At 40.4% G+C, this 72,089-nt stretch overlaps 1 protein-coding gene and 1 gene segment (V, D, J or C); both read right to left on the bottom strand.

Annotated features, from left to right (window-relative positions):
- The window catches only part of LSM8 (LSM8 homolog, U6 small nuclear RNA associated), an 8,185-nt gene extending 6,186 nt beyond the window's left edge, over positions 1-1,999 (bottom strand). The window contains exons 1-2 of the mRNA XM_019959458.2: positions 1,848-1,999; positions 626-666 (exon numbers count right to left, since the gene is read on the bottom strand). Of these exons, the coding sequence (XP_019815017.2) occupies positions 626-666; positions 1,848-1,878 (72 nt within the window). The 5' untranslated portion in view covers positions 1,879-1,999. The remainder of the gene's footprint in view (positions 1-625; positions 667-1,847) is intronic.
- Positions 2,000-40,467: 38,468 nt separating this feature from the next.
- On the bottom strand, positions 40,468-58,732 carry LOC109557569 (T cell receptor gamma constant 2-like). The segment is given in 6 exon segments: positions 40,468-42,515; positions 44,848-44,898; positions 45,185-45,232; positions 45,545-45,604; positions 50,169-50,498; positions 58,584-58,732. Coding segments are annotated over 5 exon segments (447 nt in total).
- Between the last annotated feature and the right edge of the window lie 13,357 nt (positions 58,733-72,089).

Below are 72,089 nucleotides of genomic sequence, written 5' to 3'. Positions count from 1 at the left end.
AAACAAAAACGGATTGGCAGCTATTTATCAAAGAGATAAAGAGTTGAATCATAAGAAAACTGCAATGCAGGTGTACTCTGATGCCTAGGCACTGAAGATCAGATTTTATTTTTATTTTTATTTATTTTTTTTTTATTTTATTTAATTTTTTTTATTTTTTTATTTTTTTATTTTATTTATTTTATTTTATTTTATTTATTTTATTTTATTTATTTTTATTTTATTTATTTTTTTATTTATTTTTATTTATTTTTTATTTTTATTTTATTTTTATTTTATTTTTATTTATGTACAAATTTTATTGTACATAAAAATTTACAACCAATAAGCCTAAAAGAGTGGGCTTCCCAGTTGGCACCACAGTCAAGAATCCACCTGCCAATGCAAGAGACGCAGGAGATCCGGGTTTGATCTCTGAGTTGGGACAATCCTCTGGAGTAGGATTGTCAACCTACTGTTGCCACTGGAGTGGCAACCCACTCCAGTATTCTTGCCTGGAAAAGTTCATGGACAGAGGAGCCTGGCGGGCTACACTTCATGAGGTCACAAAAAAGTCTGGGACAACTGAGCATTGCAGGCATTAAAGCCTAAAAGAAAGCAGAGAATGAATACGCCAAATACTTACCACAATCATTCTCCCATCAGAAGTAATGACAGCAACAGTTCCTGACAACTGAATCAAGGAAAGCATTTCTGAGGGAATGCAAACTGAAAACTTAAAATCTGGTAAGGAAATGGTTTAAATTACTAGGAAAAAAGGTGACAGAATTAAAATACAACTATTTAACACAGCCACATTTACAACATAAAACTGTATGTTCTTAATTCTCTGTGACAACTACACAATCTAAAAAAAGGAAAAATAGAAAAAGAACATCCTTTTTATGAGATCAGTGTATTCTATCTTAAAACAGCTGGGATGTTTGGTACTCATTTTTAATGGGGGAATATTGCAAATATGAAAACTGCGCAAGATATTTTTCCTTTTCTTAATCCTGTTTCTTCATCTCTGAAACGAAAATTGGATCAGTGCTAAACTATTCCATGTCAAATGATTTAATGTACGTTAAGACACTGTCTTCCAGGACCTGCCTTCTGGAATTCAAAAGAAACTATAATCAATGTCAGAAGTACCAATAATGCTTGCATCATTTAAAAAGAAAAAGCTTTAGCATTCCACTTTTGTCCCAAATTTGTACATGAGAGCACAACGTAATGTTTCTGTCCCGAGACTTTAAAATGGTGCATACAGTACTATTACAGGGGCTTTTTAAAGTTATTTGCCCCATAAGGCGAACTATTACAACAGCAAGCATTAGTTTAATTCCATCAACAATAAAGTTGAGATTTCAACTGGTAAAGGGGCAGATATTCAATTTTTGCATTATCTGTAAAGTTTTTGCTATCCTCGAAGACTGAGCAAAGCCTATGAATAAAACAAACACATAGATTTACGAGTCCACCGCCGCAGCTGGTAAAACTGTTTATCTTATTCCCAAACGTGAACGTATAGGCCCGAGGGAAATGGAAAGGGTGAATCAATAATTGATTTCTAGAGACACGGAAAAGTTCGGAATAATCATGTCGGTTTTGCTCGGTTTTTCTCTCAAGTTAAAAGACGCCTTGGGCCCGCAGGAGCTGCGAGTTCCAGTCCCGGGGGTGAGCCTGATGGGTCTCAGATCCTTAATCTCTGTATCCCCACCCCGGGCCCCAAGCCCGTCAGTGGCCCGGTGCCCCAACCTTCCGCCGATCCCGAACGCTGGCTTTTCCAGCACTGGTCCACTCCGGGCAGACGTGGGCCTCACCAAGGCCTTTGCTAATGCCCGCGGCAGCCGGCTGAAGGATACGGTTGATGTAGTTCTCCAAGGCGGACGTCATGATACGCGACCTGGCAACTGGAAACACAACAGCCGCGGCGACCAGATGAGCTAGAAAGGACCGCCAGGAAACAGCAACCTCTCCAGCAGACTGGCGGCAGCAAATACCGCGAGAACTACCGCAGGGCGGCTCCACGAATCAGAGACTGATAGAAACCGGCCAAGCATTCCCGAGATGCAAAGCGACGACGACCTTAATGCGCGTGTGCAGTATGTTTCTGCAGTGTTTCTTGCGGGTGGTATTGGAAGCCGGAGAGAACTAAAGAGAGTGGGCAGTGGAAGAAAGAAAGAAGCTCCCTGAAGATGGGGAGAAGGTGGGCGAGCGCGTTTCATAGCTGAATGGAAGGCTTTAATGGCAGAAGTTACTAGGGGGAAATGTTGAGAGAAGATGGGGACGGCAGGAGAAAACCGAATAAGGTGTTGTTGTCACAAGTGAAGTAGAGAGATGAGTGCTGTTCTGGTATGAAGTGTAGACGCTGGGATGTGGAATCCCTAATTTTGTGCTACAGAGGCCGAAAATTAACCTTTTAGAAGCTAAACGACCCCGGACAAAGTTCCACAAGTTGTAACTGTATGGTACATACATCTGGAGAGGTCAATAGTTAAAAGCATGTTCGCAGTTTGCATTTACTTCTAAAAGTGCTGCTTCGTGTTCACCTGCAACTGTCAAACATTGCTAATCATTGTTAATGGGCTATGCCCCAATACAAATGTTTTTGTTGTTAAAAAAAAAAAAAAATGCTGCATCGAGGCGGCGTTGTCACTCATTTATTTTGTCGCTCGTTCGTGTCCGAGTCTTTGCGACCCCCTGGACTGTAGCCTACCACGGTCCTCCGTCCATGGGATTTTCCAGGCAAGAGTTCTGGAATGGGTTGCCGTTTCCTTCTCCAGAGGATCTTCCGGACCCAGGGATGAAAACCAGGTTTCCCACATTGTAGGCAGACTCGACCGTCTGAGCTACCAGGGACTGAATCCAAATGGTAGAATGTGAGTCTCCCTTAGGAAACAGTCTTTTACCCCACCACAAAGTCTCCCTCCCCTCAGGTTATAAAATCAGTTACTTTTAAAAGGCTGGCAGGTCCGCTGCTTATTCCTGGAAAGGACTGATTCTGGAAGAGCTTGCTAAATAAGCAGCAGACTGGATTCTAGTCCTGCTGTGCTAATGAAATTGTGTATCCTTGCACAAGTGACATCAGCTCATCTGGGCCGCAGTTTCCTTAAATTCTACCCCATTTATCATTTTGGATATTTATGTGTGTTACTACAAAACATATTTATTTTACTGTGGTATTTAGATTCAAAGGACTTGAAGTTAGAAAAAAAAAAATCCATGTACAAAATACCAGAGTTATTTTTCCTTTGTACAAAATTGCCTTATGATGTCAGTTAGGGGTGCTGTTTCTTTTTTTTCCTCCCGCCCATCTCCCTCACCATCCCACCCCTCTAGGTTGATACAGAGCACATATTTGAGTTTCCTGAGACATAAAGCAAATTCCCTGTTGGCTGTCTATTTTACATATGGTAATGTAAGTTTACATGTTACTCTCTTCATACATCTCACCCTCTCCTCCCCTCTCCCCATGTCCATAAGTCTATTCTCTATGTCTGTTTTTCCATTGCTGCCCTGCAAATAAATTCTTCAGTACCTTGTTTCTAGATTCTGTATATGTGCATTAGTATATGATATGTATCTTTTTCTGACTTACTTCCCTCTGTGTAATAGGGTCTAGGTTCATCCACCTCATTAGCACTGACTCAAATGTGTTCCTTTTATGGCTGAATAATATTCCATAGTGTATATGTACCACAATTTTATCCATTCATCTGTCAATGGACATCTAGGTTGCTTCCATGTTCTAGCTATAGTAAATAGTGCTGCAATGAACAATGGTATATATGTGTCTTTTTCAATTTTGGTTTCCTCAGGGTATATGCCTGGGAGTGGGATTGCTGGGTCATATGGTGGTTTTATTCCTAGTTTTTTAAGGCCACTATCTTCCATAGTGGCTATATCAATTTACATTCCCACTAACAAACAGTGCAAGAGCGTTCCCTTTTCTCCACACCCTCTCCAACACTTATTGTTTGTAGACTTTTTGATGATGGCCATTCTGACCAGTGTGAAGTGATAGCTCATTGTAGTTTTGATTTGTATTTCTATAATAATGAGTGGTGTTGGGCATCTTTTCATGTGTTTGTTAGCCATCTGTATGTTTTCTTTGGAGAAATGTCTGTTTAGGTCTTTTTCCCACTTTCTGATTAGATTGATTGTTTTTCTGGCAATGAGTTGTATGAGCTGCTTGTATATTTTGGAAATTAATCCTTTGTCATTTGTTTCGTTTGCTATTTTCTCCCATTCTGAGGGTTGTCTTTTCACCTTGCTTCTGTTTTCCTTTGCTGAGCAAAAGCTTTTAATTTTAATCAGGTCCCACTTGTTACTTTTGTTTTTATTTCCATTACTCTAGGAGGTTGGTCATAGAGGATCTTGCTTTGATCTATGTCATCTAGTGTTCTGCCATGTTTTCCTCTAAGAGGTTTATAGTTTCTGGTCTTACATTTAGGTCTTTAATTCATTTTGAGTTTGTCTTTGTGTAGTGTTAGGAAGTGTAATTTCATTCTATTACATGTAGTTGTCCAATTTTCCCAGCACTATTTATTGAAGAGGCTGCTTTGCCCTATTGTATATTCTTGCCTCCTTTGTCAAAAATAAGGTACCCATAGGTGCAAGGGTTTATTTCTGGGGTTTCTGTCTTGTTCCACTGGTCTATATTTATGTTTTTGTGCTGGTACCATACTGTCTTGATGACTGTAGCTTTGTAGTATACTTTGAAGTCAGGATGGTTGATTCCTCCAGCTCCATTCTTTTTTCTCAAGACTATCTTTAGCTATTCAGGGTCTTTTGTGTTTCCATATGAATTGTGAAATTTTTTGTTCTAGTTCTGTGAAAAATGCCATTGGTAATTTGATAGGGATCATACTGAATTTGTAGATTGTGTTTGGTAGTATATAGTCATTTTCACAGGTGTGCTGTTTCTTAACTGAAGAAGGTTTAAAAACTCTTGCAATGTCAGCAGTTTTCTTCTGAAAAGCATCTGTTTTCATTACAGCGTACTTACAAAATTACCTACAGATCATTCCCAAATGTTTAGTATTTTATATACTGAAACTTACTTTGGCCTGTTTGAACCACATGTAGTCAGGAATTAGGTGGTGTATGTCCCAGTTTTTTGTTTGTTTGAGGGGATGGTGGTGGTGGTAGTGGTGGTAAATGCAAGTGCAATATCTTCCGTAAATTAAAAGAAAAATGAAGCTATCATGTGATGTGCAGGTGTTAGATACTGAACTAAAAGAAAACCAAAGTACTATCTAGTGATAAATGTAGTATCATTAGTAAGGAGTTTTTAAAAAGTATTGTGCTAAGTTTGAGCAAACTCCCGGAGATAGTGAAGGCCAGAGAAGCCTGGCATGCTGCAGTCCATGGGGTCCTACAGGACTGAGTGACTGAACGACAGCAGCAAATTTTACTAAGTATTTAAAATGGATAACCCATGTAGTGTTTCATCTCTTAGAGTGTATTTATATGTGACAATGTTTATTAACATTGTATAGTAACTTACAGAACTAATTTCGTCATAAACTACATACCTAAACTACAAGTTCAGTCTCCAAGTTGTATCCGACTCCCTGTCCATGGGATTCTCCAGGCAAGGATACTGGAGTGCGTTGCCATGCCCTTCTCCAGGGGATCTTCCTGACCCAGGGGTCAATCCCATGTCTTTTACATCTCCTGTTTTGGCAGGTGGTTTCTTTACCAAGGGGCACAATGAAATTTTGAACTTAAATAAAATATCTCAAAGTGCTACTCATTTGAATGGAACTCTGTCACTGTTAAAACATCAAAGTATGCTGGAATGCTTTTTATTTTACTAAAAGCACTCGTTTTAGTCCATTAGTTCTGAATTCAAACTTGGAGCAGAAAGCTTTTTCTTTTATATTTAGTTCAGTTAAGATTGGCTCAATATTTTATCTCAACCCATTCATGAATCTGTCTCTCACTAGTAATCCAACTACATGTATCTAGAACTGCAATGAAGATTTACCAAGAATAGGGCAGAAAAGAAATGGGAAAGGGTAGAAAGGAGTTTGCTAGATATCTGAATTTCCTGAACTTACTTTCCATTAGTAGAAATCAAAGTATATAAAATTAGTCTCTCTCTGGTTAATTCCCTTGAGAGGCAGGACATAACTCATTTCCCTTTGTATCCTGTTCTCTTTCATTAACCCAAAGAATCAGACTCGTGGTAGATTCTGAGGAAACTGAATTTGAATGGTTCATAGGAAAAAAATGACAATAATGGAAAATTAAAATATTACTTTTAATCTAATATTATGTAGCTTTTATTTATATCAATTTGTATTCCTACAAGTTCCGAAAGTGTCAACCAATTAGCAATGTATATTAAATAGATCTTTCTAGGATTTTCCAAGGCCGAAAAGGACATAAATAAACCCTGATTTCTCCTTACAAAGAAACTCCTGAATAGGTACAGAGCTTTAATTATAAGCATGAAATAATTAGTGTATGGAAAAATAATACATATCCCAAATTATAAAGAAAGATAATTGATGTGAAAACATTAGTTCATTTAATAGTGTAAATTACAAAGTGTTTTTCATATATTATGGGTTTTTTCCTTTTAAGTATTAGAGCAGGCATTTTTTATGCCATTTTTTAAGATTTGGCAAGAATTACATTGAACTAACTTGCTACTTGAGAAGGAGTATAGGGTTTTGATTAAGAACACTACCTCAGGAGCTAGCCTGTTTGGATTTGGATCCAGTGAGGCTCTGAGTGGATTACTTAACCTTCTTACCTCAGTTTTCTTATCTGTAAAATGGAGAAATGATGGTACTTACTTTATCAAATTGTTGGCGGATTAAAAGTAATTCTTGTAAAACCTGAGATGTAATAAGCACTCTATTAATGTCAGTTCTTATTGCTCATGGACATAGATTATGTCACAGGTAACCCTTTACTCAGTCCCAGGGCTTGTACTACTAAAGTATTTTGCTCACTGTCTCTTTTTTTCTGATTGGACAAATAGAGCAGTATGCATTTTAATTGATTCAGGAAGAAGAAGGTGGATATGTGTTAGAATCTTGGACTATTTTATGAAAAAGCCAAGAGTTAAGTTGTAGCTTGAGGAAAAGTACAGATGCACTTTAGGAAAATTAACCTGACTTTCATTATTTAGTGGAGGTAGAAAGTGAGGATTAGAAGACTAGCAAGACTCCAGATGTGAGTTTCTGATTTGTAGCAGCAGGAGTAGAAAGGCCGAAAACATGTGATTCAAAGATAATGGTTAAGACAGGCAGAGAGGCAGCCAGCAAATCAAGAGCAGCATAATGATAGTGTTGGTGAATTGGAAGAATGGCAAGAGTAGGGAGACCCAGGAAAAGACAGGGCTGCTTGTAAATAAAGTAGAGGGGGGGCCAAGTTGTAGACCTGTGTAGGTGTGACACACACTGCACCAGCCAGTGGTGAGGTCACCGAACATACTGGGTACACCAGCTGTGGCATGCACTTAATCCTAAAGATCTGGAGAGCCAGTCTATCTCAGGAGGCCCACTGTGTCATTTATAGATTATTGTGTGTTGTTGTTCAGTCGCTAAGTTGTGTCTGACTCTGCGACCCCATGGACTATAGACTCTCAGGCTCCTCTGTTCATGGGGTTTTCCAGGCAAGAATACTGGCGTCGGTTGTCATTTCCTTCTCCAAAGGATCTTCAATAATGCATATTAATAAATGCTTAAAGATACTTTTATGAATTATTTAAATTATTTATATTTTGGAAATTTGAAATGGTAAAATAAAACATTTTGGCTACAGTGTGGCATGTACATTCCTGAAAATCCTCACATTCAAAAAAAAAAAAAAGCTCACTTAAAATAACAGACCTTAAGAAAAAAATGGGTCTGGGAAAGACCACTCAAACTGAACAACTGAACTAGAGCAGTGGTTCTCAAATTTTGCTGCTCATTGAAAACACATGGGGAATATTTGAAAACTACTAATGCCCTGGCTTCCACCCCCAGACATTCTAATTAAATGATATGAGGGGAGAGCCTAGGCATCTGGATTCTTAAAGGTCCACAAGTGATGGTAACAGGAAGCGAAGTTTGAGAACCAGTGGACAGCATTAACAGAGACAATAACAGTCCAAACAAGAACACATTTAAAAGGACATGATATGTGAAATTCCTTACAAGTAAAGAAATGCTAGGGCTTCCCAAGTGGCGCTAGTGATAAAGAACCCTCCTGCCAATGCAGGAGATGCAAGAGACAGCAAGTTCATCCCTGGGTTGGGAAGATCCTGTGGAGGAGGGCATGGTAACCCACTCCAATGTTCTTGCCAGGAGAATCCCATGGACAGAGGAGCCTGAGAGTCTATAGTCCATGGGGTCGCAGAGTCAGACACAACTTAGCGACTGAACAACAGAGGACAGAGGCAGTCTATGGTCAGTTGGATTGCAAAGAGTTGAACATGACTGAAGCAACTGAGCATGCATGCAATGAGATGCTATAGTAACTTAGAGAGCTGTACCTTTAAAAAAAGTTGGAGGTGTCTTGACAAACGACAGTTTATGGAAGAGAGACACTGCTAAGTGATGAAGCAAGGGCAGAAGAGCATCGCCCTCAGAAGTTGCAGACTTTGCACAAAATTAGAGATGCCAGAGACAGATGGCTCTGACCTGTTGTCTGTTGTTGCTTTTGTGCAGATCTAGGAGAAATGCAAAATAAGCACTATCAAAATGGAGTACATGGCTGAGCTAAGCTGAGGGGACAGCGGGATGCCAGAGTGAAAAAGTGTTATTTGGGTACCATGTTCTTCCAGGCCAGGAGTAATCCATCAGTCAGCCATGTGACTTTTAGCTGTTGGTTCTTGGTAGCATGGGACATTAAAGTGCTAGGAAAAATTACCTGGATACCAACCTGCTTTCTGCACTATTCTAACATCACTCCCCTATTTAACAATCTCATGTGAGCTGATTTATACCACACAAAACAGTGTTCTAGGACAGCAGACTATTACTATTCCACTGCATATCTGGTCTTTGACTTTGGTTAACCTGCCCATATTTTACTAATCTCCTGTGGCTGGGGCTGTGTGCTCAGTCGCTTTACTCATGTCTGACTCTTTAGACCATAGCCTGCCACACTCCTCTGTTCATGGAATTTTCCAAGCAAAAATACTGGAATGGGCTGCCATTTCCTTCTCCAGGGGATCTTCCCAATGCAGGGATCAAACCCACATGTTCTGTATTGCAGGCAGATTCTTTACCACTGAGCCACCAGGCAGGTTGGTCTTATGCCTCCTCTGACCTTGGCCTGAGAGCGTGCTTGATTCATACAACTTGGGGTAACTTGATTTAAATAGCAAGTCAAGAGTGCCACTAATCTAAATGGAGCACCCAGACTTGCGCCTTTTCAATATCCTTTGTTTGTGTGTGTAAACAACTATTTTTGTGTAATCACTATTGCAAGGCGGATTAAGGAACATTCTTTTAAGCTGAGTGCTTACCTTTTTGTAATTTTTGCTTGTCTTTTAAATATAACTGTCTTTAGCAGCTTGGATTGCAGTACAGATAAAATTATCCTATCTTTTCACTGTGATTTTAGCATGATGGACTTGAAAAATGATGTTGATGGCAGAAACTACTTGACTTACATCTGCGATCTTCAACCTAAACTTGCTTCTGATGTTATAATCCACACTGAAAGCATAGATTGATTTAGATTTGTTGCAGACATAATGTTGTGAGAGAGATCAAAGCTAATTCATTGATATACTGAGGTTAGCCTATGAGGTATGAATAATGTGAGAAAGTATAGAAAGATAAATGGAGTGGTGAAAGGAAGAAAGTGTAGTTGCTGAGTCATGTCCAACTCTTTGGGACCCCATGGACTGTAGCCCACCAGGTTCTTAGCCTATGAGGTATGAATAATGTGAGAAAGTATAGAAAGATAAATGGAGTGGTGAAAGGAAGAAAGTGTAGTTGCTGAGTCATGTCCAACTCTTTGGGACCCCATGGACTGTAGCCCACCAGGTTCATCTGTCCTTGGAATTCTCTAGGCAAAAACACTGGAGTGGATTACCATTCCCTTCTCCAGGGGATCTTCCCAATCCAATGATTGAACCTGGGTCTCCCACATTGTAGGCAGATTCTTTACCCTCTGAGCCACAAGGGAGAGCTCTTAAAAATGGAGTGGTAGCATGAAGCATATAAGAACTGTCTTGACAAAACCAAGTTACCTTGAGTCACTAATGGAAAGCAAATGCCTAAAATTACATTAAAATATGTATGGAGTTAAAAGAAAAAGTCAAAGCTTTACCTTACTATTGGATTGGTCAAAAAGTTAATTTGGGTTTTTCTGCAAGATGCTTTTCTGGAAAATTTTTCATTTTATAAGTTTTGCTGGAGTTTGATTTTTTACCTATAATTGCTCTCCAACCTCTGCTGCCTTTTTTTCCCCAAAACCATGCATTTAGACTTTAAGAGCTAGAAGGAAATCTAGGAATTTCCAAGTTCACTTCTGTCTCTTGGTGGATAGGAAACTGAGTCCCAGAGAGGCTGAGAGTCTCTGAGGGTCACATAGCAGAGCCAACAGTGAACGCCTTCTTGATTCTAGTTCAGTACTCTTTACAGTAATTAGAAATAAAGTAATTTTTACTCACAAGACAAAATTTGAGTCTGTACCTACAGATGATCAGCAGCACGTCCATGGATATATCACTGTGTGCCCTTGTAAGGTAGACTTTTTCAAAGATCAGAAGGAATTGATATCCAAGAATAAACAAAGGCAGCTCAACATTTTTCAGATGTCAATCCCACTGGGAAGAGTAGAAGAAGCAGATATGCAGAGTACATCATGAAAAACGCTGGACTGGAAGAAGCACAAGCTGGAATCAAGATTGCCAGGAGAAATATCAATAACCTCAGATATGCAGATGACACCACCCTTATGGCAGAAAGTGAAGAGGAACTCAAAAGCCTTTTGATGAAAGTGAAAGTGGAGAGTGAAAAAGTTGGCTTAAAGCTCAACATTCAGAAAACGAAGATCATGGCATCCGGTCCCATCACTTCATGGGAAATAGATAGGGAAACAGTGGAAACAGTGTCAGACTTTATTTTTCTGGGCTCCAAAATCACTACAGATGGCGACTGCAGCCATGAAATTAAAAGACGCTTCCTCCTTGGAAGGAAAGTTATGACCAACATAGATAGCATGTTCAAAAGCACAGACGTTACTTTGCCAACAAAGGTTCATCTAGTCAAGGCTATGGTTTTTCCTGTGGTCATGTATGGATGTGAAAGTTGGACTGTGAAGAAGGCTGAGTGCCGAAGAATTGATGCTTTTGAACTGTGGTGTTGGAGAAGACTCTTGAGAGTCCCTTGGACTGCAAGGAGATCCAAGGAATCCATTCTGAAGGAGATCAGCCCTGGGATTTCTTTGGAAGGAATGATGCTAAAGCTGAAACTCCAGTACTTTGGCCACCTCATGCGAAGAGTTGACTCATTGGAAAAGATTCTGATTCTGGGAGGGGTTGGGGGCAGGAGGAGAAGGGGACGACAGAGGATGAGATGGCTGGATGGCATCACTGACTCGATGGACGTGAGTCTGGGTGAACTCCGGGAGTTGGTGATGGACAGGGAGGCCTGGCGTCCTGCGATTCATGGGGTCGCAAAGAGTCGGACATGACTGAGTGACTGATCTGGTCTGATTGTGGTAGGCAGAATAATGCATGCCCCCCTACCCACCCAGGGATGTCCTGGAACCTGTGACTACTACCTTATATGGCAAAAATGGGTTTTTCTAATGTAGTTATTATTAAGGATGTTTGGTGCAGAGAATATTCTGAATTATCTGAGTGGGCCTGACTCGAATCACTTGAATCCTTAAAATTGGAAGAGGGAGGCAAGAGAGTGGGTCTGAGAGTCCTACATGAGATCTGGTTCTGCTGCTGGTGGCTTTGAAGTTGGAGAAGAAGGAGGCAGCTGGGAGCCAAGGACTGTGCTGGTTTCTTGCTGAGAACAGCCCTTAGTGTTCAGCCAGAAAGAAAACAAGTATCTTGGTTCCAGGAAGAGAAGCATACCTGATTCTGCCCAAAAAACAAGTAAACAGGAAATGCATTCTCCTTTAGAGCCTCCAGAAAGGAAGACATTCTGCTAACACCTTGGATTTTAGTCCAGTCAGACCCATACCAGACTTCTGACCTTACAGTGTTTAAAGTGATAAAGTTTTTTTGTTGAAGCCATGAAATTTGAGGTAATTTGTTATGGCAGCAATAAAAAATTAATGGAGATGCACAACCACTTAATTTATTATCTTTGTGGATTTTGACTAAAGAAACTCATTGAGAAAAGTAACTGTACTATCAGATAGAAGGAGAATTGGAGCATATTTGACCCTTTATAAACAATGTAAGTACTATTGCTCATGACCATCTTTCTCTGAGGCACAGAGTCCTTCTAAATTCTAAGCCTCTCCCCAGAATTTTTAGGTGTAAGCATTGGTTTCTTCAACCTAGATTGCCATTTACTTCATGTATGTTTCTTACTCATTATACTGGTGTTATAAGGTTTAGGCTCTACTGCCAGGGCAAGGAGGAGTGGTATGTGTTCAACCTTCACTGAAATCTTAAATCTTGATGAATTACTCCATTGTATTCTTCTTAGCCTCCATCTCACTTACGAAGGTGTCTGTGGTTCTGCTGGTTTCTATTCTGGATTTTATCTTCTTCAAAGTCATTTTGTTAGTAAATGACAAAGCCAGTTTTTGAACCTAAGTGGTCAAGCACTGCACTGCAATCTTAACACTGTCGTCCCAGAGATATGCCCAATAGAATGACAAAATAAAGACCGTGATGTAAACAAGAGGTCATGTGAAGTTACTGGCCCAGATGTGGGCACTGTGAGTTTTCCTTCAGATTCTTGTTGAGGACTATTACAAAGAGGCAAATTCAACAATTTTAAATATTTTATTCAGTAATAAATGCCTCTGGTACATTTATTTTTCTTCAGTAGTAGGCATCTGCATTGTTAATGTTAAACATCTCTAACCAGCCCACAGACCAAATTTTTTTAGAAAGTTTTGTTGGAACACAGTCACACGTGTTAGTGTATGTGTTATGTATGCTGGCTGCTTTGGGATGACAATGGGTGGCTGTGACAGAAACCATATGGTCCACAAAATAATGAGTATCTGGCTCTTAACAGAAAATTTGCAGACCTCTGTTCTCTAATTTCAGCAAATGAGATTTCTAAATATCCATATTACCATTTATATCCATATTGCCAAATTGTCTCTACAAAGTTGGCACACTCATTCTCCCATCAGGGAAGTAAGCTAATTCATCATCCTGGTCAGCCTCAGATATGACCCTAATGCCCATTTTGACCAGCTTTGAGATATGATCCCTCCATTTTTCTGAATTTAACAATTCACATCATGAATAACAAACAAACCAAAACTCAGATATAAGACTTCAGAAGAATGTCTGTGGTGTCTCCTCCCTCTCTCCCTTTCTTCCTATTGTTAAATTGTCACTCTGGAATCAGAGAAATGTTTTCCAAGTCATTACCCCATGTGATAACTCCTGTAATGGGATTTTTTCATGCCTAAGAATAATGATAGAAAATAATGATCTGCTTTTTAACATATGCATCAGAAATTCAATTAAAAACCACAGACATGTCATAGCACAGTGGATTAAAAGAAATTCTAAGCATACAGTTGTTTTGGAAAGCAGAAGGTAGTAATTCAAATGAAAAACAACCATTTTTAAGGGGTATTTATCTTTGTTTTCCAGCTGTTCAACAGCAGAGCTCTCATTTCTTGAGAATTTCCTACTTTGTGAGTTTGAGTGGGACATATAACTCATTATATCAGTGCCTTTTTTTTTTTTTTGGCTGTTTCTTATAACAAGAGAGACCTAGACTCAGGTTTATGACTACCTGACCTAAGGAGAACACCCTCTTGTGGTCATACACCTTCAGCAAGAGCAAATTCATAAAGGAGCCATGCGTTGATGTTCCTGGTGGCATCCAGAGCATGTGGTCACACCAGCAGTATTTTGATGTGCAAGCCCGAGTCTGTATTGTTTTGCAGTGCTGTCCACAGGGTACTAACCCAGCTTTGCTATGTGTTTGGGACATGCTACATGGTTATGTAACTTCTGGATCTTGTCCTCCAGCCTGTCCCACAGTTATGTGAGTTCCTGCATATCCATCAGTTACTTCCCTTCCTACTTGAATCAGCTCAAGTTGGTTTCTGGTGTCAAGTTGGCAACTAGGAATTCTGAATCCAGAAACTTCTGGAAGTGTTGTGTTAGAAGTGGTCTACAATGATCTTCAAACACTTTAAAAAAAAGTTTAAACCAAAACCTCATTATACAACGGAGAAGGCAATGGCACCCCACTCCAGTACTCTTGCTTGGAAAATCCCATGGATGGAGGAGCCTGGTAGGCTGCAGTCCATGGGGTCGCTAAGAGTCGGACATGACTGAGTGACTTCACTTTCACTTTTCACTTTCATGCATTGGAGAAGGAAGTAGCAACCCACTCCAGTGTTCTTGCCTGGAGAATCCCAGGGATGGGGGAGCCTGGTGGGCTGCCATCTATGGGGTCGCACAGAGTCAGACACGACTGAAGCGAGTTAGCAGCACCAGCAGCATTATACAAACTTACTTTAAAATCCTAAGTTTTTGCATTATAAATTTATTAATTATAAAGGATATAATTCCTGTCACATAGTATTTTGTTTGTGTTTTAAAAGATTTATTCTTTTAAACCTTGGAGTTGCAGATTTAAAGTTTTTACCAAAACCCACGCTTATAAAACGCATCAACTGATTTTATTTTCACTTAAAAAAAAAAATGTTACCATGCATTCCGTGAAAACTGTTGGAAAGTTAATCTATCATGAGCTCTGAAAATCCATGCACATCTTTTCTGGATGTGCTGTGAATGTGAGGTCTTGGTCACTTTTTTTTTTTAACCTGAGCTAATTGTACACCCTGTTCAGCTCAACTTCTAGGAAGGTAGTATATAATAACCATTTTTAATTCTTTCAAAACTGTTTCAGTGTGCACCGGTCACTTGGAGTTGTTGATATGTGCTTCTCTGAGGGCTTTTTTTTTTTTTTTTTTTTTTTAACGTATGTGTGGCAGGTTGGAAATGCTGGGGAATTAATACCCCCAGAAAGTAGTCTTCAGTCAGTGACTGTCAAGAAGGGTTTGTAGATACCAGTCATCAACCAGGTGGGATACTTCAGATGATTATCTCCAGTCACTCAATGTCTTAGCCAGCGTATACTGCACTTTTCACTGCCTGCCTTCCTTGTAATGCTTCTCACTCCAGTACTGGCTTCCCCCAATAAACTAACTGCACTGGAATTCTTGCCTCAGGGTCTACCTTTGGGGCAACACAGACTAAGCTAGATGTCATGAATACTTCCTTTCAACAAGACCTATATCTTATCTGAGTTTGAGGATCAGTTCAGTTCAGTTCAGTTTAGTCATTCAGTTGTCTCTCACTCTTTGAGACCCCATTTAAATAGCAAGCACCACTCCAGGCCTCCCTGTCCATCAACAACTCCCAGAGCTTGTGCCATCCAACCATCTCATCCTCTGTTGATCCCTTCTCCTCCTGCTTTCAATCTTTCCCAGCATCAGGGTATTTTCCAATGAGTCAGTTCTTCTCATCAGTTGGCCAAAGTATTGGAGCTTCAGTATCAGTCCTTCCAATGAATATTCAGGACTATTCCTTTAGAATTGACTGGTTGGATCTCCCTGCAGTCCAAGAGACTCTCAAGAGTCTTCTCCAAAACCACAGTTCAAGAGCATCAATTCTTTGGCACTCAGCTTTTTTATAGTCCAACTCTCATATCCATACATGACTACTGGAAAAACCATAGCTTTGACTAGATGGACCTTTGTTGACAAAGTAATGCCTCTGCTTTTTAAGATGCTGTCTAGGTTGGTCTTAGCTTTTTTCCCAAGGAGAGAGCATCTTTTAATTTCATGGCTGCAGTCACCATCTGCAGTGATTTTGGAGCCCAAGAAAATAAAGTCTGTCACTTTCCATTGTTTCCCCATCTATTTCCCATGAAGTAATGGGACCAGATGCCATGATCTTTGTTTTCTGAATGTTGAGTTTTAAGCCAACTTTTTCAGTCTTTCACTTTCATCAAGAGGCTCTTTAGTTCCTCTTTGCTTTCTGTCATAAGGGTGGTGTCACCTGCATATCTGATTGATTCCAGCTTGTGCTTCATCCAGCCTGGCATTTCGCATGATGTACTCTGCATATAAGTTAAATAAACAAGGTGACAATACACAGCCTTGACATACTCCTTTCCCAATTTGGAACCAGTCTGTTGTTCCATGTCTGTTTCTGTTGCTTCTTGACCTACAGACTGATTTCTCAGGAGGCAGGTAAGGTGGTCTGGCATTCCCATCTCTTTAAGAATTTCCCAGTTTGAGGATAGCCATACCCTAACTGCAGTCCTAGTCATCGTCTGATTTCACCTGACCATCTCTTTTTCACATGATGCAAAGGATAAGATGGGTCTTTTGCCCCACCCCACTGTCTATACTGCTATTGCTACTGCTAAGTCACTTCAGTCGTGACAGACTCTGTGCGACCCCATAGATGGCAGCCCACCAGGCTCCCCTGTCCCTGGGATTCTCCAGGCAAGAACACTGGAGTGGGTTGCCATTTCCTTCTCCAATGCATGAAAGTGAAAAGTGAAAGTGAAGCCTCTCAGTCGTGTCCGACCCTCAGCGACCCCATGGATTGCAGCCTACCAGGCTCCTCTGTCCATGGGATTTTCCAGGCAGAAGTACTGGAGTGGGGTGCCATTGCCTTGCCTTTTCAAATATCCCTGGGCAAGCAATCACTGCTGCTACCTAAGTTTGTTTAAAGTGGGTTGTTACTTAACAACCTGAACTGGTCTGAACACCTGAACAACTGAAACACCCATCTCTGGTCCCTTAATCAGGCTGCTGCCTGACACTTCAGTCAGAATCCATGATGTAGCAACAAATGAAGCACAAGGATGACCCCGTTATGACTGTGCCTCAGGAGCCCTCCTTTCCCTAACCCCATAGTGATCTAGTTGTGGCATCCAGAAGCCTGGGCTACACTCAACTTGGTGATTTTGGTCATGAAGAACAAGATTTGTGCTACCCATGCCTCTTTCCTGGGATAACGGTGTGGAATGGTACATTTGTAAGGCCCCAAAGTTTACAGAGAAGTCATTCATGTAAGCATTTCCAGTCCTAGTGGCAATCAAATCCTTAAACTAAAGCCTTCTTCAAATCATGTTGGGATGGTGACAGTTTACCCACCTTTTTGCGACATTGTTCCTATCATATTACCCCTCTGAGTCTGGCAATCTATAGATCTTTCTGTTTAGAAGAGTGTCTTAGGACAGAGTCCCCAGAAACACAGCTTGAAGCAAGTATTTATTTGTATGTCAGTGATGTACTAAGGCGGAGAAGGCAATGGCACCCCACTCCAGTACTTTTGCCTGGAGAATCCCATGAACAGAGGAGCCTGGTGGGCCGCAGTCCATGGGGTCGCTAGAGTCGGACACGACTGAGTGACTTCACTTTCACTTTTCACTTTCATGCATTGGAGAAGGAAATGGCAACCCATTCCAGTGTTCTTGCCTGGAGAATCCCAGAGACGGTCCATGGGGTCTGCAGAGTCGGATACGACTGAAGCGACTTAGAAGCAGCAGCAGCAGATGTACTAAGGAAGTGTTTCCAAGTGAAACCAGTAAGGAAGCGAAAGAAGTAAGAGGGGAAGGGAGGGAGAGCAAGCAGGGATGAGTTCCCAGGTAAGGTCTCACCGAGGGTAGTTTCAGTCTGACCCACAGGGAATGTTAGTGTGTGAGTTGACACCATGTATTTTTGTCCTCACCCTAGGACAGGGACTTGGGCTTCCATAACATTCACCCATCTCTCTTGGGAAGCCTGAGGGAGGCAGATTTCTAGCTCACTGTGAATGAAAGCAAAGAGCAACCAGCCTAAGCAAAGGTGTATATCAATTAATGTAACTGAATTGTCCACAGACTTCTAATTTTAGGCTTTGTGGGAATCTTGATTTATAGGTTCATGTTGCCAAAATGAACACCAGCTTCATTTTGATTCTTGGAGCTCTGTCCTCCTCTGGGTGCTGGACTCATTTATACCCTAGATCTCCTCATGGTAGCGTTATGGGGCCCGACAGTCTTCTCACATTGTCTATGAGTCCCTGAAGCTCCTACAGAAGAGCAAGGAAACTTTCTTGGGGGACTTAATAAGTCTCATATTTCATTGGTCAAAATGTGATACATGCCCTTCCCTGAACTAGCCACTGTGATCAGGTATAACATGCTTTGCTGGACTTAACACAGGGGTGGGATCCACCCTCTCAAACCACACAGCTGCTTTGTGCTGGGGATGGGGGTGTTCTGTTGAAAATGAGGTCCAAGGGGAAAAAAGGGGAAGTGGATGCTGTGGAAGAAGCCAACAAGTATCCACTCTTCTTTAGGATGCAACAAAGGTCCAATATTAAGATGCCCAAGTAGCTTATAAATTAATATTGAGCTGAATCATAGCCCCTGTATATAATAGCTATCATATCTAAAATATGATAACTGTCTTTTTCCTTTATGAGTTTGCTTGATGTTTTTAAAATATAACCATGAACCTCAATTTGGAAATAAAGGTTTAAAGATATCTGACACTTATCATTTCTATCCTTTCAGAGAGAAATCCTAAAATCTTATGGCTCAGAATCTAATAATTTTTTCCAGAGACCCATGCTTACAAAGTTTCTGGACAAAGAACATTGCCCAGGACCATTGCAAGTCAAAGCTACACGTTGAATAGAATGAGCTGTGCAAAATAAACATTTTGGTGTAGGTCCAAAAGAACTATACCTTTTTATATCTGAGAAAATGGTTTAAAACTCACCACATACACAGGAGTAAGTAGTTTAACGTTACTTCTTTAAGTTTGCCATCAGAACTTTTTTTTTTAAATAGAATTATATGAAAGACTCACTAGTTTATTTCCATGGAGAATTGGTTTCTTTTTAAAGATATTACACTAAGGAATATTCCATACAAACAACTCATATTTTCTATAGTCTATTTTTTTTTTAAGTTTCTTTTAAAGATTGAACTAGCATTCATATCAGGGTTTCCTGAATCAGACCAGGGTTGATGTTACAACAAGATAATACTTTTGCAATCTTCAGTAACAGGCCAAGATGGCATGGGCTGTTTTAGACCTTACTGAGATACATCATAATTTAGAAGCTGCGATAGTAAACGTTGGCATACATATAAATAAGTGGCTTAAACAGTAGTCTCTGATGAGCTTTTTTTTAAATTTTCAGATATTTTTATTACCCAAAAATGTAATAACATACACATTTGGACAGATAATCTAGAGTAGCACTGGTTAATTTAGCAGTATAGAGATCTTTCATTGTATTCTCTAACAATATTTTCTCTTTTAGAAAATTACCCGAAGGAAATCATTAGAGAAGGGGCACTTTTACAGTTAGGACAAGTTATAGGAATAGAATAATTTAATGCCATTTCTGATCTGTATAAGTACATTTCTGATGAAAATTTAAAGAAATTAAGTCTTTTTTTTTTTTTTCTCTCATCCCAAATCAACTTGATCTGATGAGCTTCTTTAGTGGAATCAGCTTCCTGAGACTGCTAATTATATTCACATTGATGAGGTTAAATTTCTAAGTTTGAAAGGCTGAAGGACAGATCCCAACTGGATAACAATATCAAGAAGCCCACTTTGTGGAGATCTATCTGTGTTAGCATCACACCCAGGAAATTCTAGATCTCACAGATCTTCTTGTCTCAATTTTTCCAACTCTGATATTCATTTTCTTTGTCAACTGAACCAAGCTCCTAGTGTTATGTTATGCTATATTAACAAATAAGATAGTTTTCAGATATTCCCTTAAGGAAAAAGATATTTATTTCTGTCCTTTATTTTTGATAATATAAAGACTTAATGTTTTGCAAAATGGTTGAGTTATTTGAGAACCCACCTGGCCCAAAACTGAAGCATCAGACAAAAATTTCTCATTCCAACTCCTGTATATCTTTCTCTACCCCTTTCTTCGTCATTGCCAACTTTCTTGAATGAGCAATTTGCTCTCACTGCCTCCACTTCTTTAGTGCCAAGTCTCTCCTCCACCTCCCACCATCTGGCTTGTACCCCCAGTATTCTGCTGAAACTTTCTTCAAAAATTATGACTGATAATAGGCAGAGCTTCTTAATTCTCATTCCACTTGTCTGTAAAAATTGGATGCTGTGTTTTATGTCCTTTGTTTGAAAATATACCTCCTTCCTTTCTTGATGTCTAGGACCTACTGTCTCTGTTTAATTTTCCTTTTTATAACATTCCCCACATTTTCAGTTTATACTCTCTTTTTTGGCATCTTTACTGGAAGCATTTTTTTAAAAGAAATATAACAGCAGATCAAGCTAATATACCACTCCTATTCTTTCCCTCTCATTTCTCCTATTCTGAAGTTGTTTTATCATTAATATACTTTTCTACATTTGTGTGTCTGCATACAGTGTATATTACTTTGTATTAAAACTCACATATAAAGAATCTCTGCAGCTTGCTTTTGCTGAAGTTTATGTATTTGAGATTTATCTGTTTTGATGTATCTAGATTTCATTCATTTTAATTTCTCTGTTTATGAATTAATGTAATCTTCTGTTTATGAATTAATGTCAGTTTCAACTACCCTTTAAATACAGACTCTTAAAATTAAGACTGTTTTCAGAGAAGTATTAGGTTCACAGCAAAATTGAAGGGAAAGAGATTTCCCATATACCGTCTACCACCAACACATGCCTGCTGCTACTGCTAAGTCACTTCAGTCGTGTCCGACTCTGTGCGACCCCATAGGCGTTAGCCCACCAGGCTCCCCCACCCCTGGGATTCTCCAGGCAAGAACACTGGAGTGGGTTGCCATTTCCTTCTCCAATGCATGAAAGTGAAAAGTAAAAGTGAAGTCGCTCAGTTGTGTCCGACTCTAGGCTACCTCATGGACCACAGCCTACCAGACTCCTCCATCCATGGGATTTTCCAGGCAAGCGTACTGGAGTGGGATGCCATTGCCTTCTCCAACACATGCCTAACATCCTCCATTATCCACATCTCCCAACAGAGTTACATTTGTTATAGTTGATGAACCTACATTGACACATCAGTTCAGTTCAGTTCAGTTCAGTCACTCAGTCGTGTCCGACTCTTTGCGACCCCATGAATCGCAGCACGCCAGGCCTCCCTGTCCATCACCAACTCCCGGAGTTCACCCAGACTCACGTCCATCGAGTCAGTGATGCCATCCAGCCATCTCATCCTCTGTCATCCCCTTCTCCTCCTGCCTCCAATCCCTCCCAGCATCAGAGTCTTTTCCAAAGAGTCAGCTCTTCGCATGAGGTGGCCAAAGTACTGGAGTTTCAGCTTTAGCATCATTCCTTCCAAAGAAATCCCAGGACTCATCTCCTTCAGAATGGACTGGTTGGACCTCCTTGCTGTCCAAGGGATTCTCAGTTTTGAACACCACAGTTCAAAAGCATCAATTCTTTGGCGCTCAGCCTTCTTCACAGTCCAACTTTCACATCCATACATGACCACAGGAAAAACCATAGCCTTGACTAGATGGACCTTTGTTGGCAAAGTACTGTCTCTGCTTTTGAATATGCTATCTAGGTTGGTCATAACTTTCCTTCCAAGGAGGAAGCATCTTTTAATTTCATGGCTGCAGTCACCACCTGCAGTGATTTTGGAGTCCAAAAAAATAAAGTCTGACACTGTTTCCACTGTTTTCCCATCTATTTCCTATGAAGTGGTGGGACCGGATGCCATGATCTTCGTTTTCTGAATGTTGAGCTTTAAGCCAACTTTTTCACTCTCCACTTTCACTTTCATCAAGAGGCTTTTGAGTTCCTCTTCACTTTCTGCCATAAGGGTGGTGTCATCTGCATATCTGAGGTTATTGATATTTCTCCCGGCAATCTTGATTCCAGCTTGTGTTTCTTCCAGTCCAGCATTTCTCATGATGTACTCTGCATAGAAGTTAAATAAGCAGGGTGACAATATTCAGCCTTGATGAACTCCTTTTCCTATTTGGAACCAGCCTGTTGTTCCATGTCCAGTTCTAACTGTTGCTTCCTGACCTGCATACAGGTTTCTCAAGAGGCAGGTCAGGTGGTCTGGTATTCCCATCTCTTTCAGAATTTTCCACAGTTTATTGTGATCCACCCAGTCAAAGGCTTTGTCATAGTCAATAAAGCAGAAATAGATGTTTTTCTGGAACTCTCTTGCTTTTTCCATGATCCAGCAGATGTTGGCAATTTGATCTCTGGTTCCTCTGCCTTTTCTAAAACCAGCTTGAACATCAGGAAGTTCATGGTTCATGTAGTGCTGAAGCCTGGCTTGGAGAATTTTGAGCATTACTTCACTAGCGTGTGAGATGAGTGCAATTGTGCAGTAGTTTGAGCATTCTTTGGCATTGCCTTTCTTTGGGATTGGAATAAAAAGTGACCTTTTGCAGTCCTGTGGCCACTGCTGAGTCTTCCAAATTTGCTGGCATATTGAGTGCAGCACTTTCATGGCATCATCTTTCAGGATTTGAAATAGCTCAACTAGAATTCCATCACCTCCACTAGCTTTGTTCATAGTGATGCTTTCTAAGGCCCACTTGACTTCACATTCCAGGATGTCTGGCTTTAGGTCAGTGATCACATCATCGTAATTATCTGGGCCATGAAGATCTCTTTTGTACAGTCTTCTGTGTATTCTTGCCACCTCTTCTTAATATCTTCTGCTTCTGTTAGGTCCATACAATTTCTGTCCTTTATCGAGCCCATCTTTGCATGAAATGTTCCCTTGGTATCTCTAATTTTCTTAGTCATACAAAGCCCATAGTTTATATCACCATGCACTTTGGGTGTTGTATGTTCTATGGACTTGGAAAATGTATAATGATGTGTATCCACCATTATGGTATGGAATAGTTTCACTGCCCTGAAAATCCTCTGTGTTCATCCTGCTCATCCCTTCCTCAAACCAAACCCCTGGAAACCACTGATCTTTTTACCGTTTCCATAGTTTTGTCTTTTGATTAGAAGATAATACAGTTTGATTAATATAGCCTGTAGCCTTTTCTGATTTGCATCTTTTTGCTCTGTTCCATCTTCTCAATAAAATATGAACAGGGACACCTGCTGGGAGAGAAAGGTGTAAAAGATCAGGTACAAGATTGAATAGAAAAGATCCATCATCACTACCATCATCCCAGGGAGCAGAAAAACTGACTTATTAGAGAAATGTAACAAGATTTCTGGGTCTTCTCAAGATTCAAACTGTGGCCTGAAATTATAGATTTAAAACAAAATGAGTCATCTGTGTGATTCCTATGACAACTAATTTTTTCCTGTTTGGGTGCAAAAAACCCTGAAGCAAGATGTATTCATACATGGAGTGGGGTTTTATAGGGTGAGCTCAATTGAGAGAAAGAAGGAACAGGGAGTAGAAAGTATTTGCAAAGGAGCAGTATGCCTATGATAATAGAATCTGTGCTGAAGAAGATAGAAAGAGATGAGAGGGGATTGACGGTTAACAAGAAAGTGGCAGGATAAAGGGATCAAATGCCTCAACATTACTGAAGAACCATGTGGTTGTATGGAAGTACTTGTATCAATAAACTGCACAGCTATGCAGGAGAAAGTTAGGTCTTTCTACTTGAAAAGGTTCATATTTTTTAAAAGATCCTGGGTGTGACCATAAAACAAGTGATTGAAGGGGCAAAAGGTAAATGAGAGTGGATTATGGAAATCAAGAAATTGAGAAGCTGGGGCTTTTTGATGGGTCATCCACTTATTGAAATCACCAACGATAAAGGTCAGAAACCAAAAGGAATAGAAGACTTTTCTGGGACCAGAAGACTAGTGAATGAGGAGGTGTGACTAGGAGATGAGCAGAAGAGTGGAAGAAGACATAGAAAGAATGCTATATATCCCAATGATGTTCGCATTAAAAGAACAGAGACTTGCAGGAGGGAAAGGGTGAGATAATTTGAAAGTAGCAAGGAACACATGTACCTCAACTCCTGGTTCTGATGTTTGCTCAGGACCCAGGTAGATTTTAAGTAAACCAAAGAGATGAAGGGAATATTTGAAGAAGGGAGAACAGCTGGTCACAGGTTGGGGTCACAGAAGACACTGGAAGGGTTTGTGTGAGAAGAGAGGTAAGTGGAGAAGACAAATAGAATTTGTGAGAAAAGGAACCAGTTAGAGAGGCTGGGCCTCCTGCAGATTGGTGAAGTATTGAACACCTGGGGAGGTGAAGATGATGGGATTAGTGGTGAGAAGCTCATTTCGTAATGGGGCTTCCCAGGTGGCGATAGTGGTAAAGAACTCAACAGTCAATGCAGGAGACTCAAGAGACAAGGGTTTGATCCCTGGGCCAGGAAGATCCCCTGAAGGAGGGCATGGCAACCCACTCCCATGTTCTTGCCTGTAGAATCCCATGGACAGAGGAGCCTGGCAGTCCATAGTGTCGCACAGAATCAGACACAACTAAAGTGATTTAGCATGCACACCCACATCTGGTAATACTCTCAGTGGTGTGTTAGCCCCAGGCATTAATTTGCAGTGTGGCCTCAGGACTACTAGTCTGTCAGGAGCTGAGAGCTCTAGAATCATCTGCCACAATTAGCTCCATTACTTTGGACAAGGCACCAAGCCTCTCAGAACCTCAGTCTTCCCACATGTGCAATGAGTAGTCAGTCTAAATAATATTTTTAATTTCTTCAGATATTTAAAATATCTGAGAATAAAGAAATGGGGTCATGCCACTGGTAAGTTTGTAGTACTAAAATTAAATATTCACAGCAATCAGAGCAGAAAAAGAAATAAAAGGAATCCAAATTGGAAAAGAAGAAGTAAAACTCTCACTATTTGCAGATGACATGATCCTCTACATAGAAAACCCTAAAGATTCCACCAGAAAATTACTAGAAATAATCAATGACTATAGTAAAGTTGCAGGATATAAAATCAACACACAGAAATCCCTTGCATTCCTATACACTAATAATGAGAAAACAGAAAGAGAAATTAAGGAAACAATTCCATTCACCATTGCAACGGAAAGAATAAAATACTTAGGAATATATCTACCTAAAGAAACTAAAGACCTATATATAGAAAACTATAAAACACTGGTGAAAGAAATCAAAGAGGACACTAATAGATGGAGAAATATACCATGTTCATGGATTGGAAGAATCAATATAGTGAAAATGAGTATACTACCCAAAGCAATTTATAGATTCAACGCAATCCCTATCAAGCTACCAACAGTATTCTTCACAGAGCTAGAACAAATAATTTCACAATTTGTATGGAAATACAAAAAACCTCGAATAGCCAAAGCGATCTTGAGAAAGAAGAATGGAACTGGAGGAATCAACCTACCTGACTTCAGGCTCTACTACAAAGCCACAGTTATCAAGACAGTATGGTACTGGCACAAAGACAGAAATATTGATCAATGGAATAAAATAGAAAGCCCAGAGATAAATCCACACACATATGGACACCTTATCTTTGACAAAGGAGGCAAGAATATACAATGGATTAAAGACAATCTCTTTAACAAGTGGTGATGGGAAATCTGGTCAACCACTTGTAAAAGAATGAAACTGGACCACTTTCTAACACCATACACAAAAATAAACTCAAAATGGATTAAAGATCTAAACATAAGACCAGAAACTATAAAACTCCTAGAGGAGAACATAGGCAAAACACTCTCCAACATACATCACAGCAGGATCCTCTATGACCCACCTCCCAGAATATTGGAAATAAAAGCAAAAATAAACAAATGGGACCTAATTAACCTTAAAAGCTTCTGCACATCAAAGGAAACTATTAGCAAGGTGAAAAGACAGCCTTCAGAATGGGAGAAAATAATAGCAAATGAAGCAACCGACAAACAACTAATCTCAAAAATATACAAGCAACTCCTACAGCTCAACTCCAGAAAAATAAATGACCCAATCAAAAAATGGGCCAAAGAACTAAATAGACATTTCTCCAAAGAAGACATACAGATGGCTAACAAACACATGAAAAGATGCTCAACATCACTCATTATCAGAGAAATGCAAATCAAAACCACTATGAGGTACCATTTCACACCAGTCAGAATGGCTGCGATCCAAAAGTCTACAAATAATAAATGCTGGAGAGGGTGTGGAGAAAAGGGAACCCTCTTACACTGTTGGTGGGAATGCAAACTAGTACAGCCACTATGGAGAACAGTGTGGAGATTCCTTAAAAAACTGGAAATAGAACTGCCTTATGATCCAGCAACCCCACTGCTGGGCATACACACTGAGGAAACCAGAAGGGAAAGAGACACGTGTACCCCAATGTTCATCGCAGCACTGTTTATAATAGCCAAGACATGGAAGCAACCTAGATGTCCATCAGCAGATGAATGGATAAGAAAGCTGTGGTACATATACACAATGGAGTATTACTCAGCCATTAAAAAGAATACATTTGAATCAGTTCTAATGAGGTGGATGAAACTGGAGCCTATTATACAGAGTGAAGTAAGCCAGAGGAAAAACATAAATACAGTATACTAACGCATATATATGGAATTTAGAAAGATGGTAACAATAACCCGGTGTACGAGACAGCAAAAGAGACACTGATGTATAGAACAGTGTTTTGGACTCTGTGGGAGAGGGAGAGGGTGGGAAGATTTGGGAGAATGGCAATGAAACATGTAAAATATCATGTAGGAAACGAGTTGCCAGTCCAGGCTCGATGCACGATGCTGGATGCTTGGGGCTGGTGCACTGGGACGACCCAGAGAGATGGTATGGGGAGGGAGGAGGGAGGAGGGTTCGGGATGGGGAACACATGTATACCTGTGGCGGATTCATTTTGATATTTGGCAAAACTAATACAATTATGTAAAGTTTAAAAATAAAATTAGAAAAAAAAATAAAAAATAAAAAAAATTAAATTAAATTAAATATTCATCTTGCAAATCAATGATGTATCGGGAGCTAATATTAGGAAGAATGAGAAATATCTGAGAATTTATACATCTGCTACATTTGGCTTCAAAACCAAATGATCTCAGCAGAACAGATAAGTGACAGAACAATTCAGCATATTTTAGGGACATTTAGTTATGTCTCCCTGCTAAGGCAGATACACTTCATAACTCATAAATATGAGTTGGTAATATATTTATGATCTCTCAAATGCTAAATCATAAAGTTGAAACTGAATTGCCAACCCTTATCTCTCATCCTTTTTCCATTCTCTTGTCCCCCCATCCAATCTCTTTATTAGTTAACAGTATTATTCTAATTATAACAGGAGAATAATGTATGAATGAGACATTTGAAAACATATAATGGGTGAAGACAATGAGTTAGTGATGAAAATGCTTCTTCAGAATTAATGTTTTTAATATTTAGATTAATTTTCTAACCTAGTTGGTTGAACTGAAGGATCAATTCAGTCAGTCCTGTAACCACACTAGTAACGTACTGATTAAAATTTGGAGTGTATTGCCATGCCCTCCTCCAGGTAAAAACTGCTTATTTCAATCCAAATTGTGGAACAGCTCTGGCTCCAATCAGATGATGAATCATCCTAGCTGTGGAGCTTTTCCTGAGATCTGGCTATGTAGCTGAGTTTGGGGTCCTGGTAGGCATTTTGTCCAATGGCTTAGACTCGTTAGGGAGAGAAGTCTCTAAGGAAAAAAAAAAAAGCAAAGCTTGAGTTTGGTTGGAAAAGGACATTATTTAATATAAAAGGTGGGCAATGTGGACATTAAATAAACCCTTGTTTTAAAATAAAAAATGCTATATACTGGAGCGAAGCACCTTATTGGACATGACTAAGCAACTATCACTTTCACTTTCAAAAATCTTATATATGTGAATTAATTCCACTCAAGCAGAGTTAAAGTAGAAATTTTCAGTAGTTGAAAAATATATCTGCATATGAATGAAAGTGTTTAAGTAGTATCTCTTTCTTGTGATACTGAATGTAGCTTTAAAATTTTGTGTTTGAGAAACATGGCATATTAGCTTAGTTTTATCCTAGATATTGTACCTACAGTTTGAGGAATTGGCCACTAGATGGCAGGCCTGTAATAAAAGATGACAAACCCTAAGGAGCATTAGGGGTTGTGCTGTGCTTGGTTCCTCAGTTCATTCAGTGGCTCAGTCCTGTCTGACTCTCTGCAACCCCATGGACTGCAGCACATCAGGCTTCCCTGTCCATCACCAACTCCTTGAGCTTGCTCAAACTCATATTCATCGAGTCAGTGATACCATCCAACTATCTCATCCTCTGTTGTCCCCCTCTCCTCCTGCCTTCAATTTTGCCCAGCATCAGAGTCTTTCCCAATGAGTCAGTTCTTTGCACCAGGTAGCCAAAGTATTGGATTTTCAGCTTCAGCATCAGTCCTTCCAGTGAACATTAGGACTGATTTCATTTAGGATGGACTGGCTGGACCTCCTTGCAGTCCAAGGGACTCTCAAGAGTCTTCTCCAACACCACAGTTCAAAAGCATCAATTCTTCCTTGCTCAGCTTTCTTTATAGTTCAACTCTCACATCCATACATGACTACTGGAAAAACCATAGCTTTGACTAGATGGATCTTTGCTGGCAAAGTAATGTCTCTGCTTTTGAATATGCTGTCTAGGTTGATCATAGCTTTTCTCCCAAGGAACAAGCATCTTTTAATTTCATGGCTGCAGTCACCATCTGCAGTGATTTTGGAACCCAAGAAAATGAAGTCTGTCACTTTTTCCATTGTTTCCCCATCTATATGACATGAAGTGATAGGACCAGGTGCCGTGATCTTAGTTTTCTGAATGTTGAGCTTTAAGCCAGCTTTTTCACTCTCCTCTTTTACTTTCATCAAGAGGCTCTTCAGTTCCTCTTCACTTTCTGCCATAAGGGTGGTGTCATCTGCATATCTGACATTATTGATATTTCTCCCAGCAATCTTGATTCCAGCTTGTACTTCATCCAGTCCAGCATTTTGCAGGATATACTCTACATATAAGTTAAATAAGCAGGGTGACAATATACAGCCTTGACGTACTCCTTTTCCTATTTGGAACCAGTCTGTTGTTCCAAGTCTGGTTCTAACTGTGCTTCTTGACCTGAATATAGATTTCTCAGGAGTCAGATCAGGTGGTCTGGTATTCCCATCTCTTTCAGAATTTTCCACAGTTTGTTGTCGTCTACACAGTCAAAGGCTTTGGCATAATCAAGAAAGCAGAAATAGATGTTTTTCTGGAATTCTCTTGCTTTTTCGATGATCCAACGAATGTTGACAATTTGATCCTCTGGCTTTTTAAAATCCAGTTTGTACATCTGAAAGTTCATGGTTCACGTACTGTTGAAGCCTGACTTGGAGAATTTTGAGCATTACTTTGCTAGCCTTTGAGATGAGTGCAATTATGTGGTAGTTTAAACATTCTTTGGTATTGCCCTCATTTGGCATTGGAATGAAAACTGACTTTTCCAGTCCTTGGCCACTGCTAAGTTTTCTAAATTTTCTGGCGTATTGAGTGCAGTACTTTCATAGCATCATCTTTTAGGATTTGAAATAGCTCAACTGGAATTCCATCACCTCCACTAGCTTTTTTTGTAGTGATTCTTCCTAAGGCCCACTTGACTTTGCATTCCAGGGTGTCTGACTCTAGGTGAGTGATCACACCATCGTGGTTATCTGAGTCATGAAGATCTTTTTTGTATAGTTCTGTGTATTCTTGCCGCCTCTTAATATCTTCTGCTTCTGTTAGGTCCATACTGTTTTTGTCCTTTATTGTGCCCATCTTTGCATGAGATGTTCCCTTGATATCTCTGATTTTCTTGAAGAGATACCTAGTCTTCCCCAGTCTATTGTTTTCCTCTATTTCTTTGCATTGATCACTGAGGAAGGCTTTTTATTTTTCCTTGCTATTCTTTGGAACTCTGCATTCAAATGGATATATCTTTCCTTTTCTCCTTTGCCTTTAGCTTCTCATATTTTCTCAGCTATTTGTAAGGCCTCCTCAGACAACCATTTTTCCCTTTTTCATTTCTTTTTTTGGGGATAGTCTTGATCACTGCCTCCTGTACAATGTCACAGACCTCTGTCCATAGTTCTTCAGGCACTCTATCAGATCTAATCCCTTGAATCTATTCATCACTTCCACTGTATAATCATAAGGGGTTTTATTTAGGACATACCTGAATAGTCTAGTGGTTTTCCCTACTTTCTTCAATTAAGTCTGAATTTGGCAATAAGGAGTTCATGATCTGAGCCCCAGTCATCTCGCAGTCTTGTTTTTTGCTGACTGTTTAGAGCTTCTCCATCTTTGGCTGCAAAGAATATAATCAATCTGATTTCTATATTGACCATTTGGTGATGTCCATGTGTAGAATCTTCTCTTGTGTTGTTGGAAGAGTATGTTTGCTATGACCAGTGTGTTCTCTTGGCAAAACTCTGTTAGCCTTTGGCTTAGTTTCTCAGTTGTGTCCAACTCTTTTGGGCTGTAGTCTGCCAGGTTCCTTTGTCCATGAGGATTCTCCAGGCAAGAATACTGGAGGGCGTTGCCATGTCCTCCTCCAGGGGACCATCCCAACCTAGGGATCCATCCCAGGTCTCCTGCCTTGCATGCAGATTCTTTATCGTCTGAGCCACCAGGCATGAATACTGGAGTGGGTAGCCTATCCCTTCTCCAACAGATCCTTCTGAATCCAGGAATCAAATCGGGGTCTGATGCATTGCAGGTGGATTCTTTACCAGCAGCTAGCAGGGAAGCCCAGAAATTCTGTCAGTCAGTCAGTTCAGTTGCTCAGTCGTGTCCAACTCTTTGCGACCCCGTGAATCGCAGCACGCCAGGCCTCCCTGTCCATCACCATCTCCCGGAGTTCACTCAAACTCACGTCCATCGAGTCGGTGATGCCATCCAGCCATCTCATCCTCTGTCGTCCCTTTCTCCTTCTGCTCCCAATCCCTCCCAGCATCAGACTCTTTTCCAATGAGTCAGCTTTTCGCATGAGGACATTCTGTGGGCACAGGCAATTGAAAGAGCCAACAAGTGAAAAGCCTTGTAATGTGATTTAAAAGCACAAGTTAAGCACATACTTAGGATTTTTGTAAATGCTGGCAGTGCAGAAATGAATATTGCCTCCATTCTCAAAGTGTTGATAATCTTGTAGCCAAGACTACTATATGTGTGAATTTTTTAAAGCATTATGATAAAATGTGATAAGTACTATTACAGTTTTTTTTTTTTCAAAGTAATGAGAACATAAGTACTGTTGCAAATAATTCAGCATCAGAAGAAGATGTTGATGTAAGGAGTTATTAGAAAATTATAAAGAAGGCAAAATCTGAGAAGAGCTCATCTTTTTATAAAAAACAAAAACCTATTGTAAAGCCAAAAAGTACAAAGGAAACTTATCTGTAATTGTTATGGACAAAGTGGCAATATAAAATTTTTAATATTTTTTTAAAGAAAAATGAATTTACTATTTTTTATGTAATCTTTATTTCTAATTAGGCTTCCCTAAGATTGCCAGGAGAAATATCAATAACCTCAGATATGCAGATGACACCACCCTTATGGCAGAAAGTGAACAGGAACTAAAAAGCCTGCTGATGAAAGTGAAAGAGGAGAGTGGAAAAGTTGGCTTAAAGCTCAACATTCAGAAAACTAAGATCATGGCATCTGGTCCCATCACTTCATGGGAAATAGATGGGGAAACAGTGGAAACAGTGTCAGACTTTATTTTGGGGGGCTCCAAAATCACTGCAGATGGTGATTACAGCCATGAAATTAAAAGACACTTACTCCTTGGAAGGAAAGTTATGACCAACCTAGATAGCATATTGAAAAGCAGAGATACTACTTTGCCAACAAAGGTCCGTCTAATCAAGGCTATGGTTTTTCCAGTGGTCATGTATGGATATGAGAGTTGGACTGTGAAGAAGGGAGCACCAAAGAATTGATGCTTTTGAACTGTGGTGTTGGAGAAGCCTCTTGAGAGTCCCTTGGACTGCAAGGAGATTCAACCAGTCCATACTAAAGGAGATCAGTCCTGCTTGTTCATTGGAAGGACTGAGGCTGAAGCTGAAACTCCAATACTTTGGCTACCTCGTGCGAAGAGTTGACTCGTTGGAAAAGAGTCTGATGCTGGGAGGGATTGGGGGCAGGAGGAGAAGGATGGCTGGATGGCATCACCAACTCGATGGACGTGAGTCTGAGTGAGCTCTGGGAGTTGGTGATGGACAGGGAGGCCTGGCATGCTGTGATTCATGGGGTTGCAAAGAGTTGGACATGACTGAGCGACTGAACTGAACTGAACTAAGTGGCTCAGCGGGTAAAGTGTCCGCCCGCGATGCAGGAGACCTGGGTTCGATCCCTGGTTTGGGAAGATCCCCTGGAGAAGGAAATGGCAACCCATTCCAGTACTCTTGCCTGGAAAATTCCATGGATAGAGGAGCTTAGTAGGCTACAGTTCATGGATTTCAAAGAGTCGCACACAACTGAACGACTTCACTTACTTCTAAACTGGTGGTTCTCCACCAGGGACAGTTTTGACTTCCATAACACCTTTGGCAACATCTGGAGACATTTTTGGTCATCACAGTTAGGGAGAGGATGCTACTGGCATCCAGTGGGTAGAGGTCAGGGTTGCTGCTAAACAACCTATTATGCACAGGACAGGTCCCAACAAGACAAAAATTACCTGGCCCCAAATGTCAACATTGCCAAGGTATTGTAAATACAGCTGAATGTATCCAGAGATTTAAAATTGGGGAATATGACAGGAGTAAAAGTTCAGTGTTTAGGAATGAGTTCGGTTTGTAATGTGAAAACTAGAATTTTTGTCTCTGGCATCTGGAAAGAGAGGTTAGAAGCAGCACTTTGAATTAAAGATATGTAAGCAAGCCCCGGAGAAGGCAATGGCAACCCAGTCTAGTACTCTTGCCTGGAAACTCCCTTGGACAGAGGAGCATGGTAGGCTTCAGTCCATGGGGTCGCTAAGAGTCTGACACGACTGAGTGACTTCACTTTCACTTTTCACTTTCACTCATTGGAGAAGGAAGTGGCAACCCACTCCAGTGTTCTTGCCTGGAGAATCCCAGGGACGGGGGAACCTGGTGGGCTGCCGTCTATGGGGTCGCACAGTCAGACACGACTGAAGCGACTTAGCTGCAACAGCAGGCAAGCCCCATCCAGCAACATTTGAATATGTGTAGATGGAACGGGAGCAACACAAGCTTAATTTTGCCTTGCCAAATAAAGGTTAGAGTGGAGTGTCCAGAGTCAGCACCATTGAGCAGGCAAGCCAGGATTTGGATCTAACTCAGACATTGATCAGCTGGGTGACTCATTTTACTTTCTAAGTTTCCATTCCTTTAAAATGAAGGATTTGTTGAAAGAATTAGAAGTGTATGTCAAATGCCTAGGACATATCAAGTGCTTAATAAATGATATTTAATATTATTGGCATAGTTTTAGAGCCTTAACTATACTTCTCCCCCAGTTGTCTTCATCCCCTTTGGAAAATTGGTTAGTCAGGATACAATGCTATTGCATAATACTGATAACAGGGGGGAAATACCACAAGAATTGTGGGATGTGAAGAGAAAAAGTGAGTGACAAAACAAAACTTTTGCAAGACGTCATTGGGAGAAATACTGAAAGCTGAGATAGAATCGCCAAGATCTCTGAACAATATTCCTCTCCGTTAGCAAGGAGATAGCTAAGATTTCTGTGAGGAGATGAGGGTTGGGAAAGGATGATGGGGGAGGAGGTGTTGCTGTGATTATCCACACACGGCCAAGTTAAATCCAACTCTGGGGCTTCCCAGGTAGCCCTAGTGGTAAAGAACCCACCTGCCAATGCAGGAGACATAAGAGACACAGGTTTGATCCCTGGGTCCGGAAGATACCCTGGAGGGAGAAATGGGAACTCACCCCACTTTAGGAGAATCCCATGGACAGAGGAACCTGTTGGGCTACAGGCCAGGTCATAGGGTTGCAAACAGTTGGACACACAAATCCAACTCTGCTGCTCATGCCACCCACGCAGCTACACTGGATGAAGCACATGGTGATGCTGACTGCTCTCCTGTTCTCCTTCCCTAAGTAAATGACTCCAACCCCTGCAGTGATACTGTATATCTCCAATCCATACTCCTTGACTACTTCACACTCTATTTCTGAACCTTTTTTAAAATCTTGGAAGCCATCCTCCAACAAAAGTCCTCCTGCTCCAGCACCATATCCTCAGGAATGTTGAAGGCAGGGCACAGGGAAGGATCAGCTGAGGAATCCACCAGAAATGAAGCTTCTAGAATAAAGGTAGCCATGACTTCCAACTGAAATGTGGGTTCCTTTCCAGTTTTGCTAATTGTGCCCATGGCCTCCTGGGTATGTAAAGTGATGCTAATGTTTCAGGCTAATTCTACTTTGAAGACCAAGAGAAGGGGACAGAGGGTATGGTGAGGAAACAGGACTTGGCTTGGGCAGGGAAGCTATGGGTCCTTCAGCAGGACAGCAGACCTAGTTCCAGAGCTGGAATTCAGACATGCTCAGCTGTAACCAAAATGTAAGCCTCATGAGTCCCACAATGAAGGCTCTTGGGTTGTGTTGAGCTGGTGAGGTGTCGGTCAAATATAAAGCTAATAGAATACTTGCTGAAAGAATATTCCGGAGCTATCATTTATACCATCCAGAGATGTCTAGCCCAGCCATGGTAAAGGTTAAATGGAAAGAAGTGAAACTGTTAGTCTCTCAATAATTTCCAACTCTTTGTGACCCCATGGACTGTAGCCAGCCAGGCTCCTCTGTCCATGGGATTCTCCAGGCAAAGAATACTGGGGTGGGTTGCCATTCCCTTCTCCAGGGGATCTTCCCAACTCAGGGATCAAACCCAGATCTCCTGCATTACAGGCAGATTTCTTACTGTCTGAACCACAAGTGGAAAGAAAGTGATAACTGAAGTGACATCTACATAGAAAAATAACAATGGAAATCAAAACAAGCAGCAACGGCTGGAAGCCGTGTATCCCATGGAAGGTGCCCAACATGCTTTGGCCCGTCTTTCTACAACAGAGTTTGGATATATAAATGTGGGCATGTGAACAATAGATCCTTTTCTAAAAAGCTTTAAAATAAATCCTTCTGTGGCCTTCCACATGGTTCTTTAAATGTCTTAAACACAGTCAATGTTCAGTATATAGACATCTTTATAAAAACATAGGGCAAAATGTAACACTGCCCTTTTACACTACATCTCAAATAGTTTTGTGTTCTTTTTTGAAGCAGGAAGAAACCCTCATTGAAAGTCACAAGAAGGACATGGGGGTCTCCCAACTGAACATTGAAATGGTTATACCCACTGCTATTGTTATTCAATGGCTAGTAAACAATTTATTGACTATAACCCCTCACCGTCATGGTACCATATCCACATATGTTTAGTCACCTGCCTGCGGCTGGTAAGATAATATGATCCATGCTATACTCAGTGAGACTGAGTCTGACTTCTTAAGTAATAGTTGCAGAAAGTCTTGGGCTGTGTTCCTAATTAAAAGAGCTCTTAATAAATTGGAATAGCATCTCTTTGTAAGGAAAATCTCTTTTTATTTTGATTTGCAGAATGGAATTTTTTTCATGTCTCAGATCTCTGTATTTCTTCTTTATGACCTTACATTTCTCTTGTGTTCTTTTAACTCATGCACATGTGTTCTATGTACAAATCTTAAAAGTAACAAATTCCTATGTATCAAAATAGTTTTATTTTTCTTGCTTTGAATTATATATCTGGCCTAAAATGTTAGAATTACAAAAGAGGAACAGAAGGGACATGAATACATATAAAAGGTCACCAGAAACAGTATCTTTCTCTTAGAAGTATGATCTAAAACAGTACTTTGAAACTCTACTCTGAAACATTGCCATTATTTCCCCTTATGTATGGCTAGTTTGAATTAAAATGAACTCAGCAATACTGTAAGCTGTTTTGTTTTCAAACAGGAATATTCAATGTAACACTTCATGGGAAGGCAGCATGTCTACAAGGTTTTTATTTTTGTTTTTTTCCCAATGATCCATTGTTTTATTCAAGAAACACACAATTGTGTATAGTGGTAATGTTGCTGCTTTGGGAAACTGGCCAATTGTACAATTGTATAATTGTATTTATATAATTATAAAAGTATTAAAACTGAGCATATAAAAATGATTAGTTTTGTTTTTTTTCTTTTGCATTATGTATTTGTCCTAAAGTGTTGAAATCACAACAGGAAGACAAGATGGCTGAATACATATAAAAAATGCCAGACATTTTATATTATATATCATGAAATGATATCTCTCTCTTGGACATATCTTCTGAAATAGTCTTGAGTCCCCTTAGTTTGAACCTACTCTATGAAATCTTTTGCCATCCTTTTCCCTCGTGTTTAACTAGTTTGAATTAAAATGAACTCAATTATATTGTGAGATTTTTTTTTCAAATAAAAATGTATTCAACTTAATGCTTCATGAGAAGTCAGCATGCCTATTAGATTTTTCCATTATTCATTGTTTTATTCAAGAAATACACAATTGTGTATAGTGGTAGTGATGCTGGTTTGGGTAGAAACTGGCCATTTGTGCGGATTTAATCAATTCTATCCGAGCTTGGTCTAAGAATGTGCCACAGGACAGATATGCCTCTGGAGGCTCCCTGGGAGCCCGGGGCCTCACCAGGGAGAGCTTCTTGCATGGAGACAAGGGGAGGGGAAGTGCCAGGGTCTGGCCTTGAACTAAAACCTCAGGAATTCCCTGGTGTCATCACAATGAGAACATCCTGTGTCAGGAGTGAATCCGCATCTACAGCATGACCACTGATGGGGCCTGTGCTGGACATCAGAGTGTGACTTCAACCTGAGAAGGGACTCCACCCCTGAAGCACTGGCAGCATCAGTTAAAGGCGGCCAGTCCTCCTAGGAGGGCAAGGCATCCCACATGTTGGCTCTTGGAGCAGAGACCAAGAGGAACAAACGATGTGACTTGAATATGCCCTGAGGTCAGACTCTCAGAGTTGAAGCTGTGACCTCAGCAGTGGAGCCCTGCTTCCCTCTGGGACTGAATAGATGGAGTCTGGGTCCTGGACCCCCACCCTGGACCTGCTGGGTGGGGAAGGGGAGGGGAGGGGGACACCTGCTACTCACACTGACTTTGCTGAGCAGCCCTCTGCTCATTCACACATAACACTCATTTGACTTACTGTCCTCTAGTAAGCCTTGCTCAGGTTGACTCTGAAGTCATTTTGTCCCTTTAGGGGGACTTAGAAAGAAAGAAAGAAAGTGAAGTCTCTCACTTGTGTCCAGCTCTTTGCAACCCCATGGTCTGTAGCCCACCAGGCTTCTCGGGACTTAGGTGACTCCATATACGACACTTAATTGCACAGATGCCTCCTTACTACTGTCTTTGAGGAACAAAGCAGATTGCTGTTGCCCACACCTGTGGTCTGTCCATGTCACTGGGTTCAGGGATGGGATTTTGTGTCACCCTATCTACACTGGGAAAATGAGACCAAGAAGAAGCAGCCTCAGTAAGTCACAGATCATGGAAGAGCCCAGGTGGCGGGTGAAACATCAGGGATGATCTTAGTGCTGCAAGGAGTCCTTTCTGCTCCTTCCTCCAGAACAGGGTCCTGAGTGTGGACGGACACACTGTTGTGGATGATGTTCAGCATCTGGACACCCTGGGGGTAAGATTCCCAGCTCACATAGGATGTATGCGGTGGTTTAGTCACTAAGTCGTGTCCAACTCTTTTGCAACCCCATGGACTGTAGCCTGCCAGGCTCTTCTGTCCATGGGATTCTCTAGGCAAGAACACTGGAGGGGGTTGCCATATCTTTCTCCAGGGGATCTTCTCGACCCAGTGATCAAATCCAGGTCTCCTACGCTGCAGGTGGATTCTTAAATGGACATAGTGGAGGAAATGCATACAGAAATAATGGGGAACCTGAGCCACAATTTGTTTGCTAACAATCACATGCCTGTGTAAAGAACTCTTTTCTTCCATTAACTGTGACCTTTGAAAGTGAGCAAAGCTGGTTGTGGTTTAACTGTTCTCATTTCTTTGTGACACCCCAGCTAGCTGTTGCACAGTCCCAACTGGTAGGGTCTGTTTGCCTTTAAACATTTTCCACAAATCAACCAAAATGTGGTTTTGAGCAAATGAGCAAAAAAGCCTGAGGAAATGATACCCCATCACCCACATCAGCGCCCTTCTGCTGCCACTGCCACCCCCAATGCCCTCCCCTTTCTGCACCTCTCAGGCCAGGGCAGCCCAGGGCAGCTGGGGCAGGAAGTTGCTGAGAGTTGGAAATCACAAGAGACGCTGCCCAGCAGGGCCCTGGCAGGGAAATCAGCTACACAAAATTTTCAGAGATATGTAGGTTTAGCCTCTTTTTAAAATGTTATTGCTTCCATTTTTAAAATTTAAATTTTAGTTCATATTAGAGTATAGTCAGGAGAAGGCAATGGCAACATAATCCAGTACTCTTGCCTGGAAAATCCCATTGACAGAGGAGCCTGGTAGGCTGCAGTCCATGGGGTCACTAAGAGTCAGACACGACTGAGCGACTTCACTTTCCCTTTTCACTTTCATGCATTGGAGAAGGAAATGGCAACCCACTCCAGTGTTCATGCATGGAGAATCCCAGGGACGGCGGAGCCTGGTGGGCTGCCATCTATGGGGTCGCACAGAGTCAGACACGACCGAAGTGACTTAGGAGCAGCAGCAGCAGCAAAATATAGTCAGGAGAAGGAAATGGCAACCCACTCCAGTACTCTTGCCTGGAAAACTCCATGGATGGGGGAGCCTGGCAAGCTACAGTCCATGGGGTTGCAAAGAGTCAGACACAACAGAGCGACTTCACTTTCTTTCTTTCTATAGTTCCTTTTGGAGAAGGAAATGGCAACCCACCCCAGTGTTCTTGCCTGGAGAATCCCAAGGACAGAGGGCCCTGGTGGGGCTGCATTCTATGGGGTTGCAAAGAGTCAGACATGACTAGGCAACTAACACACACACAGCATATAGTCAATTTACAGTGTTGTGTTAGTTTCAGGTGTACAGCAAAGTAAGTCGGTTATATTAATACATATATTCATTCTTTTTCAAATCCTTTTCTCATGTAGGTTATCATAGAAAATTGAAGAGAGTTTCCTGTGCTATACAGTAGGTCCTTGTTGATCATCTATTTAATATATAGTAGTTTGTATGTGTTAATGCTAAACTCCTAACTTACCCTCCCCCCATCTTTCTTTCCTCTTTGATAGCTATAGATTTGTTTTCTAAGTCTGTGAGTCTGTTTCTTTTTTTAATATAAGTTCATTTGTATCATTATTTTACTCTCCACATATAAGTGATACCATAGGATATTTGTCTTTCTCTGTCTGATTTACCTCACTTAGTATGATAATCTCTAAATCCATCCGTGTTGTAATAGAACTACCATATGATCCTGGATCGGGAAGATCCCCTGGAGAAGAAAATGGCAAAGCACTCCAGGATTCTTGCCTGGAAAATCCCATGGACAGAGGAACATGTTGGGCGATGGTCCATGGGGTCACAAAGAGTTGGACATGACTGAGCAACTGAGCATGCCACACATGATCCAACAATCCCACTCATGGGCTTATATCTGGAGAAAACCATATTTGAGGAAACATATGTACCCCAAAGTTCATTGCAGCAGTATGTACAATAGCCAAAGCGAGTTTCCCTTCTTGGCTTCTGTTGTTATTCTTGTTTAGTCACTAAGTTGTGTCTGACTTATATCGACCCTATGGACTGTAGCCCAACAGGCTCCTCTGCCCATTGGCAGGTGGATTCTTTACTGCTAGAGCTTCCCTGGTGGCTCAGATGGTACAGAATCTGCTTGCAATGCAGGAGATGCAGTTTCCATCCCTAAGTCAGGAAGATCCTCTGGAGAAAGAAATGGCAACTCACACTAGTATTCTTGTCTGGAAAATCCCATGGACAGAGGAGCCTGGCAATCCACAGTCTTTTTGACAATGGAGTCAAAAAGAGTCAGACGTGACTGAGCAACTAATCTATCTATCTTCTTTACTGCTGAATGACCTGGGAACTCCTTGACTTCTTTACTTACTACATTATTTGTTTCCAGTAAAGAAATATTTCCATATCTTTAAGATGAGAGTGACTTATTTTGTTTAAAGAGGTCTGATCAAATTAGTGGGAAGCAAGGAGTAGAGCCAATCTAAACTAGATTTCCTCTATCTTCTTTCTATTTGGTTGGTCTTTTTTGCTTTCAAATGAGGAACTTCTGTTTAGTGTTCTAAGGACTTGTTTCACACACACTGAAGCTGATTATAAACAAAGAAACAAACAAAAAGCCTCCTTGGTTTTAAATGAGACAGTGTTTTATTCTAATACCTTAGAATTTTTCCTTTAAAAGGATTCATTAGAGAAAATAGAAAATATACACTCACTTATTTTTTTCCCATTTATCATGAATTGAACTTCTTGTTTTATGTCTCTGTTTATAGAAATACACAGAAATACATATTAGGAGTGTTCTGATTGTTAGTATTATTACTTAATAGACAAAAATGGTTGAAAGACATGAACAAATAGTTCACCTTAAAAGAAGTTGTAAGTCTACACACACAGAATAAGGCAGAATTTCCACCATGTTGACAATCAAGAGGGCAGCTATGGTGATACCAGATTATATACATGAGGAGAAGACAGATGCACCCACATGTCCTTAAGAAAATCCTCAATGAATCCCTAGAGAAAGCCTTTAGTAAGGAAGCAGTGCATTTTCTGTTATGCTGTGTGTGTTTGTTTTTTTCCCCCAATAGAAATTGAGTCAATGGAAAGCTACATGATACTAGGTAACAAAATATGGGCTCTGAGTTCAGAAAAACTTGAATGACTCTTACTTATAAAATAATGACCATGAACAGACAAATTAACCTCTCCAACCTATAAACTGTGGACTCTAACTGTTCCTTCCTTCAAGGATTCTTAGATGATTAACGGGATTCCTGATGAACAGTAGAAACTGAGTCCCTATTCCATCTGCATCTAATCTCTTTGTGGGGAAGTAAGTTTTGAAATGAATATCAGTGCATTTTTGTACATGTGAAATCTATGATTTCTGCAGTACAGCTACCTCCAGTAGATGCTGTTATTGAGAACTTGCATGGATTAAGCATCATTAACTTGTTTATTCATTTACCCTTCAGGGTCACAAAGAGTTGGACATGACTGAGTGACTAAGCACAGCACAGCATGAGATTACTAGTTTCAATCCCATTTACAGGTAAACTGAGCACAGGCACTGTGACTTCATTACACAGATGAGGAAATGATGGCACAGAGAGTTCAGATCACTGCCTGACGTCACACGGATGCTAATACAGATCCAGGGTTCAATCCCAGACCCTTGGGAGTCATGGTCTGTGTGCTTCACCGTCCACTGAATGACCTTCTGGTGCTGGAGCAGTTCCCATGGGGTTAATGTGAGGCTCAGGATTCAGTGCTTGTGAGACACTGGTACAATCTGAGCACACTCGGTGCAAGGCATGATGGGTGTCACACTGTCACCATCAGAACGTCCCAAACTGATGAGTCTGAATCTGGTGACTTTGAAAGAGAAGGACCCTGGGCACCTTCATTTGCCCCAGTGCCCCAAAGAAAGCACCATAGCCACCATTTCAGGGAAAGACTTAGACATGTGGTATTGACCACTATTACAACCATGCAGAATTTGATAGCTCAGTTGTCATGATGTTTCTTACATTGGTTAGATTTCATGAAATTAAAGTACACACAGACAAATGTGTGGACTTTTTATTTATTTTTTTACTTATTGTGCCTATTATGAAAAAGAACGTACAGAGTTCAAGTAGCAAAGCTGGCTGCCCCAGGATGTGTAACAGGGAGGGTCAGACCATGGTCTTGGGGAAGATGCTGACAGAGGAGATGGGGAGCTGCCTGCTTAGTGCACCCTGGAGGCATGAGGACTTGGGGTGGAAGGAGCTGATGTGGTTGGGGACAGTGGTAGGAGAGGCTCCCCTGGACCCGCCCTGGGCCTTGCTCCCTGAGTAATAACAGAATTCCTTGTTTCAGGGTAGAACTGTCTGTTTGCCCAGTGTTTGAAAAATTGTTACACAATAATGACATAATAGGGGAAAAAACACATATGCACTGAGATAACCCAAATCCAAAAAGCAAGCAGAGAATTTCAGTATCAACAGATGATTAAGGAAAGCTGACTCCTTCGGGGACCCTCTATCACAAGTTCTTCCCGTCACAGAAGATGCCTGTTCTCCGAAACACACAGGAAGTGATGATGATACAGTAGACCACACTCTTGAGGAGGAGAAGGAGGTAGGTGTAATAGGCAGAGGTGTTCATGAGCTGCAGCTGCAGGGTATCTAGGAGAAATCATTTGATTAGTTACCTGCTCTTTTGAAAGGTCAATACACAGTAATGGGAGGAGGTCATAATTATTTCTGCTGACCTACTGTGAAGTGTTACCCCTGCACCACCAAACGCCAAAGAAAACAAATGCAAGCACCATGAGCACCACCACTGCCAGGACAATTCAGAATCCAGTTGGCAATTCAAGTCAATCAACAACCTCAGCTAAATTCACTAGACTCTTCCAAAATATTTAAAAAAAAGAAAAGTTGTGTTTTTAAAGAATGAATCCAAAAGGAAAAATATTTGTGATAAATAGCATTTAGCATTTTTTGCCCCCCTCCTGCATCTCTGAGTAATAATAACAGGTTATATTCATTAACAACTAATCAAACACTTATTTTGAGAGCTTTGCATGTAAAATTCTACTCTTATCTAAGCTTTAAGATAACCTATGAAATTATTGTGCTTCTCTAGTGGCTCAGATGGTAAAGAATCCACCCGAAATGCAGGAAACCTGGGTTCAATCCCTGGGTTGGGAAGATCCCCTGGAGGAGGGCATGGCAACCCACTCCAGTATTCTTGCCTGGAGAATCCCAATGGAGAGAGGAACCTGGTGCACTACAGTCCATGAGTCACAAAGAATTTAAACATGACTGAGTGACTAAGCAAAGCAGAGCATGAGATTATTAGTTTCAATCACATTTTACAAGTAAACTGAGCACAGAGAAAAATAATTGGCCTGAGGTCACACATTTAGAAAGTACCAGAAACCACATTTCAATCCCAGCAACATGACGTTGAAGAACACATTCTTAGCTGCTCTGTAATCCTGCAACTCTGTGTGCAATTGACACACCAGACATCAAAGTTAAGCATAAATATCAAGTTGAATTGTTGATTTGGGAGGATCTGAGCCATTATATGTTGTGAATAAATGAGGTTCCTAAGAAAGATACAAGTCATGGAAATCTGGTTGTGATACATTGTAGTGGGCAGAAGGTTTTGGTAAACAGGATATTTTATTAAATGGAAGAAGGTCTTTAGTCCAAAATTCCTGAAACATCAGGAGCTCATGCTTCACTCACCTGTCTGTCTTGAATGTCTAACATCATGGCTGTGATGTTATAGGATAATTGCCCTTATGTGTCCTTGAAGTTTTGCAAGAAATATATGCTGTCAAAAAACAATTAACAGCACTAATGATGGGCCTGACTTGGCTACTCAATTAATCTCAGGACTGAGTTTCTTCCTGTGGAAATTTCTCTTTCCCACACTTCATCTTCATAGAGTCAGAACTCCAGAATCAGTAGCATTTAGTATGGAAAGGATCTCAGGAGGTGACCTGCTCATAACTAACTCCCCTCAGTCAGGTCAGGTATTAGCTGAATTCTGGGCCCCCTGATACTTGAAATGGAGGAGGGATCAGCAGAGCTAGAGCCAGAGATTCTAAATGCACTTGGAACCCGTAGGGAGAAGAGGCCACCAACTAGTATTGATTCTGTGCCAGCTAAATGGATACCCTGTCGGAGACACTCCACATATGTGATCTTATATCTCCAATAACTGAGTTCAGTCTATTATTGTTTCCAACTGGCATATGAGGGCAGTATTGCTCAGAAATGTAACTAATTTACCCATTTTTCATGAAGCTAATAATAAAAGTATTGGGGACTGTGATGTTCAGAAGCCCATGCACTTAACCCCCTGCCCATGGGTTCATCCTGTCTCAGGACCTTGGCTTCGGGAGTCTTGCTCTATGTCTACCTCTTAGAGGAGGAATAGAGAACTGAGTAAGTTGTGTGAACCATTGTTTCAGATGGACTAAGTTGAATCCCCAGATCTAGCTGTGTGACTTTGTACAAAGGACTGAACTAATTTTGGCACATTGCCCTGATTGCAAAATGTTGCAAAAATATTGTACCACCTCATAGGAGTGGTTATAGGGAGCAAACAGAGTATATGTGAAAGATATAGCAATACACTTTGTGTATATCAAGCTCTCAGTGTCAGTTCATGTATTATATGCAAACAAGGGCTAAAACTCAAATGTCTAGAAGCAACTTGACATCGCATTTCTCTAGTCACTACAAACAAAAGCTACGCAACTAAGTGAAGCCCACTGTTGAAGTAATTCAGAACCTATCACTACATCCTCAAAACTCCAAAACCAACATTTACTGTGCTAAGATGACTCTTAGGGAATGATGGGATTACTTAAAATATGATACCATCCATTCTACAATATCCAGACTTCTGGCTTTCTATCTTAAACCAAAGAAGTACAAAAGTTAAGTTTATTTAGAGAGGAAAAGTGCTGTAACATGACACAAAGGCAAAACTTACTGCTTTCATCTTTCAGACACACTTTTGTAGAATTATTATCAGCAGTGACTTCTAGAAGAAAGGAGAGCAAGTATTAATTGTATTGTCAATTGTTCATATCTATTATTAGACAGTGGCACATATGTGATTAAGTATATGTGTGTTAATATATATGTATATATAAGGTAAAATTTGCTAGCACAAGTAGGAGAGATACTCTGATTAAATGTATGAACTCCACAATTCTAGGAATAATTGCTTTTTCCTAACATTAAGCAGGGAAGTTCAAGAGGTAATTTGATCAGGAGGGAAAAAATGCTATAGGATTTTGTAAAGGCAAACAAAGTCAAAAACTTACCACTTTCATCTTTCAGACAAGCTTTTTTAGAACCAGTACCGGTAACTTCTAGAAACAATGGAAGCAAGTATTAATTGGTTGTCCTTGCCCAGTATTTTACAATGTGTACATATGTATGTAAAATGTGTGTATCTGTGTATATATAAATATATATATTTATATATAGTGAGACAGTGAGATAGTCAGTGAGATACAGTGAGACAAAAGAGATATCATTAAAACTACGACAATGAGCCCCACAATTTCAGATAATTGTTGGTCTTTTGTACTTTTAGCCAGAGAAGTTCAAAAGATAAATAGATTAGAAAGGAAATAAAAGACTAAAGCATGACATAAAGGCAATCATCTACAAAAACTTACTGCTGTCATGGTTTAAACAGTCACTGGGAGACTCAGTGGTAGGGACAATTGAGCTGACAACTACAAGAAATGAAAAAAGTATTAGTCAATTATTTGTGCCCATTATTTGACATTGTGTGTGTTTATACATGTGTTATTGTATAATACATATATATGTATATATATAGATAATCTGCTGAGAGAGACAGTTATTAAAAATATGAGCCCTACAGTTCCAAAACTAGTTGGTCTGATTCCATGTAATTCATAGATTTCATTTGCATATAGTTTTCTACACATGGAAATGTTGAAGTTCATGAAGGCTACATTTTACCATAACTGGAGGGTAATACCCAATGGCATCCTATTTTCCTTCTGTATTCATAGCTCCTAGCACTGTGCTTACCACAAAGTAGGTGTTGGAGAAATACTTATTGCAAAGACAAGTAATCAGGAAAAGTGGCTGCTCCATAACTTCAGCACCCACTGCCAAGATGAAGAATTGCTACCAAATCAAAGTCATTCAAAGCTAGAGTCCTCAAGGGAATCCCACGTTTGAAGGAGTTAGGCTAAGGCATATTTCCCATCAAGCAAAAGAAAGCGCTGAAGCTTTCCAAAGCACACACATCCTTGGTATCCTTGGCTCATGGACATGATTTTTCTGTAGTTGTGGAGCTTATGGGCATAACGAAAGCAATGTTAACAAGGTTAATAGCTGAGTGACTGTAACTGGGCTAGGCACTCGCTTAGCTCTTCACGTGCATTATCTTCTTCAATCCCCCAGTGACACTGGAGTGATTTGTGTTTTGGAGGATTCCATGTTACAAAGGAGGAAGTAAGAATTAGAGGGTAACTGGCGGAGAGTCATATCGGTGATACCAGTGGTGGCAGAGACACCATTCAAAGGATGGTTGTTGGGGATTAAATGAGACAGAGCAAGTGGAGAGTACTCTAAAAATAAGCCTTAGAAAGAGAAATCAACCTATGCAAAGACAACAGAATTCCACCATTGTGAACATTAAAAACATTTTCTCTTCTAGAGATCTTAATTATTCTTAACAATGACCTTTTTATTACAGGAGCTCAGCATTTCTTTCCAGGGGTAAAAAAAAATAGATCAAATCACATTTTTAGTTATCTGGCTTGATAAAACTTGAAGTGAGAATTTTATTCATGAGTAATGTCAAAGAAAAATACAACCATATTAGTACAAAATTTTTTTAAAAGATCATGGACTGTTGGATGGAGGAAAACAGTCACAGAAGTTGTTTGGTTTATCGCTTTTCTCCTGGATGGGTTCATGTCCACATGAATACAGTCTGCTATATTTTTTACGCCCTCAATGAGATATTTTTTTCCCTATAATCTAAAACTTGGATTTGAGGTATGAATGCTTTGGAGTAAATCCCAAGAATGAAAATACAAGTAGAGTCATGTTTTGATGTTAAAGTATCCTCAAGAACTGACTTTAATAAGTCCCTTTCTTTCCTTATAATGATTTTATTCATTAAAAGGTAAATAGGGGCTTCCCTGGTGGCTCAGTGGTAAAGAATCTGCCTGCCAATGCAGGAAGCATGGGTTTGATCCCTGATCTGAGAGGATCCCACATACCATAGAGCAACTAAGCCCATGCACCACAGCTATTGAGCCTGCACTCAAGAGCCTGGGAGCTGCAACTACGGAGCCCGTGTGCCACAACCACTGAAGCCCACAAGCCCCAGAGCCCGTGCTCTGCAACAAGAGAAACCGCTGCAGTGAGAAGCCCACGCACTGCAACTAGAGAAAAGCCTGTGCAGCAATGAAGACCCAGTGCAACAAAATAGCAATGAAGACCTAGTGCAGCAAAATATAAAATAAATAAATTTTTTAAATTGTTAGAAGATAAACAAATTTCTTACTACCATGCATTGATTGAGGTAGAAACAATAAAGAAACAAATTTTTGTAATAAACTTCATGTGTTTATGATAAGTTCAATTTCTCAGTAAAGGCTGGTTGAAAACTAGGACCAGATTAATTTTATTTCTCTTCAAAATCATTTCATCAGTCTGTACTTCCATGTTATATTCTTAGCTTTTATCAAAAACAAAAAGCTTCTAAGAAACAGCATTAGAAATCTGCGGTAGAACGACATTAGCAGAAATGCCCTCATTAGTTTTACTGCCGTTAGAACCACTTGCAAAGCATTTGTTTCAGAAGTTGTGTCAGGTAAAACACATTATGAACTGGGGCTTCTCTCCAGTATGGTCATTGTCACAGTGACTCATTTTTTCCTGACTACAAGAAAAATTAAAACCTAGTAGGATAATCAGAGCTGTGGTTACATTAGACAGCACTTAGCAAATTTGCTTCCTCTCTATTTATAAAGAGTAGAAATAACAATTTAGGGCTGTTTTTGTATTCTTACTTTTAATTAGTTTTAGGAAAGGATACAAATAGATTTGATGAATATAAGAATAAATACATCTATGTCATGCTTTGGAACGTTTTCTCTGGTGCTATTCTATTTGCTCTTCATTGCAGTCCCAGGACAAAGCCAAGGCAAGTGTTCAAACCTAATTTGATCAGTGGACAAACTGAGGATCAGGGAAGAGATAGGCTTGCTTCAAAAATCTGGACTGGTGCCCAGTAAAAGTCTATGTACATTTGATTAAGCACGTGGTTCCCACTGCTTAAAAAGGGCTTCCTAACCACAGGAAAGGCACAGCAATGATTCCTAATTAGGGACACTCTGGGGCCTTTGGCCTGCTAGGTGAATACTGAGGACTTTCAGTCCGGAGTCCTGTGAGTTACAGGATCACTGCCAGGGCCAGCGCACTTCCAGCCCTCTGCCCAACATCTGTATCACAGGGTCTCCTTTGGTACACCTTGCCCAAATCACAAGTAACCCTGAGTGATTAAGAGACAAGTGGTGTTGGAGAAGACTCTTGAGAGTCCCTTGGACTGCAAGGAGATCCAACCAGTCCATTCTGAAGGAGATCAGCCCTGGGTGTTCATTGGAAGGACTGATGCTGAGGCTGAAACTCCAGTACTTTAGCCACCTCATGCGAAGAGTTGACTCATTGGAAAAGACTCTGATGCTGAGAGGGATTGGGGGCAAGAGGAGAAGGGGATGACAGAGGATGAGATGGCTGGATGGCATCACTGACTCGATGGACGTGAGTCTGGGTGAACTCCGGGAGTTGGTGATGGACAGTGAGGCCTGGCGTGCTGCAATTCATGGGGTCGAAAAGAGTCGGACACGACTGAGTGACTAATCTGATCTGATCTGATCTGATATTCTCTTGACTGTAGTGCATCCTTCTGGGAGAGTAATTCACCTGAGTGTGTTCATCCACATTCCCTCTAGGCCTGGCACGTGCTAGGGCTACAATGAGAGTTTGTGAGAAGCATTTTCCAATGGCAAGAAATGCATTCTTTATGTAGAATGAGAGTAAGTCTGTATACTTTAGCCTCACCCCATCTCTAATTACAAAATTTTAGCTTATCTTATGATGATATGTAAAATACAAATTTCAAAAACCTAAAAACATAATAAAACCCCAGGAGTCTAATTATTCTACATTTTGTTGAACTGCAATCTGCCTCCATCATACAAACACCGTTTTATCATTTAATAACTCATTGTTGTGGAATTGTACCTTGCATAAAGCAGAATTAAAGTGACACTGACTTATTTGCTGAGTAGAACATTCCTAAAAGATGCATACATGTTCTCATTTCCTGGTCAGCCAAGGTCATCCACAGTGGAGATTTGTTATGTGCTAAGTTGGAGAAGGCAATGGCACCCCACTCCAGTACTCTTGCCTGGAAAATCCCATGGGTGGAGGAGCCTGGTGGGCTGCCGTCCATGGGGTCGTTAAGAGTCAGACAGGACTGAGCGACTTCACTTTCACTTTTCACTTTCATGCATTGGAGAAGGAAATGGCAACCCACTCCAGTGTTCTTGCCTGGAGAATCCCAGGGACGGGGGAGCCTGGTCGGCTGCAGTCTATGGGGTCGCATAGAGTCGGACACGACTGAAGCGACTTAGCAGCAGCAGCAGCAAGTTGCTAGATATTTTCACAGATGTTGTTTCCTTAAATCCATACAACAACTTTAAGAAACATTACTATGATCTTAATATTTTGGAAGATGAAACCAAATCTGAAAAGGTTAAGTAAAATTTTTTTCATATTTATGTATCAAAGCCTACTGCTGCTACTGCTGCTAAGTCACTTCAGTCGTGTCCGACTCTGTGTGACCCCATAGACGGCAGCCCACCAGGCTCCCCCGTCCCTGGGATTCTCCAGGCAAGAACACTGGAGTGGGTTGCCATTTCCTTCTCCAATGCATGAAAGAGAAAAGTGAAAGTGAAGTCGCTCAGTTGTGTCCGACTCTTAGCAACCTCATGTACTGCAGCCCACCAGGCTCCTCCGTCCATGGGATTTTCCAGACAAGAGTACTGGAATGGGGTGCCATTGCCTTCTCTGGTACCAAAGCCTATCCCACTTTAATTCTATGGGAGAGATAGCAGAACATTTATGCTACCATTAAATAAAACATCATTTTATAAAGACATTTGTTTGTTTTTCATTAATGCTTAACAGAAAAAGTGGTGTATTTTATTTGAAAAACAGGGTTCTGTTTTATGTTTATTCACATACCTTCATTTATTGAAGGAAAAAGAATCTCTTGATTAATTCCTCCTATATTTCTCTCGTGTTGTACGACACAGATATGTTCTTTGTCCATGGAGTTTTCAGTCACGGTCAGCCAGCTGAGCTTCATGTATGTGTCAGTAGTCTTCATGGTATTTCCCTGCTGGGATGGCAGAGCTTTGTTGCCATCCTTTTCTTTCCAATAAACCTTAATAATATCAGGGAAAAATTTCTCCAGAAGACAAAGGTATGTTCCAGTCTTACTGTGATTGATTTCAGCAATTGAAGGAAGAAAAATAGTGGGCTTGGGTGAAATGTCTGTAGCAAGGTTTCTATCTGTGGGGGGAAATAAAATATAATTAAAAAGAATCATTAGAGCAACACTAACATTTTGAGATTTGGAAAAACCTAGCAAGTAATAATGGAGAAGGCAATGGCACCCTACTCCAGTACACTTGCCTGGAAAATCCCATGGACGGAAGAGCGTGGTAGGCTACAGTCCATGGGGTTGCTCAGAGTCAGACTCGACTGAAGTGACTTAGCAGCAGCAGCAGCAGCAAGTAATAAGGCTTCCCAGGTAGCCCAGTGGAAAAGAATCCACTGCAAATGCAGGAGACACAAGAGATGTGGATTCAGTTCCCGGGTTGGAAAGATCCCCTGGAGAAGGAAATGGCAACCCACTCCAGTGCTCTTGCCTGGAAAATTTCATGGACAGAAGGGCCTGGCAGGCTACAGTCCATGGGGTAGCAAAGAGTCGGACACAAGTGAATGACTGAGGGCAGCACAGCGAGTGGTAAAAGAAAGGCATCATTGAACCAGTGCTCACGGTGGCCTTTCAGCCACAATAGATTGTCAGATGCGTATTATTGTTCTTATCTTTGATGGAAAGAAAAGTTCAAGACTTCATGTAACTTGCCCAAAGTCACAGCTGTTGAGTAGTAAAGCTAGATTATACCTTGACCTTCATTTTTCTCCATTTGTAAAGATGGCGTATGACTTTTAAATACCCCACGTAAACACTCCATATCAAGGCTTCCAAAATTCATGAATACATTTATTGTTTTGTCAGCTTATTTTTTTTGTTTGCTTGTTTTTTGACCATACTATGCAGCATGCCGTATCTTAGTTCCTGCACCATGCTTTGAACCTGTGCCTCCTACAGTAGAAGTGCAAAGTCCCAACTGCTGGACTGCCAGGGAAATCCTGATTAAAAAAAAAATTCTCTTTTGCTCTATCATAGTGGAGCCTCTTTTGGAGTAGATGGGTGGGTTGTGGGAATGCGGATGGAGGAGGAGACCAGGTAACTCTGATGGTTTCTCTATCTGTGAGAATCTTTGATGCCTTCTAAATTACTTTCCTTTCCCATCTTATCTTGTATTTTAACTTATGCTCTCTTTCGCCAAATGACACATTCTTATGTTCTGAAACTCTGTGGAAACTCATTCATTTAACTGATTCTGGGATGCACCATATTTATTTTATTTCCCACAAAAATAAACACCCAGAGAAGTTTATCATTTTTAAAAAGTGATATGCAATTGCTTTTTAAAATGGAGTCAGTGTCCACGGGTATGTGACAATGTATGAAGTTAACTTTTCTCTCCAAATGTGGGTCCCATGCCCAATTCTTAAGTGCTGGAATCCTCTTTATTTTTAATTCTATATAACCTCTCAATTTTACATCTGAACCACTCCAGATTTTTTAGTAGAGCACTACATTATTTACAGTGCCTTGAATGTGGAAGCAAGATAGCTATATTTCTAAAACTTTTATTTAAAATGTACAATTAATCCCAAACTCCTAATTTGGGATTAACAGATAGCACAATACTATATATAAAATAGATAAAACAATAAGGACCTACTATATAGCACAGGGAACTACATCCAATATCTTGTAATAACCTTGTAATAATAGGAAAGAACGTGAAAAAGACTATACACACACAGATACACAAACACACACACATACACACATATGTATAAATGAATCATTCTGCTGTACACCTGAAACTCACACAATGTTGTTAATCAACTATACTTCCATTTTAAAAAAAAGTATTATTTTCAGAAGAGCTTCTGCGTGGCTCAGCGGTAAAGAATTCATCTGCAATGCAGCAGACGCAGGAAAAGTAGGTGCGATTCCTGGGTTGGGAAGATCCCCTGGAGGAGGAAGTGGCAACCCACTCCAGTATTATTGCCTGGAGCATCCCATGGACAGAGGAGCCTGGTGGACTACAGTTCATGGATCGCAAAGAGTCAGACATAACTGAAGCAACTGAGCACACATTGTTTTCAGAAATGCTCTTACACTGAACTTACCAAGTAATGCATTTATCAGAATTTTGTCTCAATTCAGAAAGTGCACCAAATCACATTTTACTTTGGAATTTCGTCTAAATTCAGGAATAACATACAACATTTTGACTCTCATTTGAACCTACCGTATAAGGCTGCTGAACTGCTTTGGAGCACCACTATTCGCTCTTTTCCACCTACTGAATAGAGTGTATATCCCAACCAGGAATCGAACCTGTGCCCCCAGCACTAGAAGGCCGAATCTTAACCACTGACCCACCAGGGAAGCCCCTCATTGGGAAATATCTTAAGAAAAGAAAAATTGGACTTCTCACATGAGAAGAAAAGAATTATTCAGAATTTCTGCCTGTGCAGCAAAGCTCCTGATTTTTCTACTAAATCAGTAAACAGACGGTGTTGATTTTTGACTCATGCTTTAAATATAGTTGGGTCTTAATGTGTTTATTTTAATGTTATGCATCTTCCTTTTAGAACAAGTAGTACTTTATTCATTATCATAGCAAGACACTGTGTATTTCTCCAACCATATACTATGCTGACATTTACGTGTTCTCTTTTTTTTCTTCTCACTTTTCCTTTATAAATTAGATAATTAGAACTATTTCATTTTTAAATAGCAGTTTCAAATTTATGATATTTCCCTCTATATTTGACTTCCCTTCTTGATCACTTTCTTTATAAATTAAAACTTTTTTCTGATAAATATGAGCATGAAGCCCAAACTTATTGACTATATATTTAAGAGCCAATAAATATTGTTGTTAGAAATGATACCAAGTAAGCTAAAGGATTAAGATTTAAACCACATAGAACAACAAGACATATTAAAAAAAATACATTTTAATCTAATTTTTCTTGCTAAGTAGACAAGAACCTGCTAAAGAGAGACAAATCCCCCCAATTCAATTTTGTGTGTGTGTGAGTGGACAGTAAGATAACTTTTCATTTGAGGAGTCAGAAGTACAGCTGCATTCTCTGAAGAATGTCAGTGCTGTCAACAGTTTTGCAAAAAACTCTCCCTCCTGGAGGCCATTTTCACTTTACATTTGAATAAACAACTATCCAGCACCTATGAGGTGTTAGCCAATGTGCTAAGTACTTTATTCACTTTATCTCATTCAATTCTCCTACTACCCCTGCTGAATATACACTGTTATCCTATCTTATGGATTAGGAGACTGAGGCCAGAGAATCACCCCCATGTTCACATAAGTAGTTAGTGGTGGGTCAGAAGCTCCAGGTCAGCCTGACTCAAAAGCCCATGTTTTTGAAAATACGTCTTCAGCATCAGAAAAGGAAACCTGTCAACTCACAAAACTTAGCTGTAATGACAAACTTCAACCTTGGGCCAAACACTTTTATGACTATTACATATACTACATTATTGTTTAGTTGCTAAGTCATGCCCGACTCTTGCGACTCCATGGACAGTACCCTGCCAGGCTCCTCTGTCCACGGGATTTTCCAGGCAAGAATGCCACATGGGCCCTTTATTGAAGTCCACATGGATACAAAGCCAAATCCTATTACAACATTTGCACAGTGTTGTCTACACGCTCCTTTACTATCAGATCAGATCAGATCAGATCAGTCGCTCAGTCGTGTCCGACTCTTTGCAACCCCATGAATCGCAGCACGCCAGGCCTCCTTATCCATCACCAACTCCCAGAGTTCACTCAAACTCACGTCCATCAAGTCGGTAATGCCATCCAGCCATCTCATCCTCTGTTGTTCCCTTCTCCTCCTGCCCCCAATCCCTCCCAGCATCAGAGTCTTTTCCAACTTGTAAAATCTCTCCTAAATCTAATCCCCAACCACATACCCATTTTTTGTGGCTTTCATTCTCATTTAGTTGTTCCTCACTTTCCCTCTATTACCTTGGAAAAAAATTACATTCTCTAATACCTACCTGTGACAACAAGTTTTGTTCCAACATTGAAGTTTTTTTTGTAATTATTACACAGTGATTCAGGCTGTATCAAAAACTTTAGACTAATTTAGCTTCACCGATTCCTTCAAATTCTAGTGGAATTATGATAGCCTGGAATTCAAGACACCAGGATTCAGGTCCTAGTTCATTTTGCTCCTAACAAGTTCTGGGGCTGAGCAAATCAAATAAGCTAAACCCTTAGATACTTCATTTATTTGTAAAAGATGTTATTACTGTTAAGTCAATTGAACATCCTTATCACAGTTGCAGTGAGATCAAAACAAAACAAGAACTGAAGAGTGATTTGAATAAAAATAATATGGAGATAAGATACTATAAAAATTACTGTATTATCATTATTATTAGCATTTTTATTTCTGATAATTGTGTGGTCCAACATGACATTTTAATAACATGGGGCCAAATTTTGCATACCCTGATAGGAATTCAGTGTTTGGGGTTTGCAATTAGATTTGTAGCAACTAATGACTTGTTTGCTTTACTCTATGCTGTAATATGTCTAGACCTCTCAAAACCATCATCACAGCTTTTCACATACCCAATTAATAGGCAATCATTTGTTTATTCTTATTTGTTGTATTTCCACGTTTAAGAAATCCAAAGAGAACATTGGCTGAAGCAATCAGTACATGGAACTTCTTCACTGGTGTTGTCCAAAATAAATGGCATTTTTCCCCCCATTAACAGCACATCTACTGGCATTCCAAGCTTTTACCTGAAATTTCAGCCTCAAACTGACTTCTACCTAACTCATGCCCAAAGTTCAACTTGCAACTCTGGGCACTGAACCTTAAGACAGAATGACTAAGAGAAACGGCCTGTTCCAAATGAAGATGCCCAGTCCTCAAATCCTCCTATTTTCTCCTTGGATCACTAAAACGTTGCCTGCCTTCCTGCTGAGGGTCACCATCTGTGGATGACATTAAATGTTGGAGGACATAGCATTGATGTACTGGAAGTATAAATGTATATGTTTAAAGACCATTTATTTCATTTTATAAAATGGATGTTGAAGGCAAAGTCCCCTTTTTATTTATTTATTTACTTCACTTTCCTCTTAAAGACTCCTGCATTGAAGTTCTCTTCTAATTTTGTGGATGGAAAAGCATATCATATTTTAAAATTTGGTGTGTTTATCAAATTTGGTGTGTTAACAGATAGTATGTATTCCACTACATTTTTTCCTGCTTTCTTATTTCCTTTTATTACTTGTTTCTTTTGTATTGAGATAGAACTGACACATATTCTGAATATTTAATAAATGCATATTCAATATGACTTACATGATCTTTTGGGCATAAAGAAAGGTCATCTCAGTGCCATCATTAAAAGCAAAAGCATTGTTTTCACACATGAGTAGCAATACAAAGTATGCACTATGACAACACTGTAGTTAATTGAAGGATCCAGGTCAGACTACAGAGAGTAAATATTCAGGATATAAAAACATGACTTAATGTTTCTAACATCATGTAATGGTCTAGTCCACTTACTTCAGAATAAACAAGTCTCTGTGTGAGTGTGAAAGTCACTCAGTCATGTCTGACTCTTCACGGCCCTATGGACTATGCAATCCATGGAATTCTCTAGGCCAGAATACTCAAGTGGGTAGCCTTTCCCTTCTCCAGGGGATCTTTCCAACCCAGGGATTGAACCCAGGTCTCTCGAATTGCAAGCAGATTCTTTACCAGCTGAGCCACAAGGGAATCCCTATTGGATCTCAAACTTTGCCAACAGTAATTAGTCATGTGACTTACAGCATTTAAGTGAACTACTCTAAACTCAGTTTCCTTATCTATGAAATGAGAATGAAAGGATTCCTGTTGAGGAAAAGATAAGGCATTGAAATACTTACCATGGTGCCTGACCCTCAGTAAATATAGCTAATATTGACTAATATTAAAATTCTCTTTAATGGGATGGTTTTGAGGCCGTTTCATCAGTCGTCCACCAAACAAAAGGTGTAGATTTTACAAGCAATAACTATTACATTGGGCTTCCCTGGTGGTTGAGTGTTAAAGAGTCTGCCTGCCAATGTAGGCAACATGAGTTCGATCCCTGAGTCAGGAAAATCCCCTGGAGAAAGAAATGGCAACCCATTCCAGTATTCTTGCCTGGGAAATCCCATGGACGAAAGAGTCTGGCAGGCTACAGTTCATGGGGTCACAAAGGAGCCGGACGTGACTTAATGACTCAACAAAAACAACTATTTAATCAATTAAGAAAGGAAACAAGTTCATCAAGATGTCCTGCCTCTCTGCAGCCACATATCATAGAACATGGGTCCCCATTAAGCCAGAATTTCAAACACTTTCCCACTAGAATAGAAATGGTTTGTTTGAGTGTTATCCTTGTTCTATCTGTGATGTTCACACTTTTATCTCAAGCATCCAGCACAGAAACAATTCAATAAATATTTGCTGAGAGAATGAAAGAGCAAATGAGGATATGTAACCATGCACACCATTTTCAAGGACTTTGGAGCTGAAATGACTCAAGCTGACAAACTTGTCCATATCCAAGAAACTTATGGCTGATTCTTGTTGAGGTTTGACAGAAAACAACAAAATTCTGTAAAACAATTATCCTTCAGTTAAAAAATTAATTAATTTAAAAAAGAGATGCAATCGCTCAAGTTTTAAAGACTATCAGCCTACCTCTGAGAAGCTAGAGTAATAAGAAGTGAGATTTATCAAAGTTCTATAGTCATTTACTATAGAATCTTTTTGCACTGCTATTAGGGATGAGGTGAAAATCTATATTTGTTTGGCAAGTTATTAGGAGAATGGAGCAGATTTATCTCAAACTCTAGAGAAGAGCTAATTAAAAGAAGAGTAACTCACTTAATATACCATCTTCAAGAAAAGGAACCTGAGCCAAAAACTTACACTAACATAATAAGGAACATGATAATGGTATAAGAATATTGAAATAGAAATGAAACAATAAAACTGAGTCCTTTTTATTATCTAGCCTGATCCTATTCTGCATGTGTGTGTGTTTTCTAGAAGAAAAATTTCAACTGTTTACAAGCAGAAAAAATAAACCATTTCCAAAGTAGTTTAGTTTCCATATACAGAGACCAGTAGCTGAAAAATTGCTGTTTGTATTCTGAGACCAAGAATGTGGCAGTCAGATAAGGAGGAATCCTAAATTGCTTTTTTCTAAAAACCATCAGTCAGAAATTTCTTGTCTATCCAGGGGTTAGGATTTGGCACTTCACTACCATGGGCTTGGGTTCGATCTCTGATCAGGGATCTAAGATCCCACGAGCCCCCAAAATAAAATAAAATGAAAAGCATCTGTTAGTCTTTCATGACCAAGGTAAAAAATGGAAAAAAGTTACTTACCATGGGGAGCTATTATGAGCTTAGTTCCTTTTCCAAATATCTTCTTTCACTCTGAGCCATTACCCTGGTTGAAGCTCCTACAATAATCTCAGCCTTCACCTACCTTCATGACATGACTAGCAGTTGAAAACTTTGTACTGGCAACTTTATTCTCTGGGTTCTTTTGAAAGTCCTTGAACATAGGTTTTGTGGTATTTGATGTTTTATTAATTTTCCTCAGATAAATGGACCCAAATATCTGCTTTCCCCAGAGGAGAAATCATTGAAAACACTGATAATACATGAAAAGTGTAAAAGCAGGAAAAGAACACATCATTGGCACCAAACAGTTAACTACTGGCCTTTCTAAATTTCCAGGAATAGTATTCAAAGAATTAAGACTTTTTTTTTTCCAGGTGTTCAGCTCTGTTGAAACAGCTCAGAGTTTACATCAAAGGAAAGACCCTTCTGTTCCCACAAACACCAGGGCTGTTCCGTCAGCAATTTAGGAATGTATTTCTGAAAAGAAGAAACTCTTCAGTAACTGAAAATGCAAATATGCCAACACAAGTGTACTTGAGAAATGTGAACAAAGGTCTCCATTGTTGAATAACGTAATTCTTTACCACGGCAATGCAAGATGAGAGAACATGTCCCATGACGACTTACTATTTTTCCTAGAATAAAGGAAGAAATTTGTAGAATTCTATCTGCTTTGAGATTAGATTCCTTAGTAAAACTAAAACTTGAAAACAATATCCATTTCTCTGATATGTTGAAAGAAGACTCTTAGAGGCTGTTCTGTACTCTCAAGCCACTCACCTTAGATCAGGAGAAAAAGAAATATCCAGAAGCAACTGAGTGCTTCTCTGAGCACAGATGAACTGTCCGGCTGCCAGAATCCATACAGGACAGGCCCTGAGATTCCCATGTCCATGGCAGATCCACCCAGTCCTGGCCTGAGGCCCATGAGCACTCAATGCCTCTGCCCTGAGGATGAAAATAAGAGGAGATCATGGTGAGCAGCTGTCCACTCACAGCACCCAACACAATATAAAAGGATGAGAGACCTGGATGAAAATCATATTTAGAAAGGAGTCTTTTTTTAAGGGCTTCCCTGGTAGATAACATGGTAAAGAATCTGCCTGTAATGCAGGAGACCTGGGTTCGATCCCTGGGTTGGGAAGATCTGGAGGAGGGAACAGCAACCCACTCCAGTATTCTTGCCTGGAGAATCCCCATGGAAAGAGGAGCCTGGCGGGCTACAGTCCATGAGGTTGCAGAGTTGGACATGACTGAGCGACTAAGCGCATCTCATCTCTTTTTTTAAATTGAAAGTTCTGGGTTATTAGTACTTGGGGCTGACATATACTCTTTGCATCTATTATAGACATGAGTGATGCCCACTCATCTCCTTTTTGACATCTTGTCTTCTGTTTTTCCTTATTCTAAGACCATGAGCAGAATTTTCCTAAGCTTTAGGAGTTGTCTGTATTCCAAGACCCATGAAGGATTTAAGTAGTAAAATGTAAAAGAATAGGTAAACAGTTACACAATCTTTGATTATATTTACAAAATAATACAAGACCATATGAAGAAAATAGTACAGGATTTTATTAAAGGGCTGGAAAAAACCTGCATAAGTAGAGGGACATATCATATTCATGAAAGAAAAACTCCATATCATAAACATGCTAATCCTTCCTAAAATCACATAAATTGACTATAATTCCAATCCGAGTTAAGATAAACTTTATTTGTTGTTGTTGTATGTTGTAAGGATTGGGATTGAGCTAATTATGTTGTAAGAATTTTAAAGCATAAATGAAACAAAAGTCCTACAGAAAACACTCCAAGCATATATTAATGTAAAAATATGATAAGGAATTTTTAAATTGTAGAGAAATGAGAGATTGTTTTAAAACTGGCTTTGAGCTACTGATCATTTGTTGGGAGAACAAAAAATAGCTCTTTATCAAATACTATATAAATGAGTTGCTCTTATTCAGTTGCTAAGTCATGTTTGACTCTTTGCAACTCCGTGGACTATAGCACACCATCCTCTTCTGACCTCCACTATCTCCCAGAGTTTGCTCAAACTCATGTACATCTAGAGTATTGCTATCTAAACATCTCATCCTTTGGTTCCCCCTGCTCCTTTTGTCTTCACTCTTTCCCAGCATCCGGTTCTTTCCCAATGAGTCAGCTCTTTGCATCAGGTGGCCAAAGTATTGGAGGTTCAACTTCAGTATCAGTCCTTCCAATGAAGATTCAGGGTTGATTTCCTTTAGTATTGACTAGTTTGATCTCCTTGCTGTCCAAGTGACTCTCAAGTGTCTTCTCCAGCACCACAATTTGAAAGCATAAATTCTTGGGCACTCAACCTTATTTATGATCCAACTGTCACATCCATACATGACTACTAGAAAAATTGTACCTTTGACTATACAGATTTTGTTGGCAAAGTGATGTCTCTGCTTCTTAATACACTATCTGGGTTAGTCATAGTTTTCTTTCCAAGCAGCAAGTGTCTTTTAATTTCATGACTAAAGTGACAGTCTGCAGTGATTTTGGAATCCAAAAAAAATAAATAAATTCTGTCACTGCTTCCACTTTTTCTCCTTCTATTTGCCATGAAGTAATGGGACAAAATGCCATGATCTTCATTTTTTGAATGTTGAAAAAGCCAGCTTTTTCACTCTCCTCTTTCACCCTCATCAAGAGACTCTTCAGATTCTCTTCACTTTCTGTCATTAGAGTGGAATCATCTGCATATCTGAGGTTGTTGGCAATTCCCCCAGCAGTCTTGATTACAGCTTGTGCTTCATCCAGCCTTGGCATTTCCCAGGATGTACTCTGCATAGCAGTTAAATAAGCAGGGTGACAATATACAGCCTTGACATACTGCTTTTCCTATTTGGAACCAGTCTGTTGTTCCATGTCCAGTTCTAACTGTTGCTTCCTGACCTGAAGACCTACAAGACCTTTTAGAACTAACACCCAAAAAAGATGTCCTTTTCATTATAGGGGACTGGAATGCAAAACTAGGAAGTCAAGAAACACCTGGAGTCACAGGCAAATTTGGCCTTGGAATATGGAATGAAGCAGGGCAAAGACTAATAGAGTTTTGCCAAGAAAATGCACTGGTCATAACAAACACCCTCTTCCAACAACACAAGAGAAGACTCTATACATGGACATCACCAGATGGTCAACACTGAAATCAGATTGATTATATTCTTTGCAGCCAAAGAATATAATAGGTTTCTCAAGAGGCAGGTCAGGTGCTCTGGTATTCCCATCTCTTTGAGAATTTTCCACAGTTGTTCCATGTCCAGTTCTAACTCTTGCTTCTTGACTCACATATAGGTTTCTCAGGAGACAGGTCTGGTATTCCCATCTATTTGAGAATTTTCCACAGTTTGTTGTGATCCACACAAAGCATAGTCAATGAAGCAGAAGTAGACAGTTTGTTGTGATCCACACAAAGGATAGTCAATGAAGCAGAAGTAGATGTTTTTCTGGAATTCTCCTGTTTTCTTTATGACCTGAAGAATGTTGACAACTTGATCTCTGGTTCCTCTACCTTTTCTAAACCTAGCCTATACACCTGAAAGTATTAGGTTTATTTTAAAAAAGCATCTAGAAATGTGAATGGTCTAGTGGTTTTCCCTACTTTCTTCAATTTAAGTCTGAATTTGGCAATAAGGAGTTCATGGTCTGAGCCATAGTCAGGTCTTGGTCTTGTTTTTGCTGACCATATAGAGCTTCTCCATCTTTGGCTGCAAAGAATATAATCAATCTGATTTCAGTGTTGACCATCTGGTGATGTCCATGTATAGAGTCTTCTCTTGTGTTGTTGGAAGAGGGTGTTTGTTATGACCAGTGCATTTTCTTGGCAAAACTCTATTAGTCTTTGCCCTGCTTCATTCCGTATTCCAAGGCCAAATTTGCCTGTTACTCCAGGTGTTTCTTGACTTCCTACTTTTGCATTCCAGTCCCCTATAATGAAAAGGACATCTTTTTTGGGTGTTAGTTCTAAAAGGTCTTGTAGGTCTTCATAGAACCGTTCAACTTCAGCTTCTTCAGCATTACTGGTTGGGGCATAGACTTGGATTACTGTGATATTGAGTGGTTTGCCTTGGAAATGAACAGAGATCATTCTGTCATTTTTGAGATTGCATCCAAGTACTGCATTTCGGACTCTTTTGTTGACCATGATGGCCACTCCATTTCTCCTGAGGGATTTCTGCCTGCAGTAGTAGATATAATGGTCATCTGAGTTAAATTCACCCATTCCAGTCCATTTCAGTTCGTTGATTCCTAGAATGTCCACATTCACTCTTGCCATCTCTTGTTTGACCACTTCCAATATGCCTTGATTCATGGACCTGACATTCCAGGTTCCTATGCAATATTGCTCTTTACAGCATCGGACCTTGCTTCTATCACCAGTCACATCCACAGCTAGGTATTGTTTTTGCTTTGGCTCCATCCCTTCATTCTTTCTGGAGTTATTTCTCCACTGATCTCCAGTAGCATATTGGGCACCTATTGACCTGGGGAGTTTCTCTTTCAGTATCCTATCATTTTGCCTTTTCATACTGTTCATGGGGTTCTCAAGGCAAGAATACTGAAGTGGTTTGCCATTCCCTTCTCCAGTGGACCACATTCTGTCAAATCTCTCCATGATGACCTGCCTGTCTTGGGTCGCCCCATGGGCATGGCCTAGATCTGATAGATAGAGTGCCTGATGAACTATGGAATGAGGTTTGTGACATTGTATAGGAGAGAGGGATCAAGACCATTCCCATGGAAAAGAAATGCAAAAAAGCAAAATGGCTGTCTGGGGAGGCCTTACAAATAGCTGTGAAAAGAGAAGCGAAAAGCAAAGGAGAAAAGGACAGATATAAGCATCTGAATGCAAAGTTCCAAGGAGAAGCAAGAAGAGATAAGAAAACCTTCCTCAGTGATCAATGCAAAGAAATAGAGGAAAACAACAGAATGGGAAAGACTAGGGATCTCTTCGAGAAAATCAGAGATGCCAAAGGAACATTTCATGCAAAGATGGGCTTGATAAAGGACAGAAATGGTATGGACCTAACAGAAGCAGAAGATATTAAGAAGACGTGGCAAGAATACACAGAAGAACTGCACAAAAAAGATCTTCACGACCCAGATAATCACGATGGTGTGATCACTGACCTAGAGCCAGACATCCTGGAATGTGAAGTCAAGTGGGCCTTAGAAAGCATCACTACGAACAAAGCTAGTGGAGGTGATGGAATTCCAGTGGAGCTATTTCAAATCCTGAAAGATGATGCTGTGAAAGTGCTGCACTCAATACGCCAGCATATTTGGAAAACTCAGCAGTGGCCACAGGACTGGAAAAGGTCACTTTTCATTCCAATCCCAAAGAAAGGCAATGCCAAAGAATGTTCACACTACCGCACAATTGCACTCATCTCACACGCTAGTAAAGTAATGCTCCAAATTCTCCAAGCCAGGCTTCAGCAATTTGTGAACCGTGAACTTCCTGATGTTCAAGCTGGTTTTAGAAAAGGCAGAGGAACCAGAGATCAAATTGCCAACATCCGCTGGATCATGGAAAAAGCAAGAGAGTTCCAGAAAAACATCTATTTCTGCTTTATTGACTATGCCAAAGCCTTTGACTGTGTGGATCACAATAAACTGTGGAAAATTCTGAAAGAGATGGGAATACCAGACCACCTGACCTGCCTCTTGAGAAATTTGTATGCAGGTCAGGAAGCAATGTGAGAACTGAACAACAGATTGGTTCCAAATAGGAAAAGGAGTATGTCAAGGCTGTATATTGTCACCCTGTTTATTTAACTTATATGCAGAGTACATCATGAGAAACGCTGGACTGGAAGAAACACAAGCTGGAATCAAGATTGCCAGGAGAAATATCAATCACCTCAGATATGCAGATGACACCACCCTTATGGCAGAAAGTGAAGAGGAACTCAAAAGCCTCTTGATGAAAGTGAAAGAGGAGAGTGAAAAAGTTGGCTTAAAGCTCAACATTCAGAAAACGAAGATCATGGCATCCGGTCCCATCACTTCATAGGAAATAGATGGGGAAACAGTGGAAACAGTGTCAGACTTTATTTTTCTGGGCTCCAAAATCACTACAGATGGTGACTGCAGCCATGAAATTAGAAGACGCTTACTCCTTGGAAGGAAAGTTATGACCAACCTAGATAGCATATTCAAAAGCAGAGACATTACTTTGCCAACAAAGGTTCGTCTAGTCAAGGCTATGGTTTTTCCTGTGGTCATGTAGGATGTGAGAGTTGGACTGTGAAGAAGGCTGAGCGCCGAAGAATTGGTGCTTTTGAACTGTGGTGTTGGAGAAGACTCTTGAGAGTCCCTTGGACTGCAAGGAGATCCAACCAGTCCATTCTGAAGGAGATCAGCCCTGGGACTTCTTTGGAAGGAATGATGCTAAAGCTGAAATTCCAGTACTTTGGCCACCTCATGCGAAGAGTTGACTCATTGGAAAAGACTCTGATGCTGGGAGGGATTGGGGGCAGAGGAGAAGGGGATGACAGAGGATGAGATGGCTGGATGGCATCACTGACTCGATGGACATGAGTCTCAGTGAACTCCGGGAGTTGGTGATGGACAGGGAGCCCTGGCGTGCTGCAATTCATGCAGTCGCAAAGAGTCGGACACGACTGAGCAAATGATCTGATCTGATCTGATCTGAGAAATGTGAGCTAGAAGGAACAAGTAGGAGACTGACTGGATCTTCGGGTAGAGAAACTTGGAATGAGAAGATGGAAAGAGACATCTTTGGCTTTCCAGGTGACTCAGCGGTAAAGAATTTACCTGCCAATGCAGGAGATGTGGGTTTGATTCCTGGGTTAGGAAGATCCCCTGGAGAAGGAAATGGCAATGCACTCCAGTATTCTTGCCTGGGAAATCCCATGGGCAAAGGAACCTGGCAGGCTACAGTCCATGGGGTTGCAAAGAGTCAGACATGACTTAAGGATTAAACATTAGGAGACATCATTACTTAATATTTAATTTTTGATGATGTGGTGGGAAGTGTTCCTTCCTCTTTGATATTTTTAGAATATTTTTAGACAGATGTTCTTTTATAAATATTAGGTTGAATTAATCTGAGAAGCTGTCTGGTCCTAGACTTTTGTTTTTGGAATGCTTTTGATTACTGATGCAGTTTCATTTCTGATGGTGTATTTATATTTTCTATTTCTTCCTGGTTAAGTGGAGAGATTTTACATTTCTAGGAATTCATCCATTTATTCTAGGTTGTCTGTTTTCTTGCATGGCAAATGATTATTTGCAGTAATGTCTTATTATCATTTGTATTTTGATGGTGTCAATTTCAATTTCTTCTATTTCAAGTCTCATTTTGCATATTTGAGATTTTTCTCTTTTTTACTTGATAAATTTGTTTTTCCAATTTGTCTTTTCAAATAACCAGTTCTTGATATCACTGATATTTTCTATTGTTCTTTTATGCTCTATTTTATTTATATCTGCTCTGATCTTTACTAATCTTTCCTTCTTCTTACTTTTAGGTTAATTTGTTTTTCTTTTCTCTAGTTCTTTTAGGTGTTAGTTTAGGCTGTTTATTCAGGTTGTTCTTGTCTCCTGAGGTAGGCTTGTATCACTATAAACCTTACTCTTAGAATTGCTTCTGCTGTGTGCCACAGATTTTTATGATGTTCTTCTATATTGGGGCTTCTCTGATAGCTCAGTTGGAAAAGAAGCCATCTGCAAAGCAGGAGACTCCGGTTCAATTCCTGAGTCAGGAAGATCCTCTGGAGAAGAGATAGGCTACCCACTCCAGTCTTCTTGGGCTTCCCTTGTGGCTCAGCTGGTAAAGAATCCACCCGCACTGTAAGAGACCTGGGTTTGATCCCTGGTTTGGAAAGATCCCCTGGCGAAGGGAAAGACTACCCACTCCAGTATTCTGCCCTGGACAATTCCATGGACTGCATAGTCCATGGGGTAGCAAAGAGTTAGAAATGACTGAGCAACTTTCACTTCACTCACTTCCATTTTTATTGTCTTCAAGTATTTTTTATTTTCTCTGATTTCTTTGGTCACACACAGGTTGTGTATAGCATAGTTTTTATCCTACACATGATTGTGATTGTGTTTCTTGTGTGTACATAGTAACTGCCATCTCTAGTTGTGCCCTTGGAGAAACTGGCCTGTATAAGCAGATAGAGAGTGGAAGAGGAGGGAGAAAATGTGAGCATATAAAAAGATAGTTATCACTATGTGATGATGAAAAACAGTGGTGTAATGATGTATTTGTCAGTAACTGGGGAAGAAACTGGATCTCCATATTAAGATTGCTACCTTACCCCCATACACAGAAATTGAAATCACAGCAGATCAAAGAAACGAATGTGCAGAACAAAATCTTACCACCACTGGAAAAATCTAAATTAAAATATATTGAATGCTTCAGACTGTCCTAAAGCTGCAAACAGTTAAACCATGTGGTTGCTGATCAGTTCAAGTTCAGTTCAGTTGCTCAGTCATGTCCGACTGTTTGTGACCCCATGGACCGCAGCACGCCAGGCATCCCCGTCTATCACCAACTCCAAGAGCTTGCTGAGCAGTACAGCAAGTTAAAGTTGGTGCATTTACTAGCCAATCTCATCTTCCCTGCAGTCACAGAAGTGGAAGGACATGAAGCTTTGACTTGTGGTTGTGGGGTTATCATGAACAAATATGATGACCTGGGAGAGCAGCAGTGCCCAGGGGTGCAGTAAGAGAGGAGGGGCTTCTTGGTTGGGAGGAAGCTCACAAGCACTCTTCTAGAATGCACTCCTGTGTCAGGCTGGGACCTGGCCCATTTCAAAGGGAGACATACCACTTTATCTGTTACCAGACCAGACCAGTTTTGGCTGTGGGCTGAACTTCAAAAGAAGGTGTAAGTAGAATATCATGGTTGGCTTACCTAAAACAATAACTTTTTTTCCTACACTTTCACTATGTTAGTCATGCCCTAGTTGGTTATATGAGGAAAATATCTATTTGTCCAAAAGAGAGATCAGATACCAGCTTGAGGTTTAAGAAGTCTCAAGTTTTCATTCCATCATTTCTTATTTTTCATATTCCTGAATAATAAAGATGCTCCATCCCCAGCCATTTTCTCTGGATAATGATGGAATTAATGATTCCATATTGTCTAGCCTTTCCATTTTGCTCTTCTAAATGTCTTTCCTAAGAGATCAATCCTAGATCCCCTGTTTGTTCTAAAGAAAAAATTATATGAACTCTATCAGTTCCTAGGAGAGTGAGGATATGCTGCCTGCTATATTGCTTGCTTACAGCCTGGGGATGAAGGTCTGTTTTCAGGAAAAACTATGGCTGTTGTGGAGAGGGAGGAGGTGGCTATAGAATATAAAACTTCGGAAATGGGCATTGAGCTCAGGGTTTCTCTTTGTCCAGAGTAAAGAAAATCTGGGGGAGGAAGTGAGGCAGGGGTTGTTACCAGAGCTGCACTTGGCAGCCACAAGCAAAATTTCCAGTGCAGTGTACAGGAAGTCTGAACCAATGTGCTTATCCCAGACAGCACAGTAGTACATCCCAGAATCACTGTCTTCCAGATTTAGGATTGCAAATCTGTAGCTCCTTCCTGTGACTTTATAAACACTGTATTTTTCTTTTTTGGTTCCTGATTCGAACTGAATCTTGGTGTAGTAGACATCATAGTAGAAAAGGCGTTGGGGAGCCATCCCCTCCTGTTGTTTGTACAGGTGGATATATGTGGCATCTTGTGTAAGATAGCAAATGAAAGAAGCAGTCTCCCAAGTCTTGCCAGTGACTGACATCTGGGCCCCTTTGGCGTTGGAAGACACCTGAGTGACTGCAATGGGAAAAGCAACAAAAAATAATGATGAAGAGGAAACACCAGTTTCTGAGTATGACCCTTCCCTGCCCCCACCAATGCCACAAAATACAGAAGAATCCACTGAGCATACAGGCAACACACTTACCAAGAGCCAGGAAAACCAAAGGCAGCACTAGGGCCCACAACATGCCTGGGACAGTGAGCTAGACTGGGGTTCTCAGCAGATGTGACAGGCAGGGGAGTCAAAGAGGATCTTTCTTTAAAACCACCAGGCTAAGCCCAGAGGGGGTGGTGTCAGAAGAGGCCTGGGTGGAGCTGTGCCTCTCTGTACCAACCCTCTTCTTGAAGACGCCCCTGTGGCAGGCTGGGAACACCTCCCCCACCCAGGAGAAGAGACGCCTGAGCACTGAGAGCTCAGAACTGCAAGCAGAGGGATCAATCAGATTGGGAGCTGGGGGGAGAAACATGGACAAAGCTTGCCTGTTACCTGGTGGAGTGAGAAGACCTGAATCGGGCTAAATTCCCTGCAGTTCAGCCTTTCAGTGTTAATGTTGATGCCGTGGTCTTGTCTGGTGATTAAACATCTTTATATCATTTCCCTGAACTACCTTTTCTTTTACACCTGTAAGCCAACTTCGAACAGCAAATCCAATAAGAATTGAATGAGCCTTATTAAAAGAAATTAATATCAGTTATACTGGTCTACATCTGACTCTCCTTTAAAGTAAACAGATATGTGCTGTGTGTGTGCATGCCTCATAAAACAATTTAATGGAGGATTTATGTTCATCCTCAAGTAAAAGACTGTCTCATTTAGGGTTTCCAGATTTTGTGGGGAAAAAAATGCAAGGAACTTTGCAATATTTGAAACATCCACAAAGGAAAAAAAAATTGACTTATCTGAAATTCAGGTACATGCAAATCGAAACAACAATGAGATATCATCTAACATCCGTCAGAATGGCTGTTATCAAAAAGAACACAAACAACACATGTTGGTAAGGATGTGGAGAAAAGAGAACCCTTGTACATTTTCACTGTGCTTAGTCGCTCAGTTGTGTCCGATTCTGTGTGACACCATAGACTGTAACCCACCAGGCTCCTCTGTCCATCGGGATTTTCCAGGCAAGAGTACTGGAGTGGGTTGCCATGCCCTCCTCCAGGGGATCTTCCCAACTCAGGGATAGAACTCAGGTCTCCAGCAGTGCAGGCAAATTCTTTATCATCTGAGCCACCTGGATTCTTTACCGTCTAAGTACACTTTTGGTGGAATGTAAATTGGTTCAGTCACTACTGAAAACAATGTGGATGTTCCTCAAAAAGTTAAAAATGGAACTACCACATGATCCAGCAATTCTACTTCCGAGTGTTTTTCAAAAGAAAACAAAAACACTAAAAGATACCTGTACTCCTAAGTTCATTGTTTATAACAGCTAAGTGCCCATCAACAGATGAACAGGTAAAGTAGCTGTGGTTATATGAATACATGAAATTACCATTATGTGGCCCCTAATTATGTGGTGGGTTTAGACGACTCTCCTGACTGCTTTACAGCTGTCTCTTGACTGACGCACTTTCTTCTATCACGTTTCTGTTTCTCTGTCTCCCCAATGCACCATTCTTTATATCCCTCTGTCTGTCCATCTCTATGTTCACAGATCTTCTCTGTTTCCTATTGCTACACCTGTCCCCTCTTTCTTTTCAGCTCTGACTTCTTCCCCTTCTCTCCTTCTCTTTAATCTCTCTTCCGTTTTACTATTTCTTTCCTCATCTCTATTTCTGACTCTTTCTATCTCTCTACTTGCCTACGTCCACCACCTGCCTTTCCTGTTCTATTTCTCTGTTTATATCTCTTACCTATTTTACTTTCTACCTCTCCCTCTTTCCATTTCCTCCCATGGTCCTCATAACTATTTTAATTTCTCTGTCATTCCAACATGTGTGATATTCAGGAACCGGGGTCTCCTGCGTTGCAGGTGGATTCTTTACCAGCTGAGCTGTCAGGGAAGCCCTATTTAAGGATTGGCATCTGTTAACTGACTTTTCTACATTAGTGTGTTGAGCTTTTCCTGGCTTTCTATAAGTTGAGTAATTTTGGATTATATCCTGCACGTGTTGATTTTTTGTTTGCTGGGAAATAATCCAGTTATGGAATATAAATCCCTACCTGTCTTTGATGGGCAGGTCCAGATAGTGCAGTTTTCAAAGCACTTGCAGTATTATTCACACTGCACTGTGTGTGCCACCCAGTAGCCCTGGGTGTTTGTTTACACTCAAATCAGTTTGCAAAGTCTGTTTTGGATCACATTTATGCATGTGCTAGAGAAGGAAATGGCAACCCACTCCAGTACTCTTGTCTGGAAAATCCCATGGACACATGGAGGAGCCTGGTAGGCTACAGTCCATGGGTTGCAAAGAGTCGGACAAGAATGAGTGACTTCACTTTCACTTTTTTTCACTTTATGAATGTGCAGCTAGGGGGGCTGTGATCCTAGCTGTCAAATACCCTTATATGAGGTTTCTTTCTTAATCTCTCTCCTCTCTGCAAGCTCTGCACCACTTTCCAGCTCACAGGAATCATCCTTCTGGCTCTTGGACCAGATAAGTGGTCTTTAGTATATTTGCTCTGCTGTGCATTCCTGCAACTGTGTCTCCCTTCCACACCAAGCAGGAAGAGGACAGAGAGAAAAAAGCCACTGGGATTCTCTGTGTGCTCTTGGGACCACAGTTTCCTGTGTGAGCAAGAAGGTCCCCTCCCTCAGGGCTTAACCTCCATGCAGTCACGGCTGCTGTCACAGACACTGGGATGGCCTGGGTTGGGAGTGTGCGTGTGGGATGGTAAGAGTGGGAGAGAATGGAAAAGGACAAAAGAAGCACAAGCAAAAACAGAAAAGCAGTGCTCCTGGCCCACTGAGCACCCCATCCCTCTCTCTGTACCTGATGCACATTCAGGCTTCAGGCTTCTTTGAGTGCCAGCTAGGGGAGACCAAAAGAAAAATAAGAGAAACTCACCATCAGTTCAGTGGTGCTAACTTTATGATTTCCTTTTACAAAATACTTGCTGTCATTTATTTTTTGCAGCTCCCAAAATCATGGGTGTTAGTTGCATTTAGTAAGAGATATCCAAAGGCCAAATGTGCTTCTCGGCAAATTTTCCAGATTGGAACTCACTCCTTGCAATGTGAATTCCTAGTTCCTTAATCAAAGGCTGTAGTTTCTTCCCCCATTAGAATGGGGTTCCAGGTCTGAGTCTAGACCTTAAAAGGCCTAATGAGATTCTGGCAGGTCTCTTGAATCCCCACCATTGTCATGACAACAAGTCCTGGAGGATGAAGACCCACCGCGTACAGAGCAGATTCATCCTAGCCCAGGCTACCTTGACCTAGTCACCTGGTATTCCGCTGATGGGTTAGCTGGAGCCTAGGTGGTCACCAGCTGAGTGTGACTCAGATCAGGAGAACAGCCCAGCTGACCAGAGAGTTAATGAGGATTAATAAATGATTGCTGTTTTAAACCAGTATGCTTTGGGATGTTTGTCATACAGTGTTATTGTGCAATAGTACAGAGAGACGGAGAGATAGGGAAAATATGCAGGAAGTTAATATATATAAAGAGAAAGAAAGACATATTATTTATTATATCAAGCATATTCATACATTAAATAGATGTATAACAGTGTAGTTTGGAGATAACTCCGGAGTGGATGTCTGGGTAAAATTCAACAACAATAAAAGGTTCAGGAGACACTGACCAAGGAAGATTGTAACACAATGCTTGCTCGCATGAGAGCATGACTGTCGGTTTTATCTCCGCACTAGGAACTCTCTCACTAACTGAATATAGCCATTTGTCCAAATATGAAGGGTAAATTATTTGTACCAAAGTCCAAACTAACTGCACTTGATGAACCTGCACAAGCTTGTCAGTAAAGAAATGCAGGAGGAGGGACGGTGGATAATAGTTCTCGGGCTAGATGAATATTTTTAGATGGACATACGTGAAACCCCTTTTGACAAATTAGTGCAACAGGTAGTTCCTGTTATACAGGTTTTCCTCTGACAAGAAATAAAATAAAACTTTAGTTTGCACTTGGCATTGTGTTAACCTAAATCTCTCAAGGATTAAACCTACGTACCTCTCATTTTATATTCTAACCATGTGTACTGCAATGCAAAAGAAATCATTTGTTACTGCAATCAAACGCAGTACTTTTTCTCCTTCCTCTTTTCCACCATCTAGGATCTTCAGGAGAAGCAGAAGAAAAGCAGGATAGTGAAAAACCACTTTCAGGACAATGAGAACTCTTTTGTTAAAGTAAGTCTTTGAAAAATGAAACTATATGACAAAGTAGTTAAATATGGAGCCTTTCTTTGAGTAGATTCAAAGTAAAATTTCAGGAATATGATTTTATAAGGTGAGTTTTTTTAACCTTTTCTTTTTAGGTATAAATTTGTGAAGCATGA

Source organism: Bos indicus, chromosome 4, assembly GCF_029378745.1.
Source record: "Bos indicus isolate NIAB-ARS_2022 breed Sahiwal x Tharparkar chromosome 4, NIAB-ARS_B.indTharparkar_mat_pri_1.0, whole genome shotgun sequence".
Taxonomy (NCBI): Eukaryota; Metazoa; Chordata; class Mammalia; order Artiodactyla; family Bovidae; genus Bos; species Bos indicus.
This window is presented reverse-complemented; position numbering and strand designations above follow the sequence as displayed.